At 45.8% G+C, this 69,494-nt stretch overlaps 5 protein-coding genes across 22 annotated transcripts in view; 3 read left to right on the forward strand and 2 right to left on the reverse strand.

The window, feature by feature from the left end:
- The window catches only part of LOC125745697 (integrin beta-2-like), an 8,072-nt gene extending 8,043 nt beyond the window's left edge, over positions 1-29 (reverse strand). Inside the window, exon 1 of the mRNA XM_049018781.1 lies at positions 1-29. This exon is cut by the window's left edge and continues 70 nt beyond it. The gene's annotated coding sequence lies outside the window, so the exon portion shown is untranslated.
- A 3,806-nt stretch (positions 30-3,835) lies between these two features.
- Positions 3,836-21,409, forward strand: slx9 (SLX9 ribosome biogenesis factor). Its single transcript, XM_049018864.1, has 6 exons — positions 3,836-4,130; positions 4,249-4,360; positions 18,226-18,294; positions 18,665-18,824; positions 20,711-20,779; positions 21,008-21,409. Exons 1-6 carry the CDS (start codon positions 3,930-3,932, stop codon positions 21,132-21,134), a joined length of 738 nt encoding a protein of 245 aa, XP_048874821.1. The 5' UTR covers positions 3,836-3,929; the 3' UTR covers positions 21,135-21,409.
- Positions 21,410-21,546: 137 nt separating this feature from the next.
- Positions 21,547-54,375, forward strand: LOC125745643 (double-stranded RNA-specific editase 1-like). Of its 12 annotated transcripts, none has more exons than XM_049018733.1 (11): positions 30,369-30,590; positions 46,151-46,245; positions 46,354-46,380; positions 47,150-47,227; positions 47,736-48,833; positions 49,001-49,169; positions 49,693-49,847; positions 50,262-50,430; positions 50,650-50,831; positions 51,294-51,472; positions 51,585-54,375. In XM_049018733.1, the coding sequence occupies exons 3-11, from the start codon at positions 46,371-46,373 to the stop codon at positions 51,759-51,761; spliced, it is 2,217 nt and encodes a 738-aa protein (XP_048874690.1). In that variant the 5' UTR covers positions 30,369-30,590; positions 46,151-46,245; positions 46,354-46,370; the 3' UTR covers positions 51,762-54,375. The 12 variants fall into 12 exon arrangements, with proteins under 12 accessions (XP_048874638.1, XP_048874672.1, XP_048874690.1 ...); XM_049018706.1 differs by lacking the exons at positions 30,369-30,590; positions 46,151-46,245 and adding an exon at positions 30,676-35,359 and having other exon boundaries at positions 47,736-48,628; positions 48,719-48,833; XM_049018751.1 differs by lacking the exon at positions 30,369-30,590 and adding an exon at positions 41,813-43,652.
- Positions 54,376-58,181: 3,806 nt separating this feature from the next.
- On the reverse strand, positions 58,182-61,200 carry LOC125745736 (anterior gradient protein 3-like). Of its 6 annotated transcripts, none has more exons than XM_049018886.1 (9): positions 61,133-61,200; positions 60,649-60,729; positions 59,993-60,052; positions 59,640-59,703; positions 59,422-59,474; positions 59,220-59,296; positions 59,041-59,104; positions 58,572-58,655; positions 58,182-58,464 (listed from the first exon to the last, which is right to left on the reverse strand). In XM_049018886.1, the coding sequence occupies exons 1-9, from the start codon at positions 61,179-61,181 to the stop codon at positions 58,415-58,417; spliced, it is 582 nt and encodes a 193-aa protein (XP_048874843.1). In that variant the 5' UTR covers positions 61,182-61,200; the 3' UTR covers positions 58,182-58,414. The 6 variants fall into 6 exon arrangements, with proteins under 6 accessions (XP_048874843.1, XP_048874832.1, XP_048874861.1 ...); XM_049018875.1 differs by having other exon boundaries at positions 59,993-60,103; positions 61,133-61,196; XM_049018904.1 differs by lacking the exon at positions 61,133-61,200 and adding an exon at positions 60,296-60,423 and having other exon boundaries at positions 59,993-60,103; positions 60,649-60,806.
- Positions 61,201-68,065: 6,865 nt separating this feature from the next.
- Positions 68,066-69,494, forward strand: part of asb1 (ankyrin repeat and SOCS box containing 1) — a 2,957-nt gene continuing 1,528 nt past the window's right edge. Inside the window, exons 1-3 of one of the 2 annotated variants that reach the window (XM_049018842.1) lie at positions 68,066-68,577; positions 68,974-69,115; positions 69,266-69,494. The exon at positions 69,266-69,494 is cut by the window's right edge and continues 98 nt beyond it. In XM_049018842.1, the coding sequence (XP_048874799.1) occupies positions 68,481-68,577; positions 68,974-69,115; positions 69,266-69,494 (468 nt within the window). In that variant the 5' untranslated portion in view covers positions 68,066-68,480. The remainder of the gene's footprint in view (positions 68,578-68,973; positions 69,116-69,265) is intronic. The other variant, XM_049018852.1, reaches the window with a different exon arrangement.

Here is a 69,494-nt window from a genome sequence, read left to right on the forward strand (position 1 = left end):
GCGCATTAAGTATCTTCACATGACAGGAAAGAGTAGGCGGGGTAACAGGCAGACTATTGTCTCACCGATTTGTCTCCCCCCAATGCAGTCTTATCTCTCAAAAGTCTGCAGTGGCTAATAACAAAACTACAACGTAAGAGAGGTCATATAGTGTTCTTAATGAGCATGAGAATGGGAGAGGAGTTCAAGAAATACGCTGGGGAAGAGAGGCCCCGACAATTCACTGTCTGTTGTCAGAGCAGCTAACTATGAGTTAGCTGTGGAGATGGCCTGAGGTTTGGTTCATGATGGACTTGAACCTCCTCTATGATGGCAGTTCTTTGTCCTGGCGGTAAAAAGATCTTAAAAATTTAAGATTCATTCAAGATTCAAGCACTTTATTGTCATTCTGTAACACAACAAATTACTTCTATGGCAACTACAAGGTCCATTTATTAATACAAAATAAACAAAATTAAAATGAAATAATCATACAAAATATGTCAAAGTATTTGCAAAGATGCCATATGCAATGTTGAATCTTCAAACAGATTATTTCTAGCCAAAGCAGAATAAACAAGAACAGACATTATTGCACCAGTGTACAGCAACAAATATTATACACATATTGCATATTAATAAACAGTGTGTCTTAATCAACAGTGTCTTGCACATCCATCATAGCTTATTGTACATATTCAGGCCTGAATTCAGTGAGAGATTATCTTAGACTGAGAGGGTTCAGAGTTCAACAGGTATATGGCTGTTGGGGATAAAGCAATTTTTTAGTCTGTACATGTGCAGATTGTCCTGAAGCATCTGCCTGATGGGAGGGGTTTAAACAAAGTATTTCCAGGATGAGTGATGTCCATAATGATGTTTCTAGCCCTTCCCACAAAGTGAGTCTTATAAAGGTGTTCATGAGATGGCAGATGAGTGCCAGCAATCTCTTGTGCTGTTTTTGCAACCTGCTTCAAGACTTTTTTTAGCAGCTTTCGTGCAGCTGCTGTACCATACTGTAGTGCAGTTAGTCAAGATGCTCTCTATAGTCAGGGATGGATTATGGGTTTAATGGGCCCCTGGGCAAAACGTTTGCGAGGCCCCCCACCACCACAACCACCACAATTCAAGGGCCCTTGGCAGCCAAACGCTCTCCCTATAGGGTCAGGGGCCCTTGTAGGCAGAGGATCAAAGAATGTAGGCCCTCTAAAATAGACAAACGAAAATACATTGTTGATAAGCGTTGCAAATTCTTTTGGGCTAGGGGCCCCACGGGCCCCCTGCACCCCAAGGGCCCCTGGGCAGCAGCCCCGCTGGCCCGGTCCATAATCCGTCCCTGTCTATAGTGCATCTGTAAAAGTTAATCAACAGCTTCTGTGGGAGGTTAGCTCTACTTAGCCTTCTCAGAAAACAGAGGCACCGATCTGATTTGCTTACTACCACTGAGGTGTTGTCAGCCTAGGAGAGATCATCTGTGATGGTGACTCCCAGGAACTTGAAGCTGGAGACTCTCTCCACAGCCCTCTGCTTTAATTGTTGCTACTGTAGTAGTCCTGAAGTCCATAATAATTTTGGTCATCTTGGTGTTTAAGACCAAGTTTTTGGTGTTGCACCACGTTGTGGAGGGTGCGTAGCACACAGTCCTATGACACACTGATGTTCAGGGTGAGGGTGGAGGACGTATACTTGTCCAACCTGACAGACTGGGATTGGTTAGTGCGAAAGTCTAGTAACCAGTTGCTTGTGGATGGAGTCAAGTCTCTAAGGTGCTGGTCATCCTGGGAATCACCTCACCACCAGATCACGTCTGGCGGAGTGTGCGCAACTCAACCACCACCTAAAACAAATCTTTCATACAGATTACCCCCCTAATGTATAGTTTGTTGATCAGCTGGTTTGGTATGATGGTGTTAAACGCCTAGCTATAATCAAGAAAGAGCATCCTGATATACATTCACAGAACAAATTAAGAAACCACTCTATATTTTTAAAACAAATCTACATTTTTAAATCCAGGTTTAATTGTGGTTCTGCTGGCCAAATGTTTTGCTGAGCAGCAGGTTGCTTCCAGGTTCAAAATTGCTAAGACAGTAGAACACAAGAATGAGATGAAGCAGGAGACAGTGGGAATGACCAAAAACTAGCCAGGTAAAAGGTGGAATGAAGAATTGGAACCATTAAGTGCAGGTCTGAAGTGCACTGCTAGAACAGTTTGTATCAGGCTCCTAGAAGCAGGACTGAAGTCCCATAAAGCAAGGAATAAGCCCTTCATTAATGAGAAACAGGGAAGAACCAGTTTACAAAAATATATACTATTCACTGACACACACCCATAAGTTGACAATTGAGTGAAACAAAAAATTGTGCTATGGTCTCAATTTTTTCTGCAGCTGTAGGTGTTGCGCTTTTCTATGTGTGAGAGGGCAGCATGCAAAGCTACACCTTTGGCGTCCTCAGTCAATCTGTTTGCCTGGTAGGCAAACTGGTGTTGGTCTAGATCAGCTGGGACAAAAGCTTTAAAGTCGGTAAGTACTAGTCATTCGAAACATTTTGCGATGATGGGAATGAGAGTGACTGGTTGGTAGTCATTAAGACTTTATTCTTATTGCAGAATTGTAGAAGTTATTGTAGATATTTCTGCAACAGGCAGAATGGCCGTGGATTTTAGGCACATGGGAACTGTACAGAAGAATAGAGAGTATGGCAGCCGATACCCTGTGATTTTCTCAGTTGAGCAGACCACACACTGCAAGCTGGTCTTGGAGAAGGGTGGAGGCAGCAGGAAACCAGATGGTGATGGAGGATGTCACAAACTCTCAATCATGGCAGAGTAGAAGTTCGGTAGGATGCATTAGGAGAGGTTGAGATTCTTGAGTTGGCAAAGGAAGAACAGTAATTTCTGGGCTTTTTTGGTGATGGGGATGACTTTCATGTCCCACTTCAATGTGTTGGTGATGGTTGTCACCAAGAATTTGAATCATTTGACCAAAGAAACAACCTGGCCATTAATATCCAGGGGAAGGCAGGCAGGGGCTTGGCATTGGAGGTCAACATTCATTTCCACTGTCTCGACCACATTGAGTCCCTCTGCGATGGCAGTTTTTGCTGGCACACCATGCAACAAGATAGTCCACTTCACCACGATAGAAGATCTCATCGTTACTGGAGATGAACTTAAAATGAAAACAGGAGACATGAGAGAACATGGCCCGGAGATATCCTGTGCTGATGACCATAGGGTCAGGCAGGTGTGCATCCAGCCTTATATATTGCTACCAATTTGTCAGGAAGCTTGTAGTCAACTGACAGATGCTGGGGGGAGTTTATCTAACTAAATCAGCTTGCTGTGGAGAAGTGATGGAACAATATTTTTGAAGGTTAAACTGAAGTCCACTGTCCAGCTCTTCGGTTGCACCTGGTTTGCACTTAAATGGCTCCTTCCCACCAATAACTGAATCTTGCTATGGTCTTGTAAAGTGGCTCCCCACTACACTGTGTGTGGTGGTGGTGGTGGTGGGGGGCTCAAAGTCATTCGAGTACCCCTCCCAAAACAATAAACTTGCGCCTGAACATACCTTCATTCAAACCTCAGAAATTATTGCAGGATGGACAAATGATCACTTAGAATCTTCACTTATTAGCTGCCGACACAGGTGTCCATCTCCCAGTCAGTTCTCACTTAAGTGAACAATACAGTGTGAATGATTTCTCCTGGTGCACCTCTTCACCCTGACCTAAACTCGTCCCTTTTTCTAAATAAAAACGCGTACGTTCAATTGCGGGCGACGCTTACGTAAAAGCGAATTAGACATCTGCTGGATATAACGTGTAAATGCATCGGAACTGATAAGAGTGATCCTAAGTGCCAACCGGTGCGTCTTTTGTGTAACACCCGAACAGTGCACGTTGGTGTTGTTAGCGGTTCAGCGCTGTTTCCTATAAAACCCAGAATGGTGGGAAAGATAAAACGCGTCCGGCAAAAGCTCCACCAAAGGGCGGTAAAATTTAACCATGGGGACAAAGTGTCTGCAGCGCCGGACTTGGAAAAAGCGCCCACAGCGGCCGAAGGGGACGTACTTAAGTGTCCACTGTACGGCAGCAATAGGAGTGCGGCCGGCAGCCCCAAGCCTGAACCAGGAGGCGGAATGAAGGTACCACTGACTAGCGGGACACGGGGACTATTGAGGAGCAGAGGAGTGGAAACATTACGTCGTGACTATTTATCCATAAGTCGTGGGGGGTTTAATGCGCCTTTAAATGCTTTTTTAGATGCTGGATGCTTTTCCGTCTGCTGTTTTCGCCGGGACTCAAATCAGCTCAGAAGCTCTGGCCCAGACACTGACGATTGAGCAGAAACCAGCAGACGCTTCGAGTCACACAGGTATCTGTTGAGACCAGGTTGCACAGAAATGTCTCAGTGGGGATGTGTCTGCAGACGCTTACCGCAGGGTTGCCAACTTTAGCTGGAGTGAGATTTTCAGTTCGAGACAAGTCTACACAGACATTTATATGTATGTAAGAGAATTATTACGTTGTAAAGCAGGGGTATTCAGCTAAAATTTAAAGAGGTCCAGGTAGAGAAAATTTATTGAAGCCAAAGTCCAGAAGATATATAATAGTTCGATATATATTTAAGTAGCGTATTAGTTGTATCAACATTGCATGTAATAAATACCTCACTGTCAAATCAAATTAATTCAGTACATTTCAAAAACGTTTTGACAATAGTTGCTGTCACGTGACACAGAATTTTGGCCAGCTGGCTGCAGTGGGGTATGCTTTGGTAATTCTCCGTTTAGTGGCTCAGGTTGGCTGTACCTTGCCCTGGCCTTCATGACAAATGTTTCTTGCCCAAAAAGACCATAATTACAGATTAAATGCTACTGCTTTAGAAGATGAGTTTATACACTATGTGCACAGTTATTAGGCAAGTTGTATTTTTGGGATTAATTTTAATATTAAACAAATACAGTGCCATCAGAAGTATTAGGAATAAAATTCATGATTTAGAGGCTTTTATCTCATCGGACTCTTATGATATTATAGGAATAACTGAAACGTGGTTGAGTGAAAAGGATGGACAAGAATATAATATGGATGGTTACACGTTGTTCCGTAAGGATCGTATAGGAAAAAAGGGAGGTGGTGTTGCAGTATATGTAAAGGAAAACTTGCAGGCAAGGGAATTTACTGATGTAAATAAAACTACGGAAGCAATATGGGTAAAATTAGATGCTAAAAACTCAAATAGCCTAATTGTCGGTGTTTGTTACAGAACACCTAATATAGCTGCTGAGGAAAGCAGATTGTTATACAGTAATATTAGGACTATGAGCAATAAAAATGATGTGGTAGTTATGGGTGATTTTAATCTACCAGGAATGCAGTGGGACATTGTCACTGGCTCTTCAGAAAATGAACTGGAGTTGGTGGAATTAGTACAGGATTGTTTTTTTACTCAGTTTTTTAACACCCCTACCAGGGGAGATGCCATTCTTGATCTTGTTCTCTCTAATAACCAGGACAGGATTGGTAAATTAGACAGTAGCGATCATAACATGGTCAAATTTGAGGTTTAGTGTTCGAAGAGCTAAGTCCAAATCAAAAATATATAATGTTAGGAAGGCTGACTTTAAGTGTATGAGACTAAAACTAGAAACTGTGAACTGGATGGAGTTAAATAACAAAACTGTTGAAGAGGCCTGGGAATTTTTTTAAAGCACATTATTGCAAGTGCAAGAGGACTTCATACCTGTTTCCAGCAAGAATAAATCTAGGAAATTGCAACCTAGGTGGTTTACTAGGGAAATAAAGCATAAAGTAAGGAGGAAAAGGGCTTTGTTCCAGCAATGGAAAATAACTGACGATGACAGAATTAAGCAGGAATATCTAAGTCTACAGACTGAGTTAAAAAATATTAGACGAGCTAAAAGAAATGTCGAAAGGATGATTGCATTGGAAGCTAAGGATGACGTTAAAAGTTTCTTCCAGTATTTTAACTCTAAAAGAGCTCTAAAACCTGAAATTACTAATCTGCAGGATAGTAAGGGTCTTATAATAGTAAACGACATTGATATAGTAAATGAGTTCAATGATAGTTTTGCATGGGTATTCACTGTTGAGGACCTTAGTAATTTACCAGTTATTACCTATCCAGCATTGTCTATAGCTAATATATATATATAACTGAAGCAGATGTTTTGCAAAGCCTAGCTAAGCTCAAAATAAATAAATCACAGGGTCCTGATGGCATCTTACCTATAGTGTTAAAAGAGATGAGGGATATTATTTGCCGACCCTTAACTTTACCGTTTCAAAAATCCTTATCTGAAGGTGTGGTACCTTCTGATTGGAAGCACGCCTTCATAACGCCTATTTTTAAAAAAGGGGATAGAAGTAATTTGTCTAACTATAGGCCAATCAGTCTAACTTGTATAACTGGTAAAGTTATGGAGGCTATAATCAAAGAGAAAATGGTAGATTACCTGGACTCTAATAACATTTTGCGGGATAGCCAGCATGGATTTAGGAGAGGTAGATCCTGTTTAACAAATCTGTTGGAGTTTTTTGAGGAAGCTACTCAGGAAGTTGATGATAAGAAGGCCTATGATGTCATCTACTTAGATTTCCAAAAGGCTTTTGATGTTGTCCCCCACAAGAGGCTCCTACTTAAACTCAAAGCGACAGGTACTTTAGGTACCGTAGCGACCTGGATTGATAACTGGTTAACAGATAGGAAACAGCGAGTAGTTATAAGAGGCACAATGTCAAAGTGGGCTTGCGTTCATAGTGGGGTACCGCAGGATTCGATTTTAGGACCACTATTGTTCCTAATTTACATGATATGGATACCAATATATACAGTAAACTGGTGAAATTTGCAGATGACACCAAGGTGGGTGGTGTAGCAGATACTGAATTAGTGGCTCAGCAGCTACAGCGGGATCTTGATTTAATTAGTGACTGGGCCGATACCTGGCAGATGAAATTTAACATCGATAAATGTAAGGTACTCCATCTAGGGAGCAGAAATATAAAGTACAGGTATTTCATGGGTGTCACTGAAATAAAGGTAGCTGATCATGAGAAAGACCTTGGTGTGTATGTTGATGCTTCCATGTCCCATTCTCGCCAGTGTGGGGAAGCAATAAAAAAGGCCAATAGGATGTTGGGGTATATCTCCAGGTGTGTGGAGTTTAAGTCAAGGGAGGTAATGCTAAGATTATACAATTCCTTGGTGAGACCTCACCTAGAATATTGTGTGCAGGTTTGGTCACCATATCTTAAAAAGGACATTGTGGTCTTAGACAAGGTGCAGCGTAGGGCCACAAAAATGATTCCTGGTCTTGGAGGAATGTCATACGAGGAACGGTTACTTGAGCTAAATCTGTTCAGTCTCAAGCAAAGGAGACTGAGGGGGGACATGATCCAGGTATATAAGATTCTAACAGGTTTGGATGCTGTTCAACCAAATAGTTACTTCAGCATTAGTTTAAATACACGAACTCGTGGCCATAGGTGGAAATTAGCGGGAGAACACTTCAAGCTGGATTTAAGGAAGCACTTCTTTACACAGCGTGTAGTCAGAGTATGGAATACCCTTCCTGATAATGTAGTGCAAGCTGAATCCTTGGGTTCCTTTAAATCAGAGCTAGATAAGATTTTAACGACTCTGAGCTATTAGTTTAGTTCTCCCCAAGCGAGCTTGATGGGCCGAATGGCCTCCTCTCGTTTGTATAGTTCTTATGTTCTTATGTTCTTATCAGTCAATCCAAAATGTTGTTAAACCTGAAGGCAACTATTAGTGTGCAGAATTATTATGCAACTAAATCAAAAACTTACATTTTTCCCATCTACCTTGTTTATTTTCTTCTGTTAAAGTGAGAATAATAAAGAAACAGTTTCCAAATAAACATTTCTGACATGGAAAAAAATCAGTGACCAATATAGCCACCCACCTTTTTAATAATAGCAGTAATCCTTCCATTCATGGAATCTGTTAGTTTCTTGATCTGTTGCCGATCAACTTTTTGTGCAGCAGCAACCACTGCCTCCCAGACACTGTTCAGAGAGCTGTACTGTTTTCCTTCCCTGTAAATCTCCTGTTTAAGAAAGGCCCACAAGTTCTCAGTAGGGTTTAGGTCAGGTGAGGAAAGGGGCCATGTCATTATTCTGTCGTCTTTAAGGTCATTATTCTGTCATCTTTAAGTACGCAGTAGAGTACTTTGATGCATGTGGTGGAGCATTGTCCTGCATAAAAATCATGGTCTTCGTGAAAGATGCAGACTTCCTGTACCACTGCTTTAAGAAAGTGTCTTCTAAAAACTGGCAGTAGGTTAGGGTGTTGAATTTGCGTCCATCTTCAACCTGAGAAGGTCCAACTAGCTCATCTTTAGTAATACCAGCCCATACCAGTACCCCACCTCCACCTTGCTGGCGTCTGAGTCGAAGTGGAGCTCTGTGCCCATTACTGATCTAGTCATGGGCCCATCCATCTGTTCCATCAAGTGTCACTGTCATCTCATTGGTCCATAAAACCTTTGAAAAATCTGTCTTCAGATAGTCCTTGGTCCAGTTTTGACATTTTAGTTTGTGTGTTGTTCCGTGGTGGTTGGGTTTCAGCTTTCCTTACCTTAGCTATGTCCCTGAGCACTGAACACCTAGTACTTGTAGGCAGTACAGGTAGGTTGCAGGTCTGGGATATGACAGCTCTAGAGGATAACGGGTTCCTGGTTGCTTTACGTTTGATTTTTCTCAAACCTGTGGCAGTTAATTTGTGTCTTTTTTTCTCAACACGATTCTTGCGACCCTGTTGACTATTTGCTTGATAGTTCTATGATCACGCCCCAATATCTTAGCAATTTGGAGAGTTCTGCATCCCTCTGAAACACTTTTTAAAAGTTTTGACTTCACAGTCAGTCAAATCTCTTTTTTTTGGCCCATTTTACCTAGGGAAAAGAAGCTGCCTGATGATTATGTGCACCTTGATATAGGGTGTTGGTCTCCTTAGGCCACACCCTCCCTCATTACACAAATACATTTCTGATATGCTTAAATCAAATAAAGCACTTTTATATAGGTATTTTAGTAACGGACACGCATGGATTCTAAATAGTACATTTTTTCTTATCGTTAATGATTAACAGTCAACTAACGAGCGTCCACTATCCCGGAATTGACATCTTTAATGAATTGTAGAATAATTATTTGGAATATTATTTCATATCACAATCATGAAGCGATTACACGGATATATTTCCCTTGTACAAGAGCGTGCAAGTAGCTGAGAGTGCACGTACTGCAGCCAAACCCTTCTGTAATCCGTGGCGGGAGGGCAGTTTAGAGCACAAAATCGGCACTGAATGACATCACAGCGCAAGTCGGGGTATTTTGTACTGAATTCGAAAAAAGGCTGTAGTATATTATAGGTCTGGCCGATTTGCGATATTAAAACCAACATCGCGTGTTTTTGCATTTCTGCTTATTTCTCCAGACCTGTCAAGCGTAGAGTTGAAATTTATTGCCATTCCAATTTAATGTGTTATGCCAAATCAAACAACATATACCACTTTTTTGCCTGTTTCATATAAGTCTGAAAATAAGGTTTTTCCACACACGTCCTAGGATTTTCACCCATTTATAAACCATTCGAATCACAGACAGTCTTTATAAATAGTTATTACAAAATCTTAAACTTTCTGTAAGGTTTGGCCACCAGCCACACCCAGACCATACCTGTGCCATGCCCATTTCAATTAGACAGCTATATTTCGTGTGTGCTTTGGCCAATCCTCACCTTGAATCCTCGTCTTGAATATATACTGTTGGACAGTATTGGGGAAGGGCCCTCTAAATTTGATGCTGATCAGTCAATAGGGGGCGCTACAGCAATGTAATGTGTGTCTAAATCTGCGAAACCAGTGCAACCGACATTTTTCTCATTTCTGTTCCAGTAACATATTACGGGTTAAAATCCTTTGTACTGCAAGTTCTATGAGTCATGCCAAATCAAGATATACAGTCAGGTCCATAAATATTGAGACATCGACACAATTCTAATCTTTTTGGCTCTATACACCACCTCAATGGATTTGAAATGGAATGAACAAGATGTGCTTTAACTGCAGACTTTCAGCTTTAATTTGAGGGTATTTACATACAAATCAGGTGAATGGTGTAGGAATTACAGCAGTTTGTATATCTGCCACCCACTTTTTAAGGGACCAAAAGTAATGGAACTAATTAACAATCATAAATCAAACTTTCACTTTTTAATACTTGGTTGCAAATCCTTTGCAGTCAATTACAGCCTGAAGTCCGGAATGCACAGGCATCATCAAACGCTGGGTTACATCCCTAGTGATGCTCTGCCAGGCCTCTACTGCAACTGTCTTCTGTTTCTGCTTGTTCTTGGGGCATTTCCCCTTCAGTTTTGTCTTTAGCAAGTGAAATACACACTCAATCGGATTCAGGTCAGGTGATTGACTTGGCCATTGCATAATATTCCACTTCTTTGTCTTAAACTCTTTGGTTGCTTTCGCAGTATGCTTCAGGTCATTGTCCATCTGCACTATGAAGCACCGTCCAATGAGTTCTGAAGCATTTGGCTGAATATGAGCAGATAATATTGCCCGAAACACTTCAGAATTCATCCTGCTGCTTTTGTCAGCAGGCAAATCATCAATAAATACAAGGGAACCAGTTCCAGTGGCAGCCATACATGCCCACGCCATGACACTACCACCACCATACTTCACTGATGATGTGGTATGTTTTGGATCGTGAGCAGTTCCTTTCCTTCTCCATACTCTTCTCTTCCCATCACTCTGGTACAAGTTGATCTTTGTCTCATCTGTCCATAGGATGTTGTTCCAGAACTGTAAAGGCTTTTTTATATGTTGTTTGGCAAACTCTAATCTGGCCTTCCTGTTTTTGAGGCTCACCAATGGTTTACATCTTTAGTTGAACCTTCTGTATTCACTCTGGTGAAGTCTTCTCTTTATTGTTGACCTTGACACACCTACTTCCTGGAGAGTGTTCTTGATCTGGCCAACTGTTCTGAAGGGGTTTTTCTTCACCAGGGAAAGATTTCTTCGGTCATCCACCACAGTTGCTTTCCGTGGTCTTGCAACTCTTTTGGTGTTGCTGAGCTCACCGGTGCGATCTTTCTTTTTAAGAATGTTCCAAACAGTTGATTTGGCTACACCTAATGTATTTGCTATCTCTCTGATGGGTTTGTTTTTATTTTTCAGCCTAATGACGGCTTGCTTCACTGATAGTGATAGGTCTTTGCATCTCATATTGAGAGTTGACAGCAACGGATTCCAAATGCAAATAGCACACTTGAAATGAACTCTAGACCTTTTATCTGCTCCTTGTAAATTAGATAATGAGGGAATGACACACTTGGCCATGGAACAGCTGAGCAGCCAATTGTCCCATTACTTTTGGTCCCTTAAAAAGTGGGTGGCAGATATACAAACTGCTGTAATTCCTACACCGTTCACCTGATTTGTATGTAAGTACCCTCAAATTAAAGCTGAAAGTCTGCAGTTAAAGCACATCTTGTTCGTTTCACTTCAAATCCATTGTGGTGGTGTATAGAGTCAAAAAGATTAGAATTGTGTCGATGTCCCAATATTTATGGACCTGACTGTATGTACTCTCCAATGACAGTCATTTACATTTCCTCGTGATGTTTAATGACATATTTCTTACTCCTACAATTTCCATCCCACCTAGATAATTCTGGTAGCAGGTGAATCAGGACACTGTCCTTATGGATGACACATCAAAAAAAGCTTCCCCTGCTTATACAGTACAGTTGATTTGGCCAGCCACACCCAAGCTACACCGGTTCCATGCCCATTTCAACCAGGCAGTTATATCTCAGGCACGCTTCAGCCAATCTTCAGCAAATTTGGCACTGTACTTGCAGTACTGGACTCCAGACAGACCCTCCAAGTTTGGTGCTGATCGGTCAAACAGGGGTGCTAAGGCCACTGTGCCTATAAACCACCTTAGCTAATTCAGCTGAAATGTCCTTATTTTTCATAAAACCTTCAAAGACTTCTCACTGTTCCCTTCAAATGAGTCCATATTTTTAATTAACTTTCATTTTACTGCCATTTGACTCATAAAAAATGATCAGACTTCATAAGTTAGACAGTGCACAAACCAGTATTTTAATTTTTTTTTATAAATTGGCCAGCAGGTGGAGTCAGTGCTCCATTTCATAAATGCTACTCAATACTTCCAGACCTTCTCCTGTCTAAATTAACAGCCTACAAAAGGACAAAGCATGATTGTACTGCTGTTATTTTGAGCAGTCCCCCAACAGAGCAATGTTGTTCTGAATATGGAAGACAAAGTTCACACAGCCAGTATAAACAAACCTTAACTTGTAAGATCTAGACTTGCCACATTAGGTAGGAAGGTGCCTATTTCTAGCTAGTCATCTAATCCATCTAATCCAAACCAGACATTCAGTCGGGCTCAGGCAGTCCACCAGAGGGTTCTACATTCTGTCCAACATTTGCTGACCTGTTAGGCCTAGACTCAAAAATCTCCATCCTGTTACAGGACTGTTTAGTTCTGTTTCACTATTTAATAAGTCTGACAATTGGTGACAGTCAGTCCTCCAGTTCTCCAACATTACTCCTGTATTGTTTGTACAACCTAGATGATCTTCCTACATTTTGGACCCTTCAGTCACTGCTTGCAATTACCAGTTATTATTATTATTATTATTATTATTATTATTATTTGCCTTGTTTAACGTTGTTTTCTGAGTTCACAATTTTTTTTTTCAAGACGTCGGTTATATTCCGTTTCAGAGGCAGGCTATTTGCACAACCCTTCGACAAAGAAAGTGTTTCAAGTTTCACCCCAAAAGTCTACCAAAGTACCAAAAAGGACCCCACTTGCACTTTTGGTGCTGGAACTTTTGGTATGGTTGTTTTGGTTACCATACTTGAATGGCCAATTGAGCATTTTCTTTCTTTTGTGAAAAGTTGGTATGCCAGTCCAGGATCAGTCATATGTTCGGCACAGTTATGTTTTGTTGTGTTTGCTTTTGCAGTTTAATGGGTGCAATAAAGAAAATTCAAGAAAAAAATAGCTACGGTGAATTGTGGCCTCAATTGTAAGCTGTAGAATCGCGATTCACATGTTCTTTCAGAATTGTGCAGCACTAAAGCAGACACCACTGGGGGGTAACAGCGAGTTCCGAGAGAGGTTTGGGAGATTTTGGAGAGCTACCAAATCGGGCAATTCTGATGAGACAGGAATTTTCTTGGTGTACTGAGCGGGATTTTTCGTGTGTTTGCTCATCCTAACTGCTGCGGTACACCTGGGATCTGTGTGTGAATACCTCCCATACCCCCCCCCTCCTCCTGCTGAATGTTTCAAACTGAGCAGACAATCAGCACCCAAGGCGCTCTAATTGGCTGCATTTTAATTAGTGTGCTGTGTCTCGTCATCTGGCTGGAACCTTCAGCCTTTCACTTTGGATCCTTGATCCAAAGGTGACTGACAATGGAGGTTCTAGACCATTTCAACTTGGGGGGGGGGGGGGGGGGGGGGTGGGGGGGACAGAATGGAACCAACTGTTTTGCTAGGGGGCCAGATGCATTTGACTTTGTCCTCCAAGTATTACTTACACTGGATTACCAGCATCAAGAAGCAAAAGACAATTTTGAAAACCGATAAGTTATTTATGCAATGCTTTGCAGTTACATTTTTTTCAGTTTTTACAAATATGTAACTCATTTGTTCAGATTGTCTCGATTCCTCAAGCTTTGATTCAAGCAACTGACCTGTGCAGTATAATAATCATTTGCAATACCAGTCTTCAGTGTTTCGTTAACAGTTTTCGTCATAGTTATTGTCAACGACCTTTATTTTCAGACTAAAACGAGACGATAACTAAATAAAAATGATTTCGCGAGGCCTAAGACTATGACGAAGTGTATTGACCTCACAGGAACTGCCCCTGGTGCCTGACCTTTGTCCTTTAATCTCTCTTTTCAAAACAATGATGTTGCCTTCCTGGGGTACTGGAATAGTGGCGCACACATGGTTGTTTTCAGACGGTGCTGTCTGAACCTGTTTGATGTTAGCTTTTGCCATCTGTTTTTTTTCGATGCCTCCCTTCCTCATTTCCGGAATCATGTTTATTTTTTTTTTCTGAGCACAATGATAACTGGCCTGAGAGACGTCACTGTGGCTGCCCGGTGTGGGAATAACAGCGGCTCCTCTCTTGGAGGTGAGTGCTCAAGTTGGCCTAGCTGGACATGATTGAGCTGGAAACCTGCTGTGGGTCGACCCTGCCCGTAAATGGGGTTGGATGGTGGACCACCGGGCTTAGATCTAGATCAAGGTCACACTGTTGCTTGCTGGTGGGCAATCATGCTTTTTGTGAGCTGAAGATGGGCAAAACTGCATTTTCAGATAACTTAGGAAACTTAGGAAAATGTTATGTGGTACACGTCTGTGTGGGTATTGGTGTGGCGCCGCATGAGATAAAGGGGAATCGAGTCAGACAGGCAGTAGTGCTCTGAGACATTCTGGCTGTATCTGCTTCCCGCACAACGTATCCTGGACAGTGAGGGGGGGGGCGGCAGCCACAGCCCCCATCCCCCGCCCAACATTCCCTGTTGTTTTCCAGCTTCTGACATGCCCCTCCCATTTTCACAGTGCCCCGCCCCCTGGCCTCCTCAAGCCTGGCCTTCCACAAATCTGGTTCACCTGCTTGATTTTTAGTGTGACCTTGGCTGATCTCCCTAGCTTGTGCGCAGCTGACCTTGAGATGACTACTTCCTGGCATGATCACTTCACAAGGGCAGCAAATAGGCATGGGGTATGTGCTCTGCCAGCTGCCAATCACAATGAGTGGGGTAGCGAAAGGCGGGTTGGCGTCGTACTGGAAGTGAGAAGGTCACATTCCTGCCTGGGTGCCAGCTTATTTAATCTGTGAGGGGGTGTTTCTGCCGTGTGAGGCAAGGAGGGTGGGGGGTTTTAATTGGGGGGTGTTCTATCAAAGCTTGCACGTTTCAGTTTTAAGTGGACCTCGTTGGCTGGCCTGGCCATGACTTGGCGTCCCTCCATCTGAAACACGTCGTTATGGCACATATACGATCCCACCCCCCGAAACAGGGGCCACGCTGCCAAGCCTGCACTGCTGCTGCCTTGTCTCTGATGTGTTCACATGTGATTACAGTTTAGCGGCATGCCGATTTCCTATGTACTCCTGACTGAGTGCGATCTGGGACTAAAATAACCCAAAAACACCCCCTTCCATCTTGGTCCCAGGGAAGTGGTCAAGCAGCACGACTTCTCATTTCAGTGATGTCTCCGTTCTACCACATGACTTATTTACCTGCGTGCACACTTGGGGCACGTCTCGTCAGCTGGTTTCGGGAGGAAATCATTCACGGCTTGCCCCCCGTTTTAGTTAGCTTTTGCTTTTAAGTATTGTCTTAGTTTCTGCACACTTCCCATCATTTTGTAGCATGTAATTTGGGTTTACATGATGATTTGAAATTGTACCAACAACCAGGACAAAGGGGACCCTATGAGGGCTTTTAAGTATTTACTCTGCTAATGGGGGGATTCTTTCCTCAGTAGAAACGTTGTGATTTCAGTTACAGCTGAAGAGCGCCCTCTAAAGGCCTGAGCGGTGACCTTAGTGACAGAGTGCTGCGGAGCTTTGTTGGTCTGTGGTAGGTTTCCTCATATTTCCGGTGTCCCCCAGGTTGCTGCTGCGTGATGAGTCATCGCTGAGGCTTCTGCTGTTTGGCGTTTAGGGTGCAGACGCAGTCCGTACCATTGTGATGAGTAAATGCCTGGCAGAGCCATCGAGCATGTGGTGCAGCTTCTCCTGGGGGAGCTGCAGTCCCCCCCCCCACCTCCATATCATAAATGATGAAGCTCAGCTCAGCTTGGCTTCTGACAGCTGCTGACTTGCAATTTGTCTCTTTGTTAAAAGGGCTCTGTGAGCTATAACATTGCATTGCCTCTGACTATGATAATCTGTGAGGTATAATATTGCGTTACTTTGATTACTGTTAGTCTGCCAAGTATACCAACACATTACCCCTGACTACCGATGCTCTGTCAGCTATAACATCACATTACCCCTGACTACCGATGCTCTGTCAGCTATAACATCACATTACCCCTGACTACCGATGCTCTGTCAGCTATAACATCACATTACCCCTGACTACCGATGCTCTGTCAGCTATAACATCACATTACCCCTGACTACCGATGCTCTGTCAGCTATAACATCACATTACCCCTGACTACCGATGCTCTGTCAGCTATAACATCACATTACCCCTGACTACCGATGCTCTGTCAGCTATAACATCACATTACCCCTGACTACCGATGCTCTGTCAGCTATAACATCACATTACCCCTGACTACCGATGCTCTGTCAGCTATAACATCACATTACCCCTGACTACCGATGCTCTGTCAGCTATAACATCACATTACCCCTGACTACCGATGCTCTGTCAGCTATAACATCACATTACCCCTGACTACCGATGCTCTGTCAGCTATAACATCACATTACCCCTGACTACCGATGCTGTGTCTGCGGAGTACATGAGATGGGCTGGTCTTGGAGCGGGGCAGAGGAAGCTTCAGGGAGACAATCGCAACGTCCTCTGTATCTCATTGGAGCCACCTAATTCCTCCGTCCTGTGGTGTCCTGTCTCCACGGAGCTCTGTGGTGGGGTGCAGATGGCCCCCAAAGCAGGCCTGGGACCGTGGGAGGATCGCTGATGGGTGGGAGGATAGGGAAGAATGGTGTTCCTTGCTGATCCCGGAAGTTCTTCTGATTATCTTGGAGATGGACGGTGAAGCAGTACTTCGGTCACTGTAGCTCTATGGAGGGTTCCTTGGTGCATCCTGCTCATCAGCACCCCACCCCCCCTTGGTGTCCAACATGGGCATAGTGGCAGGAGTAGGCCCCATCGATAGGCCACACTCTTCTTCCATGGAGAACATTCTCTTTCCATTCTCCCCCTCTTTGCACTGCAGTTTGATGCTACTGCTCCCTCTCTCCCATTTCCTGTACTTTTAATTAGCGTCAGGAATCTGTCGGTGTCTGCCATCCGCACGCACACGACCTCGACGTAATTAGCTATGAATTAGATTATGTGCAAGTCAATTTGTGTAATGAATGCACTTATGAAGCTTCAAGAAAGTTCTGTGGTTGATTTATGGCGAACTCTGTGCAGCCCAGTGGAAAGTGAAATGTGGTGGTGTTGGGTGATGTGCAGATGTTGTCCACCTGCTGGACCCAAGCCCAGCCATTTGTGTGTGGGGGGGTGGGGCTGTAACTTATTTGCACGTGTTTGTTTGTGTGTGTGTGTTTTGGGGCTTTTGGGATCAGAACCTGGGCCATAATAGGATGTTGGCATGGAAAGCAAAGTGACAGCTGGCTTGTGTGCGTGTTTCTTTGTAATTAGTACATTGCGGGGACCAGATCTCCCCTCAATTTGTTAAAAACCTGTAATATTTTTACCTTGTGGGGACATTTTTTCCGGTCCCCATGAGATTAGCCTCAATTTTATAAAAATCTTTGAATGCAATTAAAAAATTAAAACTAAAATTGCCAAATGTTTTGTAAAACAAAAAAATGCCAACTCTTGTATTTAGTTACTTGTGGTTAAGGATAGGGTTGTCATTAGGTCCCCATAAAGATATGAACACATGGATTGTGTGTGTGTGTGTGTGTGTGTGTGTGTGTGTGTGTGTGTGTGTGTGTGTGTGTGTGTGTGTGTGTGTGTGTGTGTGTGTGTGTGTGTGTGTGTGTGTGTGTGTGTGTGTGTGAGTGACAGACCAAATGTTCCCCACAATGTAGTAAAAACCAGTTATTAGGGGTATTTCCTCCATTTTTCAGGTCCCCACAAAGATCTGTGAATGCAATCAAAAAACTAAAAGTGCCAAACGTCTCACATTTTGCTGGGTTACATCTGCCTTTCATCACCGTGCCTGTTAGAGGTCACTGTGTTGGGGTGTTGGGTTGGCGCAAGGTGGGCCATGCTGGGTGTGGGATTCCATCTGTCCATTGCTGCCCTGGTGGCGTGTTGATATAATCCTTCCTCTGTCTGGTCATTTTCTGGACCCCCCTCACCCAACATGAAGCTCTCTGTCCAGTGCCCCTTATGTCCCCCACCATATCGCAGTCCATTCTGACTAACACGCACTGATGTCCCGCCGCAGGCTCGTCAGAGAAGAAGCTGCAGTCCAAGAAGCAGAGGATTAAGGAGAGGCGGGAACGATGGCTTAGCAGTAAGTACTGCAGCACCCCCTAGTGGAGAGATTGGGGCACATAATCATGCTGTCTCTGCATGCTGTCATGGTTAGCACTGCTCTTGTGTCCACATTGAGTGCTTGCTTTTGATCCATGGATCATGCACATGCAGAGGTTCACAGTACTTCGACTAAAGTGTTGCCAGTGAACACTGAGCCAATTTAAATTTCTTTTAAAAAAAATCAATAAATATCCAGCTGTATACTCTAAATGGAAAATTAGTCTCTGCGTGGATTGATCTGCACTTATTTCAATGTAACGTGTTATATTGTTATACACAAGCCAGCCTGTACAGTCGTAATCCATGTAAAAGTGTTCACTAGATAAGCCCTAACTGCTATCCTGCAGAAATTAGCGCCATTAAACTAGCAAAGGAGCAGCAGGTGGCACTGACGCGGCGGAGGGCCACACCTGTGGTGGGGGACATGCAGTTGCTTGCTGACGCCCTACCTGAGCTCTCCCAGCTGGTTTCCACCAGCCAGCGCCCTCCCTGCAGGAAGGCTAGCATGTGAGTACTTTCTGTTCGCCTGCTCCTTTGCTTACTTCCTGCTTCTGGGTTCGTTTTTTTTTGTTTTTTTTTTTGTTTTGTTTCTTTCATTCAGTTATTGCTTTTTTTTCCCTGTTGTGCACTTTTTTTCTTTATTTTTCTGTCTGTTGCTAGCTGTCTACCAGCCCTCCTCTGTGATGGTCTCAATCAAGTCCTCCCCTGGGAGCCTTGCCATATAAACAGGGGCTTTTCCCCAATTTATTTCTTAGTTAACATTTACTAAGTGATGTGTGCCTTAGCAGGTTAGGACTCTGTGTCTGTGATTGGAAGGTTGTTGGTTCAAATCCCAGGGTTGGCACCATTGGCAGTAAGTGTATATATTGTCTATATTGCCCAGCCCTAGGCCTAATCCTTACCCCTTTCTAAATAATTGTGGTTCAGTTATTGGTTTAAGTATTGATTTAAATCATTCCGAGGTCATTATTGCTCATCTTACCGTATGTGATTTAACATAAAGGTTGAAGAGTGTGATTTCTGTCTTGCTGTTCATTGTCAGCTCAATTAGGGTGACTTAATTTTGGAATACTTAAGGGCTTCACTGTGAGGATGCTTGGAAAATTCAGCCATGTCCTCAGATCATGATCTCGACTCCCCTCTGGTTAAAATGCACCCCCAAAGCCAGTGGCAGCTTGTTAATGGGACCACTTGAAAGTTTCATGGCAAAAATGTAATCGCTGGGTTAATTTTAAAAGCACTGGGCAGGTGGCTGTCCCTTGGCCTGTTACTGAGTTTGTCCTACATCCATTTGTTCTGTGAAAGGCCATGCGCTGAATGTCTGGTGTGGGGTGGTTGGAGTGTCACAGGGGGCTGCAGCTTGTGGGTCCTTTTGGGTTAAGGTGATCATATTACCAGGCATCTGTGAAAATGCCTTTGAAAGTGGTGCAGACAACAAAACTCAGGGCTTTTGTGAGCAGTGCTGCGAAGACTGCAACCTTGCAGGCTTCCTGCTGAGGGCTTCCTGCTGAGGACCTCCCTTCTCGAGCTGCGGAGATGCTGTCCTGTGTTTCTCACTCCTGCTGCACAACAGATAAGCCGCGCTTCCGGGGTGATGCACTCACTTCCAACAGGAAATGACCCATGGAATTTCTGCAGCTGTCTTCTACATGGCTGAGCTCCCCCGTCTCGCTCACGTTATACAGCTACGGAAATGAGTGGTCCAGCTTCACCAGCTGCAAGCAAAACGGTGCCGCACCTCCCTACAATGTGCTTTATGATGTGGCTCTTTCCCTGATGACTGGGTTGCAACTCATTTGAGTTTGGTCCCATGTTACCTTAGAAAGCCCATCCTTCCGTGCTTCTGTCGTGTTTTCCTCCACCGTAGCATAATCGGCACTGCTGGCCTCCTTTCCGGGCTGCCCGCCGCCCGTTGTCCTTGTCTCCGTTATGCCTGCCAGCCCTCCTCGCATAGACTCCCCATGGGATATTTAATAATCGCGTGTGGAGCAGTTGGTGCTCAACAACCATCCACCATCTGACTCCCATCACGGCAAGAATGTCTGGTTAGAGGAGCTAGCCAGGCCCACGTGTCAGACGCGTCCGCATGCATTTGGAGCGTAATTGGTCCTCCATTGCGAGCTCACAGTTGTCCATCACAGATGCATTTTAATCTCCGGGCCACCGATCTCAGACATCAGGGTCACGTTGAGGTCACTTGGCCATCGTTGGCGTTTCCATTTCCGCATCTCTTCCACGCATGTGCCGGCCAGCTCCTACCTACTGCTGCTCGCCATGCGCCAGGTATGCTTTCCTGCAGCGGGACTGGCGCCTACAGAGGTCTTCTGCTGCCTGGATGCTTGTCCTGTCTTCCTGCATGGTTCATGTGACTCATGCCTCTCCCCCCATTCCAGGCCTGTGAAGAAGAAGCCCGAACCAACTGATTACGGACAGATGAAGTCGGTGCAAAAGCGGAAGCTTCTGTAAGAACTCAATCTGGCCCCTGTCTGCTGCAAAGCGTTCTGGCTCATCTTCACCAGTAAAATCGGGAGTAACATTTTTCTTTTGTTGTTTGCTGTGCTTGATGTGATGTTCAGAGCCCCCCCCCCCCCCCATCCTAATCCAGTCACTGTCACCTTCATGAAGTTCAAGGATATTTGTACCTGTTCCTATAGACATGTTGCTTACATCAGTGATCTTTCTGTGTCCAGGGAGACAGAAAGCTCCGGGTTCAGCGAGATGCTGAAGAACCCCGCCTTCAGAGCGAATCCACTGTCCGCTATTGGCGAGCACCTGAGGAAGAGGCTGAAGGAAGAAGAGGAGAAGAGTCCCAGGTAGCTTCAGGAAGCTTGATCTTGCCACAGATGCGCATGAACTTTGGTGTGCAGTAGACAGTGTTGGAAAGCGAAGCCCTCTCTTTGAATGCTGGAGAGACGATGGTTCTCACAAGAGGTAATGCCATGCGATGATCTCCAGAGAGTGGGGATTCTGGGTTGCATGAGGCTTTTACTCCTAACTACCTTACGGTTTCCCCACTAGGTAGTGTCATCATGGAGTCATGATTGATATATTTCTGGAAAAATAATAAATACATGAAAATCCTTAAACACCCAGATGCAGTTGTGTATTTTAATTTTTGCTTCGGCTCTTTGGCCTGTTCTCTGCCTATGGTGCCTATAAAGTCGTCTTTAGGTTGCACTCTACCACAGGTCCTGCCCAGCACCCTCCAGAGGGCCTAGCCCCCAAGCCAAATCAGAGTTGATAGGCTAGACACTCTGGGATGGCCAGGCTGGTGGTCAGGTTGCAAAAGGCAGACACTGTCGGGGAGAGTGATGGTGGAATGAATGGGCTGTTCAAGGAAGAGACCCCAGCAGAATGAGCTTTTATTCAAACATAATCAAAGCCGGCACAGAGCCCTGGTCAGTGCATCACTGTGGTTTAATAATTCATGCAGATGATGATCAGTTCATCCGCATGCCTCTCTTTGCTCCTAACAAGAACTCTACTAATGAGGGCACCTCATGATCGAGGGCAGGTCGGGGATGAGGGACAATTCCTAAGGGGCAGTTTGGAAAGTTACCCCAATCTCATGAAGGACTTCTGATTTAATCATGAAGATCTGGCACTCCACCCTGAGGCCTGGAGCTGCACACATCTTACACGAGAGGAATCTTTATTTAAACCCTGTATGTTTACCTCCTCTGCCTTCAGCTCACGGGTGCTTTAAACCCTTGATGGGGCATTGAGGGGGATTCGGTTGGATGGGGGTTTGCATACACATCGAGACTTCCTCAGCGGGTTCAGCCCTGATGAGAAAAGACCTACAGAGTTTTCTGCTTGAAAACTCCTCCAGGTTCTGTGTTTATTTTAACGCCAGCATGGCACAGAGGCATTTGGCAGCGCCGTATGCCTGTCTGTCTGTGCCAGGAAACCCTAGTCTAGTCATGTTGCCCTTGATCGGCAATGCTGTGGCTGCAGCTTCGCTCACGATGCGCATCACTAGCCCCTGTAATGTCCTCTGGCTCCTTGGTACCTCCTTTCTGCCTAATCACTGGCTCCTATGCTGGTTTCCTTCCTCTGTTCACTCCAGTTGTTCTGCCAGTTGCTGCAGAGCTTGATGACAGAAAGAGTGGAGTAAAGAACCACACTTTCCTGAGCACAACTCCGGTCTCCTCCGTCGCCAGCTTGTGCTCAGAAAAAGGCTCCTCTTTTTGCTGGGTCCTGCTGGGTGAGAAGCTCCAGTCAGTTGTTCTCAAAGGTGTTTGAGTGGTGTGGCTTAGGACTGGGCCTCATGGAGAAGTAGATTGTCGTCTGGGTGGAGATGTTTTTCAGGAAGACTTGAGGGGGAGGAGGATACTACAAAGACCAGGGCCATTGGCTCCTTGAAGGATCAGCATGATCTGAGAGATGCCAGCGAGAGCTGGTCCAGCGTAGGTGATGCAGCATTAGAAGGTCCAGCATGATTCTAATATTAACTGTCATTCCTATGATCCATGAGGGGAACTATGCAGCAAAAAACATCCTACTGGTATCCGAGCTTGTCACTGACCATTGAGCCCTTGTGATTTTCCCACCAGGTGAAGGGGGGGGGGGAAATCTCTGCTTCTCTTTCACCTTTGATTGTCACAGACCTGCATTATCAACTGGCAGGCGATGGGAAACAGGCAGACCGGCCCATGTACAGGTTCATGGGGTGGTTCAGTCAGCCCTGACAATCCACAGACCCAGTTCTGCACCATCTGGATCCAGCTAGGGTTAGACCATCAAGAACCAGTACACCAGATGCAGATACAAGCTACTCCACTTGTGGGGTTGCTCTATAAATCTGATAATCCTGTTGGATAACAAAAGAAGGAAACATTTCCCCTTCAAGTCAGTGTTGGGCCCCCTGTGGCCTAAGAATAAACAGGGATCCCTGCAACACTCGCTGTGTGCCCGTGCTGGGTGTGCTGTTAAGCACAACATGCCTTTAGCTGTTAACAATTACACATAGTGATGGTTATCGCTTCTGTTTATTGAATATCCTGGTGCCGAAGGACTCAATTATGTGCAGTCACTGGTCTGTGGGAACTGGCCCGACCTCGTTTGGAGCAACTCTGCTGAATGTTATGTACCTTGTTGGGTCTCATTAACTGCTCTCGGTGGTTAAGGTGGTGTTTGTGGCAGGCAGGCTGTGTTCCAGGAGCCCAGCAGGCCACTGAACCTGAAAATGAGGCTTGGGATCTCTCTCCTGGACATTTTATTCTTCGGCAAATGGTCCATGTGGTCCTGCTCACCCCTACATCTACATCTGCTGGAGGCCTGGCTGTCCCGCTGAGTGAGAAGGGTGGTATGCAAAAAACTAATTTTCCTCTCTGGTTTTTTTGCATCCCTGTTATCAATGTGTGTGGGATTTGAGGCAAATACCAGCCATTCCTGCTTTTGGTTACGATTAGTATTAGCAGAATAGCCGCATCATATGATTCATCAGGAGGCTGTCAGCTGGTCCCATTACCTTTCGCAGCAGCTTCTGCCTGTGACATAGGGCCAGCATCTCCCCCTGTATGATCCAACCCTGGTTTGAATGCCAAGGCACAAATGGTGTCACTGACGCTGCTGTTTGCCCGCCTTCGCTCCAGTGACACCCTGAGTGCCCGTTACTGTCGCTGCCCAGGCACAGAGGACAGATTGAGCAGTGGCACCACTGGTCAAGGACGAACTGCAAGCTGTGGGGGGATATCACACCACGCGGGCCTGTTCCTCTCGAAGCGTTTCGTAGGTCAGTGGAATAACGTGCGCCATCTGTCACCCGCTTCTGCTTGTGGTTTCACAACTGCTTACCTTCATTTCTGTGAGCGATCATCTAAAGGAGGGGTAGGGGAAGTAATGATGCCAAACACAGGGGGCCGGTGTCTTCTCAGGTCAGTACAACAACGGAAATTAGAGTTTGTTTAGCTCTGCAGTTATCAAGAACTAAGTCATCATCCGATTTGTTTCCAAAAGCAGTCATAAAGAGTACCTTAGCACCTGGAAAATTGTCATGTCGAGCAGTCTGGGTGGGACTTCAGGATTAATTGGATTTGCCATCTTGTGTGGCAGTGTTGGGTGGAGTTCCAAAGTCCAACCCATATGTGCCTGACTGGTGTGAACTGCTGTCTCAAGGCGTCCCTGAACAACAGGAGCCGTGTTGGTCTGTACTGACATCGTCATTTTTTTCTGGGTCCACCGTGCCTTGGTGGTATGGTCATTGTTTGGCAACAGCGACGGAGAGCAGCCTCCCAGTACACTGTGGAAAACATGATTACATGGCTTCTGGAGGCTTCTTGCTGATAATGAGTGGGTGTTTTTACTTTCTGTCCTTCTGTTTTTCTGCCTGCCTGTGCGGCCGGCTTGTGTTGCAGGAACGCGGTACTCTGCACCCGCCATTGTGCAGTGTCGTGGGGGTTTGTATTGCGGATCACAGGGGACACATCAAACTGCTTGACTGCACCCCACTGATCAGGTGTTTCAGAAGCTGACGAGCCCTCCACTTTAGGCTGCTATAAGCGGATCGACAGGCTGCTTCTGCTCAGAAGCCTGAGCTGCTAAGCTTCACTTTATGGTCACTGACAGCTATCCTAATAAATATCCCTCTGCAATGCCTCTCTTCCTGCTAACGTTGATATTTTTCATGTGGGGCTTAACCCGGACTCTTCAGACTCTGCGGGGGTGAAGGAAATATGGAACCTGAAAGTTGTGTACATACACGAGAGTTACAGGGGGCTTAGCCATCTGCCTGCTTCTCTCGATTCCATAAATCCCAGCGGGTTCCAATACAAACTGTGGAAACGTCCGGTAATATATGTGGAGATGGAGAACCCATCCTGGAGTCATTGAACGGCAGGAATACCTTTTGTTCTGGGAAGTTCCACAGTTCCAGATATCAGTTTACACTGATGTTCATGTAGTCATATTTTATAGATAATATTACCAAGATTATCATTATATTCCTATTAGAAAAAGTTCAATTATTATATGTGGAGGACATTTCTTGAGGGTATAACTTCATACCCCTGGACCTCCTGCTGGTCACCCACAATAAATCTCAGTGGCATCCTACTTTGCAGTTGGCTGTTCTGTTTAATTTCCAAAAAGAAGGCCTCTTGAAAGCAAAATTAGATGTTTAAAGTGTTTTAAAGTAGTGTTTCACTGCCTCCCATTAAATTATCTCAACTCAAACACAGTTATTCTGAGCATCTTGCACCGGTGGGTGGATCCTCGACCTCGGTTTGTGTTCCCACGAGCCCAGATAATGCTCATTGTCTGGCTTTGCTCTATTAGAGGGCTTATGTGTCACGTAAGGCAGTGAGAAGCCTCCAGAGGCTGCCTGTCCTCCTCATGTGAAGCTGCTTCCCGTGCTTCACCGGAGCTCTTCAGGTTGTGTCAGCGGGATGCTCTTTTCAGAAATCCTGCAGGGTTGACCCAACTACTCACTTGGTTTCATATGGTTCCACACATTCTGTCATGGTGGCTAAAGATGAATAACATCCTCTTGGTCCAATGATGTCAATATTGACCGACCTCTCATGGGACGAGCCCTGAAGTGGAAGCTAACTTGTTAATGGTGTGGTTTAAACTTCCATCCTTTATTTTTCTGTGGGTCTTTGAGGCTCATTCGCACACCCCACTGACTTTTCACTGTATCACAAGTATTTTGTTCTTGAAGAAAAGGAATACATGTGGTGTCTTTGTGGAGTTGTATTTGGACGAACACATACTGGAATCCAGTGTGGGTTGGTTTTTGGTATCTGGGACTGGGGGGGCCTCTCAGCTTCACTGAAGAGCTTGTGCTGCTATTGATTTAATCATTTTCAAGGGTGTCCCACTGCTTCCAGCTTCAAAAAGAACCCAGGAATGGACATCCCATAATGCTATTAAAATTCCATCGTAACAGCGTGTAATTTGAAAATTTCCTTCTCAGATGCTCCCCAGAGAAATGCTCAAAGAACTGAGATGACAACAGTTCAGTGTCCCTAATTCTGGCACAATTAGCCCAACAGGCTGTTTTCTCAAGCACCATAATCCGGCAACGTGCCTCGTGTTTGTCTGCCTTGTGTTCGGTCCCCCACCTCCCCTCTTCCTCACCTCTCTGACTATCAGGTGGCTTGGAAGTAACTGCTCCCTCACACACACCCCAGAATCTTCTATGTGTGAATTCAACATACTGGTGGCTCTTAATTCTCTTAATGCCATGTAAGATGTAAAACTTTTTTCTTAAATCCCCCTTCCCAGTTTGCTGACTTTGTGTTTGCTGTGAATATCCTGATGAGTAGGTGACCGATGTTACGGAAAGGCTGGAGGACACAGGAGTCACAGGAAGAAAATAATCCAGTGGTGTCGTTCTTAAAATAGCCGCCGTGTCTTTACCACGCACCTTTTCCGTCCCCTGGCCGTTCGGGTTTCAGGCCTGCGTTCTCCTGCGACCTATGCCCGATGAGCCCAGCTTGAGATCCCCAGCCGTGCAGACAGCCTGTCTCCATGTGCAAGCTGCATTTAGAAAGAGGGGAAAAGAACCGGCTTGCGTGAGGGCTGTGAAGAGACCGAGCAGCACACGGTCTGATGATGTTTTTTAAACTACATGGTTCCTCTCACCCTACAGAGGTTTGCAGCCACTCTTTCAGGGGTCATTCCAGCTGACATCGTACCCTTGTGCCCCCTGTCCTCAGAGAAGTGGATGTTCATTTTTCACTGCTGAGCACAGCAGCATAATTCACTTATGCGACAGTGGGCCAAAGGGCTTGTGGATACAGCAGCCCTGGGCCACCATGCATAATGGATGCGATTTTAGCACAAAGAAACAAATGCAAGCTGGTGAAACATTATGAAGCGTGTGTGGCTGCTTTCAGAAACCAATAGAAAAAGAGAACTGCAAATGGGTGAGCAGTGAAGAGCTTCACCTGCCTCCACCCAGATGAGGCTGTCTGTTTAACTGAACATCAACTTTTCCTGGCCAGGGTCGTAGGATATTAGAAATGTTTCTTCCTGCAGCAAGTATCTTGTGAAGGTGACTTTTTGAAGTACTGAGTACCACGACCCAGGACATAATTTCTCGAAACTCTGAGGGTGGCCTGTTACATCTGCATCTTCGTGGCTCCTTCTCTTCCTCCTCGTGTGATGCCCGGTTGCTTTTTCATGGCAGCTGTGATTTTGATTTATTGAAAGTTTTGTGAAACCTTATTAGTATTGCTACTGAACAGAAATTTCCCATCCCAGACTCCATAGCAGGATTGCCATTTACAATTTCTGCCTGTATTTAGATTCATCTTTTGAATTTAGCTTTAGGGGGTGGTGTGCTGGTACACTGCTTAGCACTCTTGCTTTACTCCTCTGCAACCAGGGTTTGAGTCTTAGCCATGGCTTCGTGCGTGATGTTTGCATATTATCTCAGTGGAGTCCCCCCGCCCCACACAGTCCAGAACCATGCTGATGTGAATTGAAGTGACCACTTATCCCATAGGTATGCATATGTGTGTGTGCCCTTGTCGATTGTGGGCTGCTATAAATGACCAGGGTCATGAGCCTCTGCCAGCTAAATAAAATGCTTGTGTAAATGCACCAGCATGTGCTATAAACCCCAAATCACCCAAGTTAGTGCCCATCAGTGCTGCGTGTGACTGCCCCCCCCCCCCAAGAGGAGATGCTCGGGGCCCCTTTATTGTGCTGTTTTCATCCACACCTCAGTGGCGACCATACTTTTTAATTCAATTCAATCTTATTTGTATAGCGCTTTATCACATTACATTGTCTCAAAGCACTTTACATTATACCTGCCCAAAGCCCCCAGTGAGCAAGTCAGAGGCAACAGAGGCAAGGAAATACACCCCAGAAAGAAAAAAACCCTTGAGTGGAACCAGACTCAAAGGGGGGGGGGGGGCATTTTAAGATTTGAGTCTCAATCTGGAGGGCAGGTAGGTGATGGTGCTGCCTTTGACTGCAGGATGAACAGTTAAGACTGTGTTCCTCAGTCTCCAGTGAGCCCTGACCTTTTCTGGGTTGACAAACACTCCAGAAGTATAAGCACTATCGATGATGTTTATCTGCCACTTGTTTGACGCTCACAGCTCAGTCGGTTAACCTAATGACAGTGCTGAGTTAAATTGCTATGGTATGCTATCCCTGCTTTGTTAGCACAAATATTATGAGCTGAAATGAAAAGTACATCCAGAATGATTAATGTGGTTGCCTGTGTCACATACCACAGGCAAACACTAAAGGAATAAGCGGTTGATCGATGATACATGAGAGATTTCTGACATGCAAAAATTTGTAGTAAGGTTGCCTTACCCGTTTCACGCTGGGTCCCCTGAATCTGATCGCTGTCAGCAGCTTTATGGTACCAATGCGATTAAAAACATCTGCACTGGAGAATGACGTGTCAGATGGAGCTGTCAAATAAAATCTCTCCAGGTTTAACTCCATACACTTCTGTATGAATATGATTCTGAAACTGAGTGTATTGAAGTTTTAGGGAACATCATTTAACCTGGTTCCAGAGCTGCTTATATCCTGAGTAGCAAACAAGAATGAGGCTTTTTGTCTGGTACTGGTCCGATTATTTATGCGAGTCAAGCTCTTTCTAAGCATGCTAAGTTGACCATGAGAACTGTAGGTTCAAAGATTGTGTTTTTCCTGCTCTATCTCTGGTAGGTATCCTCCATTGTACCTTTGAGTCAGACCCTAAACCTACAGTAAGCTTCCTTGGCACTTTTACTCACTTGGGGCCCTGAGAGAAGCTTCTAGATTTTGTGCTGCAAAATGTTTTTTTCCCCAGCCACCTAGGCTCTCAGGACCCCTGGTTGACCCAGGGATTGATCAGGCCAAGCCCACGGGAGCCGTCCGCGTGACACGCCTCATTTCAGCCACCCACCCCTCCTGATGACATCACGTTCTGCTGAGGGATTTATGCCATCTGTTATACTGTTCTGATTTTACAGGACATGCGTGGAGTTAGGAGTCAAATACAAATGAAATGCCCCCTTTGGGCTGCTCATGGAAGAACCCGTAAAAAATATGAGTGGAAAAAACAGACTGAAGGAAACATCAGCCCTCGGTCTGGCCCGTGATGTCACTGCGACCATGGATTTATGGCTGAGGACTGCTGAGGTGACGTGAGCTAACCCTGAGCCCCGGTGGGGTTAAACGACAATGTGAGTGAGTGAGAGTGGAGGGAGTGAGTCAGTCAGCGGACATGGGGAAGAAGCTGCAGGACGCACACCTTACTCCAGAGAGGTTCTGTGCTGCCGGAATGGGTGAGCCTGCTCACAGTCTGGGGTTTACTGGCTACACAACCAGTGGAGCACTTTGTTTTTTAATGTTGCTGTTATTTACAGAGGTGCAGTGGTTAGCACAGTTGCCTCACACCTCTGGGACCCAGGTTCGAGTCTCTGCCTGGGTTACATGTGTGTGGAGTTTGCATGTTCTCCCCATGTCGTTGTGGGGTTTCCTCCGGGTACTCCGGTTTCCCCCCACAGTCCAAAAACATGCTGAGGCTAATTGGAATTGATAAATTGTCCGTAGGTGTGCATGTGTGAGTGCCCTGCGATTGGCTGGCCCCCCATCCTGGGTTGTTCCCTGCATCGTGCCCATTGCTTCTGGGATAGGCTCCGGATCCCCCACGACGCAGTAGGATAAGCGGTTTGGAAAATGGATGGATGGATGTTATTTACAGAATCTCACCTTTATCTGTCTGTCACATTCTTTAAAACTTTTGATCTGCTGACAATACATGCAGGTAATCTAATGATTTAACAGCAACTCTCTGAATCATCTCCATGTGGATGTATTTGTTGACATGTACACAGGTTTATGAAAAGTAACCTAAATGAACGCTGTGATTGTACCCTACGTGTTTATCTGTATATACTATTTATCGTTCAACAAAAGCAGTTATGAATGCTGTAATCTACTTTAAAACAAATTAATAAAAATGTTGACGGGTCAAACCAGTACATCTGTCTTCCCATCTTAATGATGCCTCCTTCAGACTACCCAATCAGTTCCGCGCAGCCCTAACTGTTACTGTCTTTACAATCGGGGTGGTGCGCGCGCTTTCGCCCAATCAAGAGCCCGCCTGTGTTCTCGGTGCGCATCCACGATCCGCAGCGCCTTGAGGGAATCACAGGCCGTTCCACTGTCAGTGCGAGCGGCGCGCTTGGCGGATGTGTGTACGCGCCTGCTCAGCGTCCTAGCTCGACCCGCGGAGATGCTTCGGAGAACCGGCGATGCTTGAATAACGTTTCGGCCACGTTTCACCGGTGCCGCACATCAGCAGTCACCGTAAGCCCGTTACTTGCCAACGATGCGGGTACACTCGGGAGCGCTCTGCTTTACATTCGGGTTTGTTTGTTTTTATTTAGCTAAATCGCAGTTCCGTGTAGTACTTTAATTACCAGTTAATGCGTGTTTCTGCTCTTTGCTAGCAGAGCAGTTTCGCTGTTTTCTGTCCTGTTTCTTTGCCTGTCACATCATCTCCGGGTGTCAGTTTCTTGCCGTACGTGTAAGTCCCCTTGTCTTATTTGAGCACCCAGGTCATTTATCATAATACAGGAAACAGATCACTGTTTAAGGCGCATTCACGTTAAAATGGAATACGGTGTTTCTCTGCCCTGGGGACTCAGTTTGGTGGTTTTCTACTTTTTTTTAGGGACATGAGTATAAACGAATGCCCCTTATTTGATCGATTAGTGAATACGTGGGTAACAGCTTTTCTTCCAACTTGTGCTCTCCTTGACGTATTCCTGAAATAATACTATAACAGCTTACTTAAAATTTGCAGTACATTAATATTGTAAGACTGAAATATTGTGATACTGTATTATCGCGGCTCACGACCTTAGCGACTTGCGGACCGGACAGTCAGTGTTGCGTAAATATTGCACAGAAAGGCAAATCCGCGCTTCTCTTTCATATCCTGCTTGTATTATTTTTTCATTTAGCCCGCATGATTTAATCTGAGAAACACACGACGCGTGTTAAGATTTGTCCAGAGCATTATTAAGGCGTTTATTAAGGTGAATTGAATGCATTATTAAACGTTTGCGCTCCCTTTACGTTAAGGTGTTTATTATTTTGAATTTAATGTTGATGTTATTTCATATTTGCATCATCCTGATGTTAGAGTGGAGCCCGTTTTCTTGCCGTCCGCTCCGATCATACGGTTTTGCACCCACGCGATGTAAACAGCGTAGTATATTTACAGCGTAGTACGGACTCATTGGCGGTTTTAAAGCCACCGAGCCGCGCTTTCCCCACTCTTAAAAAACGCACAGCATGGGGACTGACCTGAGGTGGAAGCTAGTTAGCACCCGTATAGACACGGGCCGGGCGCAATGACGGATTTATTACTGCCGCAGTGGAGTTACCATCTGCCCGGAGGAAGTCCGTTGGCCGGGAAGGTCCTCGGTCCAGTCCGGTCCGGCCACTGTTATTTCGCATGTTACCCGTCACCTTTTAAAGTAGACTTCGCTGTACTCTTGGAAAGTGTCTCAGAATCAGTGCTGCTGACTGTTTACAAACAAGAAAAGGCGCCCTTATAGACAGTCTGTGTTAAAAATAAGTAAAAGGCTTCATAAAGCGTCATTCTGGTACTGAAATACCATGTTTTTTAATTTTTGAAGTACAACTCTTGTGTATGATCGTGGATGTCTCAGATGTATTCAGTGCTGTTTTGCTTTTCAGTGCTTATTTGTGAATTTGGGGGATGAATTATGGTATTTGTGGATGCTGTGTATCAATGTACACACAATATTCTAGGTGGGGTCTTACCAAGTATAATATTAGCATCACCTCCCTTGACTTAAGCTCCACATACCTAGAGATGTAACCCAACATACTATCGGCCTTTTTATTTGCTTCCCCACACTGGCGAGAGTGGGACATGGAAGCATTAAATCAGCACACCAAGGTCTTTCTCATAATCAACTTCCTTTATTTCAGTAGAACCCATAAAATATCTGTACTTCATGTTTCTGCTCCGTGCATGGATTAACATTTGTCTACATTAAATTTCAGCTGCCATGTATCAGTCCAGTCACTAATTAAATCAAGATCCCAACTGTAGCCTCTGTGCCGCTAGACCAGTATCTGCTACACCACCCACCTTGGTGTTGTCTGCACCAAGACTTGTGGTGGAATGTGCTGTCTGCCAGTTCCCTCTCCATGTGACTGTCCCATGTGATGCTTATGGGTCTCCGAGTGACTGATTTTGTAATTAATCTAGAAGAGTGACCTGTTAAATGGAAGGTAGGCAACGGGGGAGCGAAGCTGCCTGTTCTGAAAGCACACCCGCATGTAATGTGTTTGTTTATCATGCGGCCAGAGTGACCCAGGCGCCTGCCACTATATGGTGATGAGAAGATGAGAATAGCAGCCATGGCCAGATCTTTGCAGCCAAAGTAGTGACACCCAAGAGGGAGCCCAAGTGGTCTGTTCTCTTTCCTTCTATCCTCCAGTCATAGTACATTCTTTGGGTTTGAGTTTGTAGTGGTGTAGTTGTGCTTTATAAATAACACAGCCCCTCCCCAAAAATCCCACAACCGCCAATGTTCTTTTTAATCAAGTCCAGGCCCAGCATTTTCACTCAGTGGCCACAGCCCTGGATAACAAGAAAAGTGTTACTTTTTTACCCGAACGCTCAGTTTCATCCCACCACAGAAGCCTGTCCTCAGCGTCGCCATGGGCAACCTGCCTATTTTGTACGTAACTCAGAAAGGACCCGCACATCCATCTTTTGTTAAAAAGGGAAAAAACTAAATGCCAAATGGACCGGAACCAGTCCAGAGAGGATATTCTCTTTTACTTTATTTCTAGCTTACACTGCAGTTTCATACCCATTACAGTCCTTTTTCTATCACTACGGTTATAGCCTTTACAACTGCTACCCTGTTACAGCCGTTACCCTGTTATAGGTGTTGCCCCATTACAGCCTTTATGTACAGCTGTTACCTCATAACCCCGTTACAACCTGTACAGCCGTTACCCAGTTACAGCCTTTACCCTGTTTTAGCCAATACCAAGTTTCAGCTTTTACCTTGATACAGCCATTACCCCATTACAGCCTTCAGACCATTTCAGCCATTGCAGTCTTTCTCCCAATATAGCATTTATCGTATTACAGTCCTTGCTGATTAGTGCATGTAATGTTCAACATGAAATGTAGATTTTGGTCACCTTGTCTTTTAGGCCAAGTATGATTTGGGACGCACTTATTGCCTGGTGAGGTGGAATGTGAAGGTTGCTCTCAGCAGTACATATTGCTGTCTGTTTGATGCCCCTCCCTTGTGAGATTCTCATGGCTAGGGTGGGAGGGTGCTGAAATGGGGGCCTATGTACATATGGCCTGTGGCCTCCAAGTAATGTGACAAAAACGGAATGCTGTCGTATCCTATGGCACCCATGTTGAACAAACACATGCCTGTACAACAAACCAAAATGTCAATTGTAAAGAGAAGCTACCTGCTTATGAACATAGCCGATCAGCTAATTCATGTGGAAATAATGAGCTACTCAGCCTCCTGGATTCCTGCTATGATTCTTGAATATCGTGTGAGATTAACCTGCCATTTACCTCTGGCTACAAATCCGGACCCCCGCAGAGACACTCAAAGGCGAGGGAGCACCTCGGTATCTCTCAAACCAAGGGCGCTGAGCTCATAGCCAGCAGGGGCTAAATTGTTCCAATTAGTGCATAGTGTCTTGTATGTTAATGGTTGGCTTTAGGTGTTTAGACATGGAGTCTGCATATAAATATGCTGCTAATGCTGTAACAGGGGCGTCTCTCTCTGTGAAGCTCTGTGACGAGTGGAAGGGCTCGGTCCCCCGGAAGGGTTTGGGGCCACGGTTTGTGTCCCTTGTCCCCGTGGGGACTGACAGGTGATGAGATAATGAGGTTGGTGTGTATGATCACCTCTATGGAAACGTGTGCAGGAAAATATGTTAGGGGGAGGGGCCAGACTCTTCTTGCTTGAAAAGCTCCATAGACCTTCAAAGCCTCTCGGGTGAGAAATTGTACCACGATCATGTATCATGATTGGCACCACCTATAAACTGAGCCCGTATCCTCCATCTGAGCAGATTCCGGAGCCTTTTAGCCAGCTTTCCACAGCAACCCGGGTGGCAGAATGGACAGTGATCGCTAAGACATCACTGGCAGGAATGGGCAGGTTCATGAAGATGAACGACTGTCTTCTTGAGGCACCCGCCTGCTCCCCCCTGCACCAGATCATATATCCTAATAGACAGATTGCATACAGGATAAATGCTTTCATTAATGAGATCTGATACGGACTCTTCCCTGGAGACCATCACTCAGACACTCTGAGAAAATAGAAATGTACAGATTGTCCATAGCACTGTGCCTTTCAAGTGTGTTTTCTCTAATGAGGGCAGCAGGAATGAAAGGGTTTCTGACAACTAATTGGTGTAGCTGCCTCTCATGACCTGCAAATCACAAGCTGCCTCTCCAAGCTGCCAATCAAATGCTCCCTCTCAAGCTGCCAGTTACAAGCTGCATCTCAGAACCTGTCAATCACAAGCTGCCTTTCATGATCTGCTAGTCACAAACTGTCCTATGTGTTGCTCAGATGGTCTCCCAGTTTTCCGGGTTGTGGTGACCCCAGGTGAACCCCACTGCAGTGTCGGCCCTCTTTTTCACCATGCTAATACGGGGAGGCTGATCACAGCAGCAGATTGCTGAGGTTGCATGTCTTTGGGCTGGTGGAGGGATGCGGGGAGCACAGGGAGAGAGGCAGTGCTTAGACACTGCTGAGAGTGTCACTGGGACAGCCACACCACTCGTTTGCCTCTCTGAGGTCTGCATTTAAAGCACTGCTGATCTCACACGCTCTTACTGTGATTTTGTGAAATGAAGGACAAAGCAACAGCTCTACTTCATGATCCTGTTCTTGTTGTCCTGTGGATGGGACCTGCAATTGACGACTTATTTCCCTTTTTTGATCCTGTCACTTTGAACCCAGCACGACCCAAGAAGAGATTGAACATTGCCCCCTCTTCTGGAAATGTTCTTTTTCCTGATACACTATGGACAGGTGAATTTTTATTCTTATGGAAATGTTCCAATGAAACACAAACACAAGTAATTTTCATAATGCAGAATGTCAGGGTAAGATGTTTACCTGAGACTTTTGTTATAAGTGTTTGTTCTGTGTTTACTTTCTAAGGCAGGGGTGCCTAACCATCGATCGTGACCAAGTCGATTGTGATATGATTAATGGATAGTGCCATCAAAAGACCTCCCTCCACCCCTGAGTAGCTCTCACTATAAAAAAGGTTGGCCACACCTGTTTTAAGGTTGTATGTGGAGACTTCTGCATTGTATGTGTGAATGGACTGAAGCCTGAGGGGATTGTTTTGCTGAGAATAGGGGGAATTGTGGGTTCTTTGTAGGGGCAGTTTTCAGACAGGTGGCAGATTTTGTGCTTGGCTGGATCGTTTGCAGAGACAGCTGATTCTCTTCAGAACCAGGCTCCTCCTTTGGACTATATAGTCTAGCGTGATTTCAGCTATATGGATGACAGGCATGTGAGCATGTTTGTCTGTGTTTGGGTTGCCCGGTTCTGCGGGTCTTATTGCCTCTGCCTCTGTCCGTGGTCGTGAGAAACAGCAAAGTTACTTGCCTGGGCGCGTAGCGGTGAAGATTGTACAGGCAGTTGTACAGGTTACTGGATGATTGATGGTATTTTTGTTCTACTGGGGGTGGCGTTACCCACACAGGTGGTGGTTTGATTTTACTGTTCAGGTTTTTCCACTGAGGCCTTTTGTGACCTCTGAGGCATGAAGATGGGCAGAAATCGTAGGAGACAAAACACCGAAATGTTTCCCGAAATGCAGTGCAGCCTGGTCGCCATATGGATTCATGTGTGATGGAGCCTCACTTCTGACCAAGTGGTACCCTTTCTTAGTTATTTTCTACCTCCAGGGTAAAATCACAGACTTTATTTAAATTAGGGAGTCTCTGTGGACCAACAATTTTCAAGCGGCAAGCCCTTGTGCTTGATATATTTACTCAAGAAACTGGTGCTGTCTTCGTTTTTGTGGCTTTTATAGTGGTACATCTACCTGTAATGTTAAACATGCACTTTTTGCCCTGAATGTTCATCTGTCTTGGACCCAGAATCAGAGCCAAAGTTCTGTGGGACTGGCTCTGCATGCTGAAAGCTCTGAGATATGCAGTTATGAATCATCCTCGCCTTTGAGGTCAGAATCATCTAAAATAAGCAGTTATTAGTGCTCAGAATGGTGCGGTGGCTTTGCAGCATGGCACTGGGCCCTGATGGTAACGTGGAGGGTCCCTCTGCTTCTTGTCCTGTCCGTGACCCTTATAAGCACTGCGTTTGGCTCGGGGTGGAAAGGCGGTTTGGCACCTGAGTTCATGCAGAGACTGCACCGGGCCTAATGACCTGCTGTCACGCCAACACGCGGCTGTGAGACCCTACACTCCCCCAGCACCCCTCTGCTCACCAAAAAATACTTGTCTACCATTAGTGTGGAATGTTCCAATGTCACGTGCTGGTCCGATTTCCCGCTCAGCGAGAGCTAGGTTTTGTTTCTGCCAGTGCCGTCGAAATGCTCTTCCTGTTGATTGGAACACGGGCTGTGGCTCCAGGTATGAGGGAAACTGCTTCGGTGTTTGCCATCTGTGGTTTCCGATGAGTATATGCTGCCACCTGGTTTTCATTCCTGGGGAGGTAAGGCTGCACCAAACACTTGTAAGGGAGGTGTCAAAGTCAAGGATCGAGTCTGGGAATCATCACCCAGATCAGCCAGAGTAGTGGTGCTGTGAGCGTCTGGAGGTGGCTCTCTCTTCCCTAACAAGTATTTCCCAATCAGGTCCTCGGGGATCCAGAGGCAGTCCATGTCTTTGCTCCCTCCCAGTTCCCGCAAGGACTGCATTGGGAAGCACTGGTCTAACAGACTGAACTCTCACGGTTTAGAAGCCAGCCCTCCGGACAGTGGTGCTGGATGTTGGATGAGATCTCTGTGAGTGCAGAGGGATCCTTTAAAGCTACAAGGGGACACCTCTGACTCCCAATTCTCTGCCTCCTCGGACAGAACAAAGTTCACGTGTGTGCAACACAGCCTTTTTGTTATTGAATAATTATATCTTTCTTGCTGAGCACCTTCTGTAGTCTTCAGCTCAGTCTGTGCTGGATGACTAGTCCTCAACAGACCTCTCTGGATCATAAAAACCTGTTGGTAAGAAGACCGTAAACATGTGCTTAATAAAACGAGACAGGTCCATGTTTGCACAGCCCTGATATGAAGCCGGCTTTTGCCTCTTGCTAGCTCACTGCAAGTCTGGACTCTTTGACTCAGCAGTGGACCTGCACGGACTAGGGATATGAATCTGTCCCCTTGAGAATGTGCTGAGCCACACTGTGACTCAGGTATGGTGTCTCTGAGTTCTTGATGGTCTCCCTCTATATCCTGTGGGCAGGACATTTTCCTGACTCTAGCCCTAGCTAATGATCATCGTGTTCCCCCGTAATGTGATTAGTTGGCTGAGGCTCTGTCTATATGGATCTTAAATAGCGTGAAACGGCACAAGGGCTGTAAATGATCAGGCTTCAAATGCCTACGTATATTGGGCTGGCAGGGGGGAGTTGGGGAGGGTCATTACATGGCTGCCAGTCTGCATCCAGTTAAAGTTATGAGCTTGTAGTGTGGTTTCAGCGGTGAGGGTTTCTGGGAGGGTGTGGCCTTTTTGAACGCTGGTCCCAATCACAAGATGCTTTCTCATGAATCATGGAGCTTCTTCTGCAAACTACAGTCTTCTTCAAAATGCCAGAAGTGCAAGGGGGGCTTTCAAATTTGGACCATGTGGCGTATTCTACCATCATCATCATCATCAAACTGAAATGTCTCACATGATGTCTGATATGTTTCTAATGACACTGAAAGCCAGTCAAAGTCAGTGTTACAGAGAGGTTGAATTTAATGGCAGCCCGATGGCTGCCTTCAGGAATAGAGCACCATGCCATTATGATCCTGAAGAGGTCCAGATGCTGGCCTGCACACCCACACATGTCCTGTGACGCGGATAAAGACCCAATGCCAGTCTCCGGGCCTCTGATTCACCGCCAGTTTTCTGAAGTCACATTGTCACCTCGGTCAGCACTGGGGCCCTGTCTTCCTTCCAGAAGGCTGTTAATGGAGCAGATTTGGTTATCTCCTGGGCTTGCTTCTGAATCGTGATCTCCATGTGCATCTTCAGACTGGGTAAATGTTGCATCTCATACTGGTCCAGAGAGCCCAGACGGGCAGCTTAGTGCTAATTAAACAAATTTTTGCCTTCAGCAAGATAATTCACCCGCTGACTTGCGTCTCTGCCCAACGTCTGTTTGGTACGACGCCCGAGAGCTGGCACGGGTGGGTCTCTAAGGTGTCTGATGTGAGCAGGGTCCTGGCAGATGCCCTGCAGCCCACCCAAGTGGAGTTCACTTCCGTTATGGAGCTCAAGCTTCTAAGATAGTTTACCAACCTCATAAAGCTAATTGCCCTCACAGAGGACCCTGCTTTTGCCCTCCCTGAGCTCACCATCATCACCCTAATACAGGCCATCAGCCTCATAGAGGCCTTCGCCCTGATGCCACCCACACCCCTTGTAGAGGTCACTGCCCTTGCAGAGCTCATCACGCTTAGGAAAGTCACCACCCTTACAGAGCTCACTGGCCTGAGTGCACCACTGTCTCAGAGGTCACCATTCTTGTGAGGCTCAGCACCCTCACCCTCAAGGAGGCCTCAACCCTTTTCTTGTCCGTCCCACTGAATGCTGTGTGCCAGTTGAGGAACCTCCAGTTTTTCCTGCTCTCTGGCTGTGGCACCAACTGAAATTCAGCCCCCCCCCCCCCCCCCCACCTAACTGCAGAGGTGGCGAATGAGTTTTATCTAACTCTATTAAGTCCCCCCCCCCCCCCCCCCCCATGGATTACATATTGGAGTGGGTATAATTACACATGTAGTTGATTGATTTCGGAAATGTAATTATTTCTCTGGATAAAGAGAATATGCCTGTGTGTGAGTGCACATGAATGTATATGAACATACCCGCTCTGCACAGGGTGGGAGTAGAGGTGGGGGGGCGGGGACAGGGAGCCCAGCCAGGCCCTTTTACCGGTTCTGTGAAGTGGTGGGGTAGATCTCAGTTCTACATCCAAGCTTGATTGGTGTTCATTCATGCAGTGACAGTCTCTGAAGGAAGTAATAGTCCAACAACTTGTGTTGTATGAGTTTTCAGTTTTACAGGGGTGGGGTTACAGTCTGTGTGTGTGTGTGTGTGTGTGTGTGTGTGTGTGTGTGTGTGTGTGTGTGTGTGTGTGTGTGTGTGTGTGTGTGTGTGTGTGTGAGCGAGCGGGTATAACTATCCTTATGAGGACACAATGTCCCCATAACATGATAAATATCCGTTTTTTTTTCCCTTATGGGAACCGGTTTCCTGGTCCCCATAAGGGGAAACTCTATTTTATAGATCTCCCTCTCTCCCTCCATCTCTCTTTCACTTTATTTGCTTAGTACATATTTTCATCTTAAGCAATTGCTAAGTGTGCAGCTTCATGAGCCAGTGACACAGCAGGGGCCCCTACTGGAAATCTGGCGTAACTCTGTAGTTGGCCATTTCCCTCACCCGTGCAACCCTCTCTAGTAGGAGAGAGCAGAGCAGCATTTATTTACAGAATGAGAATTATTTTCATTAGAATTTCTTGCAAAAGCTATTTTTAAGCTTATGGTATATAATGTTGGGATAATGGTGTACTTGGCTGCATGGTGATAGCGATGTTGCCTCACACCTCCCAGGTTGGGGGTTTGTTCTGTCTGTGTGGAGTTTCCAAGTTCTCTGTATTCATTAAGGCAGCTGATTTCCCTAAATTGCCAGTGTTCTTTGTTCCTTAATCTATCAGTGCGAGTTAGAAGGAGTATGAATATAACAACAGGGTTTTTTTCAGCAATAATGTCCCTGGACATCCTGCCCCCTTGTGTCTGGACGTGGCGCTCAGTGCTTGTGGCAATCAGAGGATTCTGGGTTCTCATTGGCTGCCAGGGGATGGGCATCATAGCCAAGCTCAGTCTGAGGTCCTGCTGTGTTTGGGCTATCAGTCTATCTTGGAGGGCTGGTGGGGGGGACAGATGAGAGTCTTCCTGATTTTGGCTTGGGGCCTGGGGCTCATGGCTCTGCTCCTTGCTAACAAGTCATTTAGACACCTTACTCTTCTGCACATAATGATTGCACAGAGACTCAGACCCAGATAGTTCTGTGCTTTCACTGGACAGAAACCGAGTGCAGGGGCACAGCAGAGGAAAGTCGCTAGCTCACATTCCAGAAGGGACTGGCAGTTGAAATAAACCTTGAAATAAACCATTTAAACTGCGTGTTACAGAAAATCATCCAGGTTCAGAATCATACTGCCAGCATTAAGATGTAGCTGACTGTAGCTGACCTCCCTACCCTGCATCACATTTTTCAAAAGCTAAATAAATAGCTAGAAAGTAGAGTCAGAAGATTTGCTTTGGCATCTCCTAAATAAGGAACTTGTTTATTTAATATTTAATGTAGTGACTGTGCGCAGGAGGGGCTTCCGAACTTAGGGTGCTCTATACAAATGCATGGTTTAAGTCATGCAAAACCCTGGTCATACGATCTCCTAGGAGAAAATGCCAACTGTCACATCTGATGGGCTCATTCTCGGTGCCTCCAGTGTTCGTAGCACTGGTACAATCTCTACAACTTATCTGAAGGTATTATATAGAAACCACACAGCTTCAAGAGCAATATTGTGTGTATTTTTGGTTCAGATCAATGCCCCTCCCCTGCGGGTGTTAATGGGGGCATCTCCTACTTTTAGTTCTAGTAACACATGCCATTGAAAGAGTGCATAGTAAATCAGCTTTCAGTTAATAGGAAGTTAGACATACAAATTCAGAAATGAGATCCTAAGACAGAACCTGTCGGCAAATAATTTCATAGCAAACAGCAGCCCCATCTTGTGGCCGATTTGCAAACAATTTAATTTTCATTTTACAAGCTGTAAAAAGTGAAAGGGTCACTTTTTGAATTTTGGTTGCTATTAGTGTTTGGGTGTAAATGTGTCCGGTACTCTGTTTGGGGGAGTAATGGTGGCATACGTATGGTAGCACATTAAATTGGCATAGACTACATTTCCCATCATCCTTTGCTCACAGAACAGTAAAAGTTCCACACCTCAGTTTACTGCTCAGCTCATTCATTTATTTATGGCAACATCTTTGAACAGTGAAGTACCCACTGTTCCAGCTTCATCCACCGGCCATAGCAAATTTAGAACTATATGTAAACATGCAGACAAGTCTCACCATCTTCCACACCGGTTGCTGCTTTCTCTGGTCCCTCGGCATACTGGTTCCCTGCGGAAGCATGCGCCGCACTGGGAAGGTTCCCTTATTGCCAATGGTGGAACGGGGGAAGGGGATGGTTTGGCACAGGAGGGGGGGGGGAGAGGTGAGTGATGTTATGTCTGTTATTGTTTTTTTGTGCAATTTTGATGTACTGAAGATCTGGGGAATGTAGTCACTAATGGCCATCTATTCTGTTATGTTTGGTGTTAAAAGTATGTGTTGTAAGTTGTCAGTATATGACACTCAAATCTATTTCCCCCCTGTAGTTAGGCTGTCCCAATTAACCTATTGGGAATCAGTATATAAGGAAAGGGGGTTAGAGTAAGGGAGCTTCTTTTCTTTTCGCTATATGGCCTGTAATGATTGTGGGAATGCCAATAGTGGGGGCAACAGCTTGAGGTGAGGCTGGAAAGGCATTGAAAAATGAAGTTACCTCTTCTTTTTGGAAGACTACCGCATCTGTGCCTTGTTTTCTCCCCATCTGCACGCCGGGGTGTTTACATCCCCTTAACGAGGCGGGGCCTGCCCAGCCCTCGCCTTTTTCACAAAGCCCATCCATGAAGTTTGTGTGTGTGTGTGTGTGTGTGTGAGCGTGTGTGTGTGAGCGTGTGTGTGAGCGTGTGTGTGAGCGAGCGAGCGAGCGGGTATAACTATCCTTATGAGGACACAATGTCCCCATAACATGATAAATATCTATTTTTTTTCCCTTATGGGGACTGGTTTCCTGGTCCCCATAAGGGGAAACTCTATTTTATAAAAATCAGTGACTGCTATGAAAAAACAAAAAATGCAAAAACTCTTGTATTTTGCTTGGTTACCTATGGTTATGATTAGGGCAGGGTGGAGGTTAAGGTTGTCATAGTTAGCGTTAGCATTTTTCCCATAGAAGTGAATGAGCGGGCCCCATAAGGATAGGTATACCCTACGTGTGTGTGTGTGTTTGACATTTTTGGGACCAAAATGTCCCCAAAGTGCAGTAAAACCTGAAACTTCCTTACTTTTGGGGTCACTTCTTCAAGTCCCCATTTGGATAACCTCAGTTTTATAAAAATCTGTGAATGCAATCAAAAAAGTAAAAGTGTCAAAAGTGTAGGGGTTAAGGGTCAAGAAATGAATTTAGATAGTAAGACCAACTTGTGCGTGCGTGTGTGTGTGTGTGTGGTGAGGGTTTTTTTTTAATAAATCTTGTTCATTCTAATAAAATCCAAAATGGGCCACATGTGTATAGGGGGCACTTCCCAGAAACATTATTCCAAGATTTTGTTAGACATTCAGTGCAGTAATTGTTTGTGTCCACTTTTAGTTTTGTTGTGACTGAAGAAAGCCTCGGTGGTGCTGGTGTCATTCAGGATTCAGTGCTGTTTTGGTGGGGGAGGTAGGTGAATATCAGGAGGTGGGGCCAGGGAGTCTGAGTGGAACCCAAGACTGACATACATACATGGTCCAGCAAAGACCCAGACCCTGAGATATTGGAGAACAAGCAGCATTGGCCTGATCAGCTGGGTGCAGCCTGGGACTACTCCTCCCACACTCCCCCACAGTCAAGTGTGGCTTCCTGAACCTCCCCCCCCAGAAGGTTAACCTGCCCCTGCTGATTGAAATCCCCCCACCCATAGCCCGAGACTCTATCTGTGAGTGAGAGAGGGGTGGAGAGAGTAGAGTAGAGGGGAGGGGAGGGGAGTGAGAGAGAGAGGAGAAAGGGACTGATGAGAAAGATCGACATGAGAGAGCTCTCAGCTCCTCACAGTTCCTCATGGATCCTCTCAGCTCCTCACAGTTGCTCCTGATGCTGCTTTAGCACAGAGGAACTTTGGGGGGGGATGTCTGTGAAGGTCCCACATCCACTTTAGAACATGGCCCTGTTCCTGAGTGGGTCCCACAACATGGAAGCCTATTTCTGCCTGATACGAGGGAGGGCCAGACGGAGGCGCAGGAGACGCTCTGAGTGTAAAGGTACTCTATCTGTCATTCTGTCCTCCTGCAACTCTCTGTCTCTTTGTCACTCTCTGTCACTCCCTGTGTCACTCTCTCTGTCTCTTTGTTACTCTCTTTCCTGTCTTTTTCTCCTCTGTGTGTTTCTCTCATTTCTGTCTGTCTGCCGCCCTCTATCCTCTGTTTCTCCCCTCCTTTTCTGTCCCCCTGTGTCTGTCTGCCTGGCTCAGTCATGCTCCTTGTGTGTGTTAGATGGTGTTCTGGGACATGTATCTCTCACGCTTTTTCTGTGATGCTGCTGTAATATTTTGACTCTGTACAATGAGCTCAGCACTGTGAGGTCTTCTATTAGTTCCGGCTCCACTTCCTCAGAGTATTGCTGTAATCCGCTTGTTTCTCTACAAAATGGACTTTGTGACATTCCTGGGTCCAGTGCTCACCCGCCTTAGTCTCATGAGGTTCCTGATGTTTTGCCTTTGAGTTCATTTGGATCTGGTGCCTTAATTTGGCTCCTTTATCGCAGGCTGCCTCAGCCTTCAGCCTATAACAGCTTGACCTAAGCTGCCTATTTCCAGAACACCAGTGCCCCCCCCCCAACTAAAATACCCTTGGATCACATGGCAACATGCTTAACATGTTATTCCAGTCCAAGTACAACATTCTGTGGGACCGTGAGCAGTAATCGGCACAGGGTCTTCCTCAAGCTTAACCGTAATCTGTCTTCAGTTAGGCATCCTTGTCTGTACCGGTTTGTTAATATAAATGGTGCTGCTGGGGGGGTTTAATGCCCTCCCACCTCTCCCTGCAGACCTGTAAAGTCTCAGATGGAGTCTGCATCGATGTTGAGAGCAGCCAGGGGCCGCCATATCCATCCAATTATCGTACTGTTAGCTTTCATGTCCTTTTGGGGCTGTTATAATAAAGGTCTGTCGATCACCTAGGCAGGAAATGTGCCTTTCTTCTCTCAAGACTGCTCTACAGAAGGGCCTCCGTACCACCTTAGCAGTGGCTCGCTTGAGGTTCTGGTGCCTTCCTGATGTATGATGAATCCCTGGGATTCTGTGGGTGGGATTGCCCCTGCCGGGCTGTCGGTGACGTGTGTGCAGGTTCAGTCTCCCCGCATAATTTCTTCTTCAAACGGCTTCTGTGTTTTATAATGTGACATTTGTACCCCTGGGTAATTTCAGTCTTTCCAAGGTAAAACAGCAGCTTCCTTCCTGTTGAAGGCAAACTCCTCTACTCTGCACAGTCTCTCTCTCATTTCCGTGCCTCTTCCTGCTGCCTGCTTGGTTTCTGAAGTCCCTGGAAATTAGGCTTTTGGCAGTTTGAAGCCCAGCTCTCAGTCTGAAGGAGCAGCAGGTGATTTTTCTGTGTCACTGTCAGGAGCTTTTTTAGTCAGTCCAGAGGTAATTAAAAAGGTCCAAGAGTCATTTAGAACGTTTTTGTAATCTGTCTCATCTCCCAGCCTTTTGTAATCACGTCTGCTAGTGTGAAATACCTGCTTTTGTACTGTGTTGTTTAACAGGCTTTAATTACCGCACTGGCAGCTCTGATTGAACACTGACAAGCCCTGCATTGTGTTTTAGTCAGCCTGTATATTATTCGTTACTCATTAGCTGGTCTGTGTTCCTTCCTGTGAAATGGACTCTTATGTTTTCATGTACTCTCAGGCATAAAACATCTGTGGGTCCCTTATTTACTGTGTGATCAATCGAGGCAGATGGTAATTTGTCAGAAAAGATCCATTTAAGTTGGATTCGCATTTGTCCCACTGTTTATGGGCATAGTCAGCCATCATGTGACCCATAAGCTGCAGTAACTGACTCGTTCGCCAGGTCATCAGGCCCAGTCAGCTTTTCCAGTTCCTGTTGTTTAACTATTGTTTACTGAGACTGATTATTACAGAAATATTGCCTCATTTCCTCTCATTAAAGCACTGTGGAAAAAGAGATGTAAAGATTTTGATAAGTAAGTGTTTGTTTTAAAAATCAAGATTGTTTGTGACAATTCTCAGGCAAATAAATTAAAATGCCAGAAAACAAATGTGTGAAGATAGTGAGAGTGATTTGCAGGCTGTATAGGTCCACACTTATTCTCTTGGCTCCTGTATGTTATGAAAGGTAGTTAACTTCACCAGGACTGAAGTTTTTCATGTTAATGGTCTAGGAAGATTATGTCCATGGAAAGTGAGGGTTGAAACAACGCAAGGGAAGATTCTCTGGGTGGCAAAAATGGACCTTTTATTGATAAGGTGACTCCTAAATACCTTTGGAAGTCTTTAACAAACCATAACTGTGTTTAGCAGTGCAGTGTGATCACCCTTGACAGAGCCATTCTGATCTGTTACTGGCTATTAGGGCACAGAAATCCAATAATAGGGCTCAAGATTAAAGTAGAATGAGGTTCACTTTCATGGAGTGGACACTACAGGGAGAAGACTCACCAACCCAACCAAAGGGACAAGGGGGTGTTGTATTGGGGTTATTATCTAGCTGCCATGGCTTGTCATTTTTAACCAGGCAGAGCAGCAGCTATCCCGAGGCAAGGACGACGTGTAACACGATGGCAGGAGGGTGATGTGTCTGAAGCTGGTTTGGGGGCAGGATCCCCTCTGGTAATGCAAGACATCAGAGTTGGAGGGGGGTACACACCTCATATTCCCTTTGGCTTGACCAGCAGGTGCAATGCCAGGTCTTGCTGACATTTTCTCCTCTTGTTCCAGGTGTCGGAGATCCAGCTATGTCTGAAGGTAGGTCAGCCTGTCTGCAGTGATGGTGCGAAGAGGCTGGTTCTCCAGTCTGTTTTTATGTGTGCAGCTTGTCTGAGAAACCTGTAGGTAGCATGGTGAGTTGACATCCTGAGAAAGAGCTGCATTCGTGACCTGAGGCTTTAGAAGGCATTCTGTTGACCGAACAGCCTAAGGCATACAATGCTTGGGGCGTTCCTACTGGAACACAGGTGCGACCACTGGCTCTCACGTGTCCTGTGGCTGTTGTGATGTATCAGGCTTTGGGTGACCGACAGCTCTGAAGAGGGAGGCATTAGTCTTGCATGCTGAGAGGCACAGCAGGGATGCACTGCATCGTGACACGCCGCAGCACTGGCTTGTCCTTCTTCCTGCCGCTCACTAGTGAGCACCTTGGAGCTGGCGGTGGGATCTTTTGGGGTGCCTCCCCCCACTTGGCAGCATCATGTTACTGTCACTCTCAGATTCTTCTTTTAGGGACCCTGTTTCCACCCCCATGTCTGACTCTCTCTGGTGATTGGCCACAGTCAGGTGTGGGTGAGCCATGTGACGGTCTTGCTTTCCTTTCGGCCCATGCTGGTTGTGCCCCTTCAGCTGTCAGTTGCCCACATCAGTCTATAGCAAATGGAGGGATCAGGGCAGCAGTAGTGCCACCCCAGGGAGGAACTTATCTTGCAGCAGTCAAAAACAGTCCTGGGGGCCAGTGGACTGACAGCTGGGGGTCACTTCCTGCAGTCTAACAGGTGTCTCCATCTCTGTGCGCCCCCTGCAGGTCGGGCAGGGGCCCGGCAGCCTCGAGGTCAACAGAAATCTTCAGCCATGGACAGGGTGGAGGAGGAGGAGAACATGAGTGAGTCCTGGGCCGCTTAACTGATCAATATGATTCCTGTAGTGAGGAACGGCAGCTTCTGGGATAGATCCAGAAGAATGCAGACATGCTCCTTGTGATAGCTGGACGCTGGGGGAGGGGGACACACAAACGGCAGCCGTGCTGAGACCATGTGCGTAGTTAGGGTCCTCAAAGCAGGGGTTAAAGCTCTCAGCAGGGTGTGCTAAACAGCTATAATGCCTCAACCCAGGTACTAGGCTGAGAGGCGGCGATCCCTGTGCATCCTGCTCCCAGGGCTTCCCTCACATACACGATTTTCGTTTCTCCACTTTGTGTATATTTAACTGTCTATTTCCCTCTTTCTCCTTTTGTGTCACCATGTTCATTTTTTACATCCTGCTTTAATGAACATGAAATGAATGAATGTGTCTTGTTAGTTTCACACATATCCCACATTTGCTAGGAGACACACTTAAAGGAGTTGGTCACCCCTCCCCACCCCCCTGTTTTTCTGTCTTGACCCCCCCAGGTATGTGCAGCACTGATGTGAAGGAAAACCGCCGCCTGGGTAATGTGTCCTCCAAGGAAGCAGGGGGTGACACAGTACAGCTCCCCAATGGTAGTGGTGGAGCCAGCCGCAAGCGTCCCCTTGAGGAGGGCAACAACGGATCAGCCCATGCCAAGTTCCGGCCCAAAAAGCGTAAAAAGACGGTGGGACCAGTGCTGCCCAAGAATGCGCTTATGCAGCTGAACGAGATCCGGCCGGGGCTGCAATACCAGCTACAATCGCAGACAGGCCCTGTGCATGCACCCGTCTTCGTCATGACTGTCGAGGTTAACGGGCAGCTCTTTGAGGGCTCGGGTCCTACCAAGAAAAAAGCCAAGCTATGCGCCGCCGAGAAAGCGCTGCGCTCCTTCGTTCAGTTCCCCAATGCATGTGAGGCGCACCTGGCCATGGGCCGCACGCTTGCCGTCACCACCGACTTCACCTCCGACCAGGCCGACTTCCCTGACACGCTCTTCAATGGCTTTGAAACGCCCTCCCCCCCTCCACCTGCCTTCTTCCCCACCCCACTGGGAAAGTACCCGTCATCACCTGCAGGTGCTCCTACACTGAGCCGTCCCCTACCGCCCACTCCATCTCCCCAAGCCAGTGGGAAGAACCCAGTGATGATCCTGAACGAGCTGCGGCCTGGTCTCAAGTACGAGTTTGTGTCGGAGAGTGGTGAGAGCCATGCCAAGAGCTTCGTCATGGCCGTCATGGTGGACGGGCGCAGCTTCCAGGGCTCTGGGCGGAACAAGAAGCTGGCAAAGGCGCGTGCTGCACAGGCTGCGCTATCTGCACTCTTCAACATGCAGCTAGATCAGACACCCTCCCGCCAGCCAATCCCCCGCGAGGGCCTGCAGCTGCACCTGCCACAGGTGGAGTCCTCTCTTCAAACCGGTGGCCTCTTTGGCCAACGTGGCTCCCCAGTCCTGAGGTGTGTGTGTTTGTGTGTATGTGTCCTGCAGGTCCTGGCAGATGCCGTCTCCCGCCTGGTTGTGGACAAATTCAGCGAGCTGACGGATAACTTCACTTCACCTCACGCACGCCGGAAAGTCCTGGCAGGAGTTGTTATGACGACAGGTAGACCATTGAAGAACAGAGGCTGCCCTTCTGGGGCAGCTGGAACTCACCCCCCCTTACCGGTGTATTTCTTCTTTTACTGATTTTGAGTTTATTTAAGCTCCTTCACTGAGCCATCTCACTCACACCTACCCCCTCATCCCCGCCCCCCTTCCTGCCTTCTTCAGGCTCCAACTGCAAAGAGGCCCAGGTGATCTGCATCTCCACGGGAACCAAATGCATCAATGGCGAGTACATGAGTGACCGTGGGTTGGCTCTGAACGACTGCCACGCCGAAATCATCGCCCGACGCTCGCTCATCCGCTTCCTGTACTCGCAGCTGGAGCCCTTCCTCAGGTGATCAGCCTCCTGATGATCATGTCAGCCTTGCTCGCTATTTAGTTAAAGTTGTGCTGATGTTGGATGTCAAAGGATATATTCCAGAAAAGCAAAGCTGTGAACCAACGCTTTCTATGCCCACTGCCCCTTGCTCTGACCCTGGTTCCTCACCATCCCTCACTGCCCCACCCCTGCTCCCTCCTCTGTTCCTCACTGCCCGGTCCATGGCCCCCTCCTCTGTACTTCACCGCTCTTCCCCTATCCCACACTGCTCTGCCCCTGGCCCCTCCCACTCTCCTCATTGGCCTGCCCTGGTCCTTCCCACTTCCTTCACTGCCTTGCCTCTGGCCCCTCCCTCATCCCTCTCTGCCCCTCCCCAATCCCCTCCTTCGATCCTCATTGGCCTGCCCTGGTCCTTCCCACTTCCTTCACTGCCTTGCCTCTGGCCCCTCCCTCATCCCTCTCTGCCCCTCCCCAATCCCCTCCTTCGATCCTCATTGTCCTGCCCCTGGCCCCAATTCTCCCTCCTGTCTTCTGGCAGTCACAACAAGAAGGAGGAGCAGCAGAGGTCCATCTTCAGCAGGTGTGAGGGGCGTGGTTACCAGCTGAAGGAGAACGTGCAGTTCCACCTCTACATCAGCACCTCACCTTGCGGGGACGCTCGCATCTTCTCGCCCCATGAGGCTGGTGTGGAAGGTAGGGGCTGCAGCTCCCGTCCCAACATTTTCACAGGTGCATAGAGAAAATGAATTCATTCATTCAGACTTGGTTTTTAAGTACTACACCTCTTGGTCGTTTTGTCTGTTAGCATGTTTGTTAAGCTGGGGGCGGTGAGATATCCCTGGTAGCATCAGAGATGCAGGTAACAGGTTGTGGTTCCTCCAGGCCTGAACTGGCTGCCTCACAGTGCTGCTGTACCACTGATGACCGTATTTCAGGTCCAACAGGTATAATCTCGTCACCTTTAAGTTAGTGATGCAGTCGGGGCAGACAAGAATGGAACTGTTCTGCTTTTCAGACCGACCCTTGTTTTTCATCACATTTGAATTTGCCTCTTGCTGGATTTTCTGTTGTCCTGGTTTTCTGTTGTTCTCCTTCCCACACCTGTAGACCAGGGTGACAGACATCCAAATAGGAAGGCGCGCGGGCAGCTGCGCACAAAGATAGAGTCAGGCGAGGGCACCATCCCTGTGCGCTCCAGCAGCACCATTCAGACGTGGGACGGCGTCCTTCAGGGTGAGCGTTTGCTCACCATGTCCTGCAGTGACAAGATTGCCAGGTGAGCCATTATAATCAGGACAAAACGAACCAGTCAATCATATCTCCAAATCAGTTTTCATGTACATACTAAAACCAACCAATCAATCAAGTTGCTACGTGAAACGTAAGTGGGGGTCTGATTCATGTAGACCTCTCATTCTAATTGGTCTGTAGCTAAATCTTGCAGCTATAATATGAAATATTTCACATTTCCTTGTTTCCTGCCTGGTCTCGCCAGGTGGAACGTGGTGGGGGTCCAGGGCTCGCTGATGTGCCACTTCACGGAACCCATCTACTTTTCCAGCATCATCCTGGGCAGTCTGTACCATGCTGACCACCTGTCCCGCGCCATGTACCAGCGCATTGCGGACATCGAGGCCCTGCCTCCCACCTTCACCCTCAACCAACCCCTGCTTAGTGGTGAGACCATCCACTCAGGCGGGCGGTGTGCAAACTAGGCAGGCCATCAGTAAACCAGTCAGTAAGGTTGTTTGTAAACCAGGCAAGTGGGAGGTCTGTAATTTAGTGAAGTGGGTCATCTGTAAACCGGTTAGGGAGGCATTGTGTAAACTTGACGTGGGGGGGGTGGTTTATATACCAGGCAAGTGGGCAGTCTGTAAACCAGTCAGGTGGACTATCTGTAAAGTGGACAAGTGGGTGGTCTGTAAACTGGTCAGGCATGCAATGTGTGACCTGGACAGGCGGGCAGTCTGTAAAGTCATCAAGATCCTGCAGGTGGTGCATAAACCACTCAGATGGACCATTTATAAACCATCTAGGGAGTCAGTTTCTAATAGCAGTCAGTCAGTGCTTTGGGGCACTACACTAATCTTATTAGGATGAGACCTTAAGCAATGCTCCTAATCCTACCCATGCCCACAGGGATCAGTAATGCAGAGGCCCGTCAACCAGGCAAGGCCCCCAACTTCAGCGTGAACTGGACGGTGGGCGACCAGGCACTGGAAGTCATCAACGCCACCACGGGAAAAGACGACATGGGTCGGGCCTCGCGCCTCTGCAAGCATGCCCTCTACAGGCGCTGGCTGCGGCTGCACACCAAGGTACACCGCATTATTGCAAGTCTCCACTCTCCCGGAAGGGAAGGGGGGCAGCTGCTTCGCCTGTGCCTGTCCTGCCGACTCAGTCTCTCTTTCGATATTGACCCCCCTCCAGCTGTCCCTGACGCTGCGGATCCGCGCGGTGCGGCCTGGGTCATACCATGAGGCCAAGCAGGCGGCGGTGGAGTACCACAACGCCAAGCGTACCCTCATGAAGACCTTTCAAAAGGCAGGCCTCGGCGCTTGGGTCAAGAAGCCCATCGAGCAGGACCAGTTCTCTCTCATGTCCTGAGTGGATCAGAATCGGACTCGTTTCCTGGAGACAGCAGACCCCGGACTCTGCCCACCCTCCCCCATTCCTCCTTTTTTGTCATCCTTTTTTATTATTCATCTTATTAAGTATCATTGAACATAAACATGCAATTGTAATTAATGATTGTAATGATTTTTAAACTGGAAAACTTTTTTTTTATTTTGTTATTTTATTCCATAGAATGATATTAGATTTTTAAATGAAATGAAAAGGAATGTGCCTGTTAGGTGAAGGTTGAACCTTCACCTATCAGCTGCACTCGGAGCGAGGGATTGTGGGTGTCATCTTCGTCAGTTCGTTAAACTGTAATGACAGAAAGAAACTTGTGCCAGTTTGCCATATGTGTTTTTGTGCTGAATGCACACAAATGTGCTCCACCAGCAAAGGGTTGGGGGGTGGCTATGTGTCCAGCGTGGGTCCTAATCAGCTTTGCCCCCTTGTAGAAAGATGCTGTTCGTTTGGACATGTAATCTTTCTTTATGTAAACAGAACCTGCCCCAAGATTGGTCTGTAAAGATGAGGCTCTAAAATACGGAATAGTCATCTAAATACATCTCAGGTTTGCTTATTTTCTTTTCTCTTTTCCAATAGGAGAAACTGAATGACAGTTGGGGAAGTAGAGTTGTCTGTGGTTAGAAAATGCGGCCTATTCCGTGACTGAGTTCTGTGGACTCTGATTGTCTGATTGTGAGCATTTCGGTTATGTGTGATGTAAATGGTATTGGGAGCATTTTGCTATGCTCCCTTTACTTAGACTATTCAATACTAATGCCTGGTTAAGGTATTTGCAGGGTTTAGCACTTATATTGTCTGTTCTGCTTCTTTCAACATGGGTACCTGTTGAGAAGTTTGGGTTTGGGTTCAGTTTGGATCTGACCCAGCTTGCAACCTTCATTTTTACCAGCAATTTGTCAAAACAAGAAGTTTTTATTTTTCTTGGCTGTTTGGTGTACACACTGTGTCCCTGTCCCAATACGATGGATAGATGGATGGATGGATGGATGTTTCTTCATGTAGTGGATGAGACGCAGCCTGTCCTGACCACTCTGTTTTTCCTGCTGAACTGTAAAGGAGAGCATTTGGGTTTTTACTGAGTGCATTTATTAACTGATGTCCTTTCACTTCTTCCCTGAATGTGATCTTTTTCATGTAAGCGACAATGAAGTTGTCTTTATCTGCCATCAGTGTGTGCATGCATCTTCATGCATGTGTCTGGGTGTCTGTGTGCATTGTTTTATTTAAATCAGTACATTGTGTGGACCAGATTTCCCCACAATATTGAAATACCTGTAACTTTCTACCTTGTGGGAGCATTTTTTCAGTCCCCACAAGGATAACCACATTTTATAAAAATTTGTGAACACAATCAAAATTAAATGTGCCAAAAGTCTTGTATTGTTTCCATACTTATGGTTACGGTTAAGGTAATATCTGGGACTTCGGTTATGCCCATAGAAATGAATGGAGAGTCCCCATAAAAGATATGAATACATGGGCTGTGCGTGTGTGTGGTCCAGATATACCTTACATTGTGAGGACCATTTGCAAAATTCATTTTCATTTCAATTTTATAAAAATCTGTGACTAAAATCAAACAACTAAAAATGCTAAATGTCTGTATATTGTTTGGTTATTCGTGGTTAAGCTTAGGGCTGAGTAGAGATTAAGGTTGTCATTTTTGGATTACTTTTCCCCATGGAAATGAATGGAGGGTCACCTGAAAGATATCACAAACCTGTGTGTGTGTGTGTGTGTGTGTGTGTGTGTGTGTGTGTGTGTGTGTGTGTGTGTGTGTGTGTGTGTGTGTGTGTGTGTGTGTGTGTGTGTGTGTGTGTGTGACAGAAAGAGAGAGGGACATCACCACAGCTGAAGGCTGGAGATCTCTGTTGAATCTTCACCAAAGATCACATCTTTTGTTACTGTTAATCTGTTTGCCAGTGAGATGTTACAGCCACCGTTTTGGTGACTTTTGTCCAGTGTTTAATATGCATATCATGTGGATTTGAATGTATTATTTTTAATTGAAAATGCAGTTTTAATTTCTATGAAAGTGACCCTGCATCTTTTTCATTAAGTTCAGCACTGAGAAACACTGCTTGTGTGCAGCTACAGAAGGGTTACAGGTATAGAGCTGTAAGTGATGATCTGTTGGGCAGTGAGAGGTAAACTTCAGGCTGTTAGGGTGATGCTGAATTGAGTTTTGCTGTTCGGGGTTTGTAAAATCACAACCATCGCTGAATGTGGACAGTGTCTCTGCACAACACTAAATCAGCAGCTTGTTTGGGTTTAGTTGTGCTCAGTGGGATACACATAGGCAGCAGGAACAGGAATGGCACTGGACTTGAGAGGGATCCAGCTTCTCCCCCAGTGAGATCCTGCCTTGATCTGCCCTCCCCCTTGCCCAGGCCCTAACAGGCACGCAGCCACACCCATGATGCCCCCCCACACACACACACACCCACACACACAGACACGCATGAGGTCCATCGCAGAGGCCATACTTAGCATGAGGTTAAAGGACAAAAAAACATTTTTATGTAGGAAATGAAAAATAGCTTATTCATATGGAAGACAATAAAACTTATGTGGTTTACTTTTGTATTTGTTTTGTTGTGTCTTTCCTACTATTTATTTGTAGGCTGTGTATAGGAGATGTGATCAGTGTAGACCCCCTGCACCAATGCAGACCAACTCCTCCCGAGTTGCTGTACCCCCTTGTCGCTCATGGCGATACCCTCCTCGGACCTGATTGGCTGCCACTTTGGAGCAAAGCCCCTATTAATTGGCTGTACAGTGTCTAACATGCTACAAAAATGTCCTCAGGCCCATTTAGGCGTCTTCATGCAAAGGGGGGTTAGTCAGCTCTCCTCCTAGGCTGTGAAATATAATTTTTACTTTAATATTGCAGGTTACTCCTGTTGGATCCATTAGAACCATTAATATAAATCAAGTCTCATCAATCAGGAATTTTTATTGTTACTAAGTATTTACAAAACTTTTATATTTTGAAAAATATATATAAGACCGATGTCCATCTTTCAGCTGAATTGTTGTATTCTAATTGATTGTTAAATGCCCCCATGAAATGTAAAAGTTAGTTGATAAATTTGAGGCCATGCAGGAGGAGTGCTGCATCCCACACTACTGGCCACTAGTCGGCACTTCTCCCACTCACAATCCATTATGGTCAGAACTCACACGCAAACAGTGGACTCATTTTTTGGATTACATTGCTGGTGCTAGCAAACTCTTTTTAAAAGATCAAAGACCCCATTGAAAAGCACAGTCACTTAAAGGCCCTGAACTTTGCGTCTCAATCTCTGCTCAGGTAGAATTTAAGGGCTGGTTCTCCAGCTCCTCTCTGCTTATTGCCCTGAGATACCAAGATCGTGGCCGTACTTGGTCAGCCAATATAGCAGGCTGTCTTTCAGATATGTCACATAACCCTGAGACTGGCAAGAAGATAAATGCCTCAGTCTACAGCCATTTCCCTGGCATATAAACAGTTCCCTTCAAACAGGGGAATATTTAAATTTGTAGTATGTCAGGGGTTGGAGGGACAAGCAGGAGGGTAATGGACTGGCATCCCCGTGAAAGCCTAAGCAGAGGGAACGTTAAAGCAGACCCTGGGAAAATCTTTGAGGCGATGGGTATGTTATGTAGATGTGAGGCCTGAGGTCTGATGGCTATGTTTAAATATACACTCAAGTTGGGTGTGATGGGAGCGAAGGTGGTAGCACTGAGCAGCAGGACCGTAGGTTCAGCACCATCACGCCGCCTGGGGATGAGTGGGAGGGCTAGGGGGCAGAAGCAGTATAAGCAGAAAGGGGCTGGGAAACAAGGCCCCTGGGAGGTATTGGGGAATTGCAGTTAGGCATGGGTAAGTATGTCTCCTGGGACCGCCAGGAAACCTGCCGAGGACAGACATCTTCAATAGGCTTGCCTTGCGGTTGCCTATTAAGGAAATAAAACTACGGAGTAGTGCTGCCCCCTCATTGACTACAGAATTATGACCACAGTTTAACTGATCATACAGGTTTGTATTTTTTTTTAAATTACCTAAACTATACACTTGCAATTCTACCATTCCGTCTAATATTGTATTTATGTATAATTTTGAAGATTCATATTCAGGGTAACAAAAAACAACAGAGAATCCAACAAGTAACACTGTAAGACCTTTGTTGGAGAATCGGGACCAGATTACTATCTTCTTCCCAGGTCCTCCTACCTCAAAAGTGTAATGGCCCTGCCTTTGATTGATAGCTCAAACCCCTCTAAATCAGGCACAGAGAGGCCAACCGGGGGTGCGTTTCAAAAACCATAGTTGCTAATTACGTTAGCAACTTGCGTGGTTCGAAGTAAATACGACGCAGGTGTTTCCCGAAACCATAGTTCGAACAAACATTCCCAATCACTGTCGTTAAGTTCCGTAGTTCGAACTACACCTCGCGAGCTGTAGTTAGAAGCTTAGTTCCAGGTAAATACGCCAGTGATGGTGGAAAAAGCAGTCTGAGGAAGGTATAGTCACCCTCTAAGTAAGAAATGTAATAATCTTTAATACCTAATAAGGAATATTTTAGCTATACGGGTCATGACACATATAATGTGAAGTTTTCCGAAAATGTAGTTTGAAGCGTAATTGTTGTGTGGGTCTCTGGTCATAAGTACGGTAACTGTCTGTAGTGAGCAACAGAGAGAATTCTCAGACTGCAAAGTACTGATTAGCACAGGGGTGGCTAATTTTATCCAGAAAGGGCCGTTAGCCATGCAGCTTTTTAGCTGCAACTCCCTACTTAGAGTAGTACGTAGAGGACTGATTGAATGAAGAGTTTGCACATTTGGGTTTGAGCAATTGACCAAACGGTTATACCAAAAAAAACCTGCAAACACACCCGCCCTTTCTGGATAAGATTGTCCACCCCTGTAGTAGCTTATGCAGTTAGTGTGTATTACTCTGTAAAGGATGTTGTACCCAGTGGTCATTGGGCCATATGGTACACTTAGCCACATATAAAAAAATTTGAAATAATAAAAAAAATACTAAAATAAAAAGAATAAAAACCAAAAATAATAATAATAATAAATCATTGTCCCTTGTATGTGTACATGTGTGTATTTGTAGCCCTATGCAGACCATTGGGTGTTGTGCAGTTTCTTCATTACACACATAACTTCAGAGGGACAACAGTCGCCTTAGAAAAGAGTACAGCACTTTGATGAGGTTCTCCTTCATCACTGAAAGGTGTCATTGCCATAATGGAAGAGTAGAATGACACTACAGTGGTCAGATACAAATCCATGTCTTTGTACTGGGGAAATGACGCCTGTGATGTCTTGATCTTACGCGAGCCTGTCTATTCCAGTCAGCCACTAACATTCTATAAACAACAACGTCAGACCAGGAATTTGTAAGTGTTCATAGTGTGACTGAAACACAATGAACTGAAATCAACGTAATTACAGATGGAGCGTCTTTCACAAAATGCAGTGTCATAACAAAGTTTTTTTGTTTACCACTCCAAGAAGTGTCTCATTATTTTATGCTATTTCTCAGTTATTCATATTATTTGAACCACTGTAGTTCGAACTATGGAACTCCGAACTAACGTGGTTCAAACTACTGTGGTACGACGGTTTTGGGAAACATACTTCGGATGTTGGTTAGTTTGAACTACCATAGTACAATGCATCGTTAATACTAACTTCCGTCATTGTTTGGGAAACACACCCTGGGGTGGTTGGCCCTCTTATGGCTGCAGAAACTCATTGTATCCTTAACTCAAAACTCTAGGCATGCATTCTGAAGGAAACACGGGTAGAGCTCACAGGATCACTGGAGGCAGCAGAGTAATCTGGGGATTAAAAGCATTTTGCTAGTTTAAATCCCATGAGCAGCCCACCTGGGATGGGCAGGGGGTGCTCGGGAAAGTGCAGACCTGAGAGATGGATGGGGGGAGCCAGGGAGCATGTGCAGTAGACCAAGGATAGATAGGGAGCAGGAGGTACGGGAAGCATCAAGGAGCGAGCGCAGGAGACCCGGGATGTGCAGGGAGGCATAAGTAAGTGGGGGGAGTTGGCGATCGAGTGCAGGAGATCCATGGTAGGTGGGGGACATCAGGGAGCGAGTGCAGGAGACCAAGGATGGCTAGGGGTCTCCAGGGAGTGAGTATAGGAGACCTGGAATAGACGGGAGAGCTAGGATGGGCTGGGGGTTCTGGGGAGTAAAAGCAGGACACCCAGGATAGACGGATGCACTGGGTAGTGAGTGTAGAAACCCAGAATAGGCAGGGGTGTGAGTGCAGGAGAATGGACGGAAGGCGTTAGGGAGCGTGTGCAGGTGTCCCTGGATTAAAGGGAGGGGCCAGTGAGTGAGTGTTCACAATGAGCACATACAAGACACTTCAGTGATTATTTATTATAAATTTAAAAATCCCAAATGAATCAGCAGTATAAGATGCAGTATAAAAAGGCAGACAATGTTAAGTTACAAGGCCTTATAAAAATCTTGTTGTGGATAACACATGGAAAGGCAGGGGACACTGGTTTGCCATTCCGGTGTCTTACACTACGATGATGTTTCCCATCCCAGCTTCACACGGTCAGGGGTCAGCAATTTATGAGGATGAAGGTCAGAGCTCTGTGTGCAAAAGGATCTTGGCTCTTCTCATGTTCTTTACCACTAGAAAGGGGGACAGGTTCAGTGGGGGTGCAGGCCGGAAGACCAGGAGAGTAGCCCAGCATTCTGGGGGTTAGATGGCACGTCACAGCATGAGAAAGAGCACTTACGGACATCCATGTCATCTGGCTGGTAGGTGTACAGGTGGTTGCTGTACTTGCCCGCGATATCAGCACGTATTATCATGGATGGGTCTGCAGGGGAGATGAGGTATCATGCGGGGGTGGGGCTGGCAAGAAAGTGACATGCACACACTCTGCACTTAGTGGTACCCTGTCATGAGCTTGTGACACGTCGGCTTCTGCTAGTCTTACTGCTTCAACTGAGTGACCCTCAGAAGCGTCACACAGAGTCACCTCAGCAGGCCACACTGGCTCAGTAAATATGAGCAGCTTCTTAAAGGAGGCAGGGTAATGGGGCATCAGTGGGAGGAAGAATGACCTATCTGACCAGAACGTGTGACGCGGAACTGACACAGACAGACTAAATAGAGAGTGCACAAACACAGACATGAGATCGAGAAATAAATCCAGTTACACTCTGACTATTAAAATGAGCTGAAGGGGAGATGAAACCCACCAACAAAGAGGATCCTGGGAACATACAGGCCATCAGGAGCCAGGTTCTTATCTGAGGTTTCATGCTGAAAATGAAAAGAATACAGCACTGATGTAGGTTAAGCTCACCACTGTCCCTGGTGAAGGCTCAAAGTGGGGGGCCTGTAATTAGGGTACAATGACCTCCAGGGCTGTGCTTACCATTAGGTTGAGCATGATGAAATCCTCCTGGGCCATTTTCTGAATATTTTTATCCAGAGAAAATGTCTTTCTAAGGGCTACAGTAAGCATATAAAGGAAAGGTCACATTATTCAGATGTGAAATAGCTATATGACATGTGAAACAAATGACACAGAACATAGTGTGGGATTCTTAGCTGAAGCTGGGCATAGAGTGACTGACCTTGGCTGTATGGGCAGTCCTCTTTGTGATGAATTACCATAAGTGGCTTTTTGCTTTAGGGACAAAGAGGGGTACAGAGGGTAAAGGGTGAGCAGAACATAAGCCAGTGTGCTCAGCGGAGGACATATACACACTACAGCAACTGGAGCATCAGGGCAGCCTTGTACACCAGGGTACCTTCTCTATGACTGCATTTCAGAAGATAAAATCCCTCTTACCTTTCCTTCATTTTTGTCAGTCCTTCTTCATAGGTTTGGACCCATGTAATATCATCTCCCCATCCTTAAAAACATCATGGGGAAATTACAGTGAAATTATGGACAACACTGATAGCACACAGGTAATGTGTATTTAGGGTGAGCACCCAAAAGTTTTTAGAAAACGTGTTGGGCCACGATGTCACGTAAAAGACTGTAAATTCGTAGGTATATTTCATTAATATTTTGAATGAAAAGCCCATATGAAGTGGCTTTTATGAATGAATTGTTGGCGCCCCCTATAGGAAGAGTAAGATTCAACCACCAGTGATTTCCAAAGAATGATAATGTGATTGAATGACAATTGCACTTACCTCTAGACAGCGTCTGAGGAGGTTTTTTCGGTTTTCTCTGGTATGAGATATTTAGCGTAGCTAGAAATAATAAAAAGATGACGACTAGCCGGGAAAACATTGCCTTCAAACCTTGAAACAAAAGGAGAATCGCCAATGTGAGCTATAGTTTATAAATAGGACTACTCCTCGGTCTCAGAAGGAACAGGAAAGTTCACATTTCAGGACTTCCTTATTGTACCTTAAGCAGACGCAGCACGAAGTGCAGCCTGGAAACCTGGAAACCTTTGTTCTCTAAGGCTGTAAAAAGAAAACTTGCCAAACCTGCTCAATGTTTCCGCCAAAGATACTGATAACCGGGTTATGGTATGTCGTGTACAAGGTGAGGAGTATCAAAGCACAAGTGACCTATCCTTGAAAGCCACGCTCCTAATCTCTGCAGGTGTCAGCATCTGAATGAATCATAATTTTGACAGCGTGTGAAATTCCCGTTTCACGGTTTAATAAATGAAGAAAATGCCATTGTGGAAAACAGACTGAATTTTACAGCAATATGAATAAAGGTGAAACCCCCTACATTTTCACACACTCTGGCAGTGGAACACTATTGGATTGGCATAAATTGATAATTCAGAGCACATAGAAGAATGGTTTGGCTAACGTGGTCCCCGTCTTACCGTCTAGGAAGCCGCGAATCTCGTTCACAGTGAAAAGTGTCCAGCGACGGTGTCTCCTGCTCTTCTTCACGCGACACCTGGCTGACAGGTGGATGCGCACGTCACTCCGGGGTTTATTTTTAATGAATGGGTGGAGTCCAGCTGGCCTCGCAGGGGAAGGTCTGCAGGTCTACTTAAAGGCTACACATGACATTTCTCACTAGCGAGGTAATAACAGCGCTGCATCTTAAAGCAGACTTACAGTTTAGAGACGGTGTTTCAGAACACTGTTGAGGGACACACAGAGGTAGCCTAATTCATACAAGCTCTCTCTGTTTCTCTTTCTCTGTGTCTCTGTCTCTCTCGTTCTCTTTCTAATAACTTCATTATTAACTGCATTAGTCTGATATCAACGGCTCAAGCCTCCATTGCCAGCTTTAAAATGACGTTTTTGAACTAGCAAAAGAGTCGTTGGATGAGATGCGGAAGAAATAATCCTACTCACAATAGCGATTTAAGTACAAAAACCGGACGAATCCCTTGAAATATATCATCTGATCGATGTCTTGAGGTGTGGCAACCGTAGTATAAGCGGAATAATTGACTCCGGACCGTTGAATTATTAGAAAAATTATGCACACCCGAGGTGTAACGGCCACTCCGCTTTGCGTCGTGGCCGCATCACCACCTCGGGTGTGCATTATTTTCTAATAATTCAACGACCCGTCGTCAATTATTCCTTACATAACGACATGACAAGAGAGTAGCTATAAATACAGTACTTGTTAATATTAATCGAATGTTTCTGATTAAAATATGCGTTAAAACGTGCAGGTCTGTCATAATTTTTAAATATAGACTTAAGAGTTTTTCATTGTCAACACATCCATGTGCAGTGTATCATTTAACGTGATTCCCCTAAAAACAGCCATTTGAAGCTTAGATGTTAACGGAATGTTTGCACTTATGGTTATGTATTGTGGTCTTACACCCAGATTACTGAATTTTATTAATCTCCCACTACATTTCTGTATATGAATCATGAGATGCTTCTTGTTTGACACCTTGGTAATGAGAAACCATTTTGTAGGCCATCAATTAGGACTAAACCAGCTTATATTAATTTGCACTGATAAGGGGCAGGATTGCTTTCTAAATACTGACAGATTTCAACTGGTTTCTTGGCTCTCCATGCCTTTTTGCACCTCGTTTTCTTCATGTATTCAATACTTATTCCCTGAGTCATTTCACTTTATTACAAATAACTTAATTAAGGGATTTATTTGTTTTGCTTTCTTTGTATGTGTGGATTACTTTGGTTGTTAACAACATCTGGTGTAAATTCCATGTCAATAGCCCCATTAGAAATATGTTTACTGTGGAAAATGTTGACACGTTCGATATTTATTTTCCCAGCTGTATTTGCAGTTTCCCTATGGGGGGCGTGCTTGCAGCAGCACATGCTGTGGCATGTATATGTAAATGCACATTTTGAAAATGCAAAATAATGCATGAACAAAATGTTTTAGTGCTAGCATTTATATTTATTTCATATATGACTTTCGCAATCCCCCTGTAATGAAAATGTTGAGATTACTCAGAGTTAATGTGATTTTTCTTTTGTAACAGTGAAATGGCAGTAGGGATCATTGAAGCCAGGATCTTACTCTTTCTTTCGATCCTCAGTTGCTGAGGTCCGCTATGCTGCTTGGGACATCCCCAGAGAGTTTTCTGGTGGAATGTGACTATCGGCAACAATAGGCTTGATAGAGTGTGTAGTACTCAACCTGGCTCTGTGCCCTTCTTCTCTCTTCTGACTGGGCAGAAAATGGTTGCCGGACTGTCTTCTCTTATCTCCAGTTGTAACTCAATTGACAAAACTGTTTCCTTTTTTTGCACCACAGATGGAAATAACTCAAAACAACAACATTTAAAATGAAAACCGGCAAACACAATGTAAAGGCTTCATTCAGCAACATCTTAAAAACTTTAAACACAAGTAGGTCTAAATGGAGCTTCGACACAAGTGATCAACTATCCATCCATCCATTTTCCAAACCGCTTACCCTACTGGGTCGCGGGGGGTCCGGAGCCTATCCCGGAAGCAATGGGCACGAGGCAGGGAACAACCCTGGATAGGGGGCCAGCCCATCGCAGGGCACACTCATGCACCATTCACTCACACATGCACACCTATGGGCAATTTAGTAATTCCAATCAGCCTCAGCATGTTTTTGGACCATGGGGGGAAACCGGAGTACTCGGAGGAAACCCCACAACGACATGGGGAGAACATGCAAACTCCGCACACATGTGACCCAGGCGGAGACACGAACCCGGGTCCCAGAGGTGTGAGGCGACAGTGCTAACCACTGCACCACCATGCCGCCCGTGAGCAACTATTGGCTCTTTATATATTTTAATGACCATTCATTAAAATATCTAAAAAAAAAAAATGCTTCTGTCACGTCCTGATCGTCTGCTCCTTCTGGGTGCCATGCCCCCTTGTAACCACATGTGAATTCCCTGTGTTTACCAGCTGTTTCTGATTGTTGTCATTAGTCCAATGTATTTCAGTCTGCGTTAGGTATGTTTTCCCCAGTCCGGTCATTGAAGTTTAATGTCTGTGTGTTGTATTGCCTCGTACTTTTCCTAATAAATTCCTCGTTCCCCGCTTCCTCACCTCCCTGCTCCTGCTTCCCCGGTCGGCGTGCATGACAACTTCCTTCTTATTTTTGTACAAACATTTTGCACACATGACATCATCATGGATGTACAGTGGAAACCGCTTATAGTGATCTTAGTCATTGTGATATGGATCAAAAACTTTGGAACAGAACCATTCCTGTACAAATACTGGTTAAATAATTTTCTTATAGTAATCAAGTAGTCTGCTTACAGTGTTCATTCTGAGTCTTTTTAAACATGACAACATATGGAAAAAATTAAACTAGCGGTAATTTTTATTATGTTTTTGTTATCCTTTGATCGACTGGCAATAGAAAAAAAACAAAATGGATGAAAAGACTGGTGAGCAAGCTGTGACACCTTTCAGCATGACAATGACCCATTCATACATCCAAATGAACAAAAGTTTTAGAATGGAGCTCAGAGCTAAATCCAATTGAAAATCTGTGGGGTGACCTGAAGAGGGCTGTGCACTAGAGATGCCCAGATCTGAAGGAAGAGTGGGCAAACATTGCCAAGTCAAGATGTGCCATACTAATAGACTCCTACCCAAAAAATGCTATAATTAAATCAAAAGGTGCTCCTCAAATGTTAAAGAATGTGCAACCGGCTTTATTGTATATTTTATATATATATATATATATATATATATATATATATATATATATATATATATATATATATATATATATATATATATTATTTTATTTTTTTCCCCCTAACAGATTTGTTTGTTTTTCCAATTGAATTGTAAAGGTTCTAGGTCACATTGAAGGTTCTAGATCACATTTAAGTTTTGAAATGATTTATCATTGTCTCAAAAACCTGGCATTTTAAGAAAGGTTTGTACACTTTTTATATCCACTGTAGATGACAAGCTGTTGCTTGGCCTTACATGGATTGTTATAGTAATGTTTAAAAGGCCAACCAAAATATATTATGATTGATTTGTATTAGACTTTAAACAATTATAATCAACAGCTGTAACTGTAAGACAGGCATCACAATGATACAATAATATTGGCTGGCACTAACTGAGACTGATCTTGGCTGGCACTAACTGAGACTGAATCTGTAATCTATGCTCCGTGACCTTCACTTCATAGACCCTTCACTAGGTGGCACTGTGGTGACACTTCAGCAAGTTCATCAGACTGTGAAACGTCGGTCAGAGAAAGCAGCACAGACACGGCTCAAAGCATGGAGCACAGACACACAAGCATGCAGCAGAATGCACACAGGCCAGTCAGGCCAGTAGAGGGCATCTAGTTTGCGGCCAGCCCACTTAGGACCCTCCTACTTACCTGTATATTGGAGATGAAGGAGACACCACCAGAGGTTTGCCACTCCTGGACGCTTAAATGGTGCTCCACAGGAAAGAGGGCCCAAATAGGTGTTCCTTTGCCCCCCTTCTGAGGATGAATTCTTTCTGGATTCCACTGCTTATTCTTAGACTCCCTTGCAATGTAAACACTGCCAGCCTTCTTTACGCAATGTAGAATCAGAGCTCCTGCCATTCAGAGGTGGCTGTTTGTCAGGGATAGGTCAATTGCCCACTGTAGCCCTATCAAAGCTGGCCTCCTAATCATCCCCTCTGTCTAACTGGTGAAATCACTCCTGTCCCTTCACCACCTTAGCTACTATGTAGTGAGTGTACTGGTGCAGAATGGCTGCTGACGCATCATCCAGGTCGCTGCTGCAATGTGGTGGTGGTTGATATGGTTCCCCATTGGTTCTGTAAATTGCTTTGGGTATCTTGAAAAGCACTATGTAAAAGCAACATTCATTCATTCAATATTGGGATGGTGATTCAGTGTGGCCCATGGGACTCACTTAGGGTGGTCCACATGGGTGCCTGCTACCCCACTGCCATTCAGGCAGGTAGCTTGGGTTGCCATAGCAACTGCACTGGAACAGGGAGCATGGGTAGAGCCACTCGGAATGGAGGCCCACAATGTGTCCCTTCCCCATGATGGACCAGATCAAACGTCTCAGGCTTTAATTAACTCCCTGGGACTGACAGGAGACAATACCTCCTAACAGGCTCTCTGGAAGGAACATAATGCTCCCTCTGGTCATTCACATTTGGACTGGGATCTCCTTAGAGAATGTTGCTGCCATTTTGAGAGAAGCTATGTCTGCTTAGCTGAAGAAGGGGGTGTTTTGTGATCTGTAGGGACCCAAAGGCATGTTTCTGGCTCCATATACTCTGTGTATATTATTAGTGCAGGATTCTAGATCTGAACCCGACCACCTGAAAACACTAACAAGCAGTCAGTTGGATTCTTTTTAAGAGCAGAAGGTTTCGGGTTTGTGTTCATGGTGGATGCACACAGAGGCAACAGACAGATTAAGTGTTGTGCCCCGTGCACTCACCCAGCTCACTCTCAGTGCTGAGGGATGGTGTGCTGCTTCCCCCATGGTGTAGGAGGTGAGGAGTGTGATGGACCCTCCCTGAAAGAGTTATTAATGGAGGGGGCTCCAAACAGAGTGAATGTGGCCTGGGGTCTGCTGTCACTGTGCTGGAGGGGGGGGGGGGTTAGGGGAAGCACCCACATTACAGAAAGAGCTTATAAAAAAGTCAACCATGGAGAAGTGAGCGTGGTGCTGCAAAACAGCTCCACAGAGCAATGGTCATCATGTGAAGCCATGATGGCCTCAGTATGAGAAGGTGTACACACAGATACTTGTGTACAGTCATGGCCACAAGATATATTATGATTAGTTTGTATTAAACTTTAAATAATTATAATCAACAGCTGTAACTGTAAAAGAGGCATCACAATGATAAAATAGTATTGGCACAGAAAGATCTAGCTCAGCCATTGTCAGAGTTTGGTCATAGGGTCTTAATACCACCATCTGAAAAGCTGAAGTATTTCTGCAGGCTATTTCCATCCAGTCTGCAAAAACACTACTCCCCAATTCAGAACTACTGAGAGGAAATGCAAAAACAAGACCTACATAGCACAAAAATGCTGCACTTTGAAAATAAGACACGTGACATCTCCATGTCGACCACAGCTAGGCAAACAGAGACTTCCCCTGGTTGGCACCCTGAGCCACTGAAACGTTGAGTCACACAGCACAATCTCTGAAACACAGCCTGCTCTCTTTAAAACTGAAGCACGGGCTTGCTAATTCTGTATGTCTTTCACAAGTGAGTGCACATATTTAGATTTTTATGTTTAAATTCTGTCGAAAGTAAAACTTAACAAGACTACAATATTGCTTTCGTTTTGCACTGTGCTCCAGACTGGTATCGTAAATTTTAAATTCGCATAGATTAGTTTTATCTATTGAATTTATTCATAGATTTATTCATAATTGGATATTCATTTATAGTTATCGGTCCCTCGGCGCCCTCTAGTGACTGTACAGCTGAAGTGGCCATTTTGTAATAATCAAAAAGACATTAAAAACAAGCAAATTCCAATCTAAACTCGTCTGTTTTATGAAATGAAAGTGATTATAAACATCATAGTTCTGTTACGGACTGTAAAACACCAGATGTCTATGGGAGAAAATGTAAATATCGTGCCACTTTCGTCATAAATGTAAAACTAAACCAGAAAAGCGAACATCTGGATTTAACAGCAATGAGTGTGTTTATGTTTCAGCGGATTCGGCATTTTGTGATGGATCGTGTTTGACATGTATTCTGTTTCATCAACATTATTATGATTACTGCACAGAAAGCACTGAGAATGTTAACAACGGCTTAAGAATAATGCAGCGTATCCGGAGAATGGCCCTCTTTTTTAAATGAGATTCCCCTTTAATATTTCATAACTGGAGGGCATTCAAAATGTTCGCATTAAATAGTGTCTAAACAACAAAGGAAACGTGTGCGTTTTCAATCAGACTTTTGTAGTGGACTGCGTTACAAACTTTTGGTACATTCTGATGTCTGGAGGTCTCTTTTTCCTAAACTGTTCTTTAGAAGCACAACAGTAACACTTAAACCAGTAATATAGTGAATATCTGCCTAACACCTCCGGCAGGATGAAGGAACCGCAGATATAGGGTCTGCGGGCGAAGAGCCTGGTTTTAGCTGGGTCAGCAGTACGTGCGGAGCTCTGGTTTGGTCAAATACCTTGTAGATCGGGCGCTGTTAGGGAAGGGAACGAGAATTTAAATAAAATTACCTTTAAAAGGCATGGCTTAAAACAGCTGCCTCAGACTAATACGGGGTGCAGATAAACTGGAAATCCTTAAGCGCGGATTTGTCAGGCAAAGAGCCCACCTGCTTTGGGCACATCTGACGGGGGAGAACACACAGCACATGTTGCCTTTGTCCCGGTGCTCCCTCATTACAAAATCCGCAGCCCCTCCATAAGCACTGAAGTGACAGCCAGGAGACCTACGGGATTAGTCTGAACCGCTGCCTTTGTTTACATTAGATTAATCCCTAAAACCCATACCGTTGTGCAGTTAATCCCAGACCAACCACTGTAACAGTTTGGACACTGACATGGATGGGGGACATCGGTCACCTTTTTAAAGTTTCGGGGGCTTCACACCCATCTCGCAAAGCAAACTTCTCAGAGGCAGTATGCACATTTTCTGCACACGGGATACCAGGAGGAGCTGTGTTTAATGCGCACAGATTCGCTTTGCATGGAGCTGCAGTCCGCCTGGTTATTTTAAGCAGAGAAGCTGAGCTGTCACCGAGCCATAATAAAACACAAACGCCCCTCCCCCTCTTGAAACACACCTCCTCCAGCAACAGACGAGGCCGTCATACCTGCTAAACGCGTTTGCTTGGACCACTGGATAAGCGCCGGCTGTGAGTGCAGTTTGCCAGTGTCGGTATGAAATACGTGAAGTTTTGGGTGACTGATGGGAAACAGGGGACCGAATCGAAGGCTTTTTTTAAGTGTCACGGCCCATCCGAGACATAAAGCGCGTGATGGTTATGAATGAAAAGAGCCCCGGGGTCCGCTTGCCGCCCGTACTCGTGTGCGCCCCCTGGTGGCGGGTGACCATGTCGTTCCCGAACTAGGAAGAGGAAACCGACGCATGAAAGGAGGATACCTGCTTCCATGTCAGCTCTGCGGACGTATATACCGACGAAATAAAGCTACCCGGCAGATCGAAGGCAGACTACACACTGCGGACAAGAGCGGCGTCTGAGTAAACCCTAAAGCTTTTCTTAGCAGAACATGGCAGACGGGGGGGATTTAGACGGAGACGACGATCCGCCTAATATCGGCAATCCAGTGGTGACGGTTTCGGATATGTCCGGCACCTCGCCCGCAGGTATCCCCGCTTTTGCTCCATGTATTAGGAACGTTGCGGTATGATAAGTGAGTGCAGCCATATAGACCTTAAAATATTATGGGGTCCACAGGATTCCGCCATGGACGGTGCTGTCAGTCATCAAGGGGCGGGTATAAAAAACGACGTCCCATTGGCCCGCGCACTGACTGACGGGTCGAAATCCCGCCCATTCTGTCCCTCCGATCCACAAGCTGTCTGTTATTTATATTTTTTATGTTTAAATGAGTTAATTTGCTTCTCGGATATTTTTTCTCAGATGTAATTCACATAACCTACAGCTTTATCACTCTTTATAAATGGAGAATGTTGTACTTTTGTGTGAGGTCCAAGAGTGTGTCCCACCCTGATTTCCATCTCCCAACTCCCCACCCCCAGGCCGTAATTTGAAGGAGTGGCTGCAGGAGCAGTACTGTGACAAGCCGCTGGAGCAGTGTGATGACATGCGGCTGCACAACGCTGCCTACGTGGGCGACCTGGACACGCTGCGCAGCCTGCTGCAGGAGGACAGCTTTAAACGGTAAGGCAGGCTGCCTGACTGCACCCTGACTGCATGCTGACTGCATGCTTTTCATGCACTGCCATGGTTTTAGCTATAGCCTGATATGCAGTACCAACTGCATATCCACAAAGTTTACTTACCCACGTCTTGATTGCAACCTGACTGTAGTGCCACTGCACCGACCACATACAGGCGCATCAATGAGAAATCGGTTTGGTGCTGCGGCTGGCTCCCATGCACCCCACTGCGCATCGCTGCCACGGCAGGTCACAGCGACTGCGTGGCCTTCCTCATCAGCCAGGGTGCTGAGGTGGACCTGGTTGACGTCAAGGGCCAAACTGCACTCTACGTGGCCGTAGTCAATGGGCACCTGGACTGCGTGCGAATCTTGCTGGAG

The sequence above is a fragment of the Brienomyrus brachyistius genome, chromosome 1 (assembly GCF_023856365.1).
Source record: "Brienomyrus brachyistius isolate T26 chromosome 1, BBRACH_0.4, whole genome shotgun sequence".
NCBI lineage: Eukaryota > Metazoa > Chordata > Actinopteri > Osteoglossiformes > Mormyridae > Brienomyrus > Brienomyrus brachyistius.

What these genes read in the sequence shown, in the direction of transcription:
- LOC125745736 (XM_049018875.1), bottom strand. Translation starts at nt 61,181, where the DNA reads ATGATATATTTCAAGGGATTCGTCCGGTTTTTGTACTTAAATCGCTAT. An exon ending in TTTGTACTTAAATCGCTATT is followed by an intron (nt 60,730 to 61,132) that starts GTGAGTAGGATT and finishes TCCACCTGTCAG; the next exon opens with CCAGGTGTCGCGTGAAGAAG. An exon ending in TCCTCAGACGCTGTCTAGAG is followed by an intron (nt 59,704 to 59,992) that starts GTAAGTGCAATT and finishes GATGTTTTTAAG; the next exon opens with GATGGGGAGATGATATTACA.
- slx9 (XM_049018864.1), top strand. Translation starts at nt 3,930, where the DNA reads ATGGTGGGAAAGATAAAACGCGTCCGGCAAAAGCTCCACCAAAGGGCG. An exon ending in AACCAGGAGGCGGAATGAAG is followed by an intron (nt 4,131 to 4,248) that starts GTACCACTGACT and finishes ATGCTTTTTTAG; the next exon opens with ATGCTGGATGCTTTTCCGTC. An exon ending in CCCTGCAGGAAGGCTAGCAT is followed by an intron (nt 18,825 to 20,710) that starts GTGAGTACTTTC and finishes CCCCCATTCCAG; the next exon opens with GCCTGTGAAGAAGAAGCCCG.
- LOC125745643 (XM_049018673.1), top strand. Translation starts at nt 35,176, where the DNA reads ATGAAGGACAAAGCAACAGCTCTACTTCATGATCCTGTTCTTGTTGTC. An exon ending in AGATCCAGCTATGTCTGAAG is followed by an intron (nt 46,381 to 47,149) that starts GTAGGTCAGCCT and finishes CGCCCCCTGCAG; the next exon opens with GTCGGGCAGGGGCCCGGCAG. An exon ending in GGCTGCGGCTGCACACCAAG is followed by an intron (nt 51,473 to 51,584) that starts GTACACCGCATT and finishes ACCCCCCTCCAG; the next exon opens with CTGTCCCTGACGCTGCGGAT.